This window comes from Pempheris klunzingeri, chromosome 20 (assembly GCF_042242105.1).
Source record: "Pempheris klunzingeri isolate RE-2024b chromosome 20, fPemKlu1.hap1, whole genome shotgun sequence".
NCBI classification, from domain to species: Eukaryota; Metazoa; Chordata; class Actinopteri; order Acropomatiformes; family Pempheridae; genus Pempheris; species Pempheris klunzingeri.
In genome coordinates this window covers 7826759-7896886 of record NC_092031.1, presented here as the reverse complement: position 1 = coordinate 7896886, position 70128 = coordinate 7826759, and the positions used below count along the sequence as shown (strand labels likewise).

General features: G+C 40.5%; 8 protein-coding genes across 8 annotated transcripts in view; 6 read left to right on the top strand and 2 right to left on the bottom strand.

Annotated features, from left to right (window-relative positions):
* The window catches only part of LOC139220240 (choline O-acetyltransferase-like), a 9140-nt gene extending 8502 nt beyond the window's left edge, over positions 1-638 (top strand). Inside the window, exon 14 of the mRNA XM_070852313.1 lies at positions 372-638. Within this exon, the coding sequence (XP_070708414.1) occupies positions 372-638 (267 nt within the window). The remainder of the gene's footprint in view (positions 1-371) is intronic.
* Positions 639-15633: 14995 nt separating this feature from the next.
* Positions 15634-37093, bottom strand: LOC139219573 (poly(ADP-ribose) glycohydrolase-like). The gene is made up of 17 exons (XM_070851485.1): positions 36532-37093; positions 36339-36427; positions 35510-36255; positions 34639-34761; positions 34065-34151; positions 33730-33804; positions 30099-30191; positions 28953-29107; positions 26722-26801; positions 26559-26619; positions 26366-26441; positions 25045-25192; positions 20372-20450; positions 20015-20123; positions 18093-18198; positions 16910-17038; positions 15634-16624 (listed from the first exon to the last, which is right to left on the bottom strand). Exons 1-17 carry the CDS (start codon positions 36645-36647, stop codon positions 16449-16451), a joined length of 2448 nt encoding a protein of 815 aa, XP_070707586.1. The 5' UTR covers positions 36648-37093; the 3' UTR covers positions 15634-16448.
* A 438-nt stretch (positions 37094-37531) lies between these two features.
* Positions 37532-45398, top strand: adam9b (ADAM metallopeptidase domain 9b). The gene is made up of 22 exons (XM_070851908.1): positions 37532-37672; positions 38042-38145; positions 38243-38319; positions 38417-38495; positions 38580-38656; positions 39215-39407; positions 39525-39587; positions 39853-39924; positions 40053-40222; positions 40320-40410; positions 40986-41116; positions 41498-41669; positions 42038-42127; positions 42270-42465; positions 42692-42803; positions 43271-43451; positions 43614-43700; positions 43787-43892; positions 44270-44393; positions 44494-44581; positions 44761-44798; positions 44921-45398. The coding sequence occupies exons 1-22, from the start codon at positions 37606-37608 to the stop codon at positions 45042-45044; spliced, it is 2442 nt and encodes an 813-aa protein (XP_070708009.1). The 5' UTR covers positions 37532-37605; the 3' UTR covers positions 45045-45398.
* A 673-nt stretch (positions 45399-46071) lies between these two features.
* On the top strand, positions 46072-49270 carry LOC139220251 (L-seryl-tRNA(Sec) kinase). The gene is made up of 6 exons (XM_070852323.1): positions 46072-46370; positions 47274-47529; positions 47883-48084; positions 48198-48273; positions 48744-48837; positions 48935-49270. Exons 1-6 carry the CDS (start codon positions 46152-46154, stop codon positions 49150-49152), a joined length of 1065 nt encoding a protein of 354 aa, XP_070708424.1. The 5' UTR covers positions 46072-46151; the 3' UTR covers positions 49153-49270.
* On the bottom strand, positions 49171-53029 carry LOC139220250 (zinc finger protein Pegasus-like). The gene is made up of 4 exons (XM_070852322.1): positions 52945-53029; positions 52553-52709; positions 52275-52463; positions 49171-51515 (listed from the first exon to the last, which is right to left on the bottom strand). Exons 2-4 carry the CDS (start codon positions 52686-52688, stop codon positions 50614-50616), a joined length of 1227 nt encoding a protein of 408 aa, XP_070708423.1. The 5' UTR covers positions 52689-52709; positions 52945-53029; the 3' UTR covers positions 49171-50613.
* A 435-nt stretch (positions 53030-53464) lies between these two features.
* acadsb (acyl-CoA dehydrogenase short/branched chain) lies at positions 53465-57363 on the top strand. Its single transcript, XM_070851630.1, has 11 exons — positions 53465-53524; positions 53849-54011; positions 54095-54195; positions 54284-54490; positions 54612-54782; positions 54987-55112; positions 55200-55292; positions 55407-55496; positions 55612-55749; positions 56135-56234; positions 56722-57363. The coding sequence occupies exons 1-11, from the start codon at positions 53492-53494 to the stop codon at positions 56796-56798; spliced, it is 1299 nt and encodes a 432-aa protein (XP_070707731.1). The 5' UTR covers positions 53465-53491; the 3' UTR covers positions 56799-57363.
* Positions 57364-58111: 748 nt separating this feature from the next.
* On the top strand, positions 58112-61564 carry hmx3b (H6 family homeobox 3b). The gene is given in 3 exon segments (XM_070851985.1): positions 58112-58274; positions 60428-60716; positions 60972-61564. Coding segments are annotated over 3 exon segments (900 nt in total). The 5' UTR covers positions 58112-58256.
* A 1875-nt stretch (positions 61565-63439) lies between these two features.
* bub3 (BUB3 mitotic checkpoint protein) lies at positions 63440-67721 on the top strand. The gene is made up of 8 exons (XM_070851943.1): positions 63440-63585; positions 64547-64741; positions 64831-64900; positions 65039-65190; positions 65734-65892; positions 66080-66257; positions 66483-66699; positions 67423-67721. Exons 2-8 carry the CDS (start codon positions 64547-64549, stop codon positions 67430-67432), a joined length of 981 nt encoding a protein of 326 aa, XP_070708044.1. The 5' UTR covers positions 63440-63585; the 3' UTR covers positions 67433-67721.
* Positions 67722-70128: the final 2407 nt, after the last annotated feature.

Sequence of the window (70128 nt, the reverse complement as noted above, 5' to 3'; positions counted from 1 at the left end):
CCAGACTCATTTACTGCCATCGGCACTGAATTTATTCACTCAGACCGTCTCTGTATGTACTGTAACTTTAGCTTTCCTGTCAATACTTGATTAATCATTAATTGATCAACAGAAAATGTATCTTATGGGCTATTTATCATGAAAAAAATGTCAACCATTTGTTATTCTCCAGCTTGTCAGATTTGAAAATTTGCTGTTTTTTTTGTTTTATATCATTGCAAATGCAATGATGGTTGGACAAATGAGCTATGAGCCTAATGTCACATTAGGCTCTGCGAACTTCTAATGAACATTTTTCTCTATTTTCTGGCAGATTTGTCCTCTTGACTAACTAAACTGGTGTAACTCTGACTGTGTCCTCTTGCATCCAGGTCCCCACCACAGTGGAAATGTTCTGTTGCTACGGCCCGGTGGTGTCCAACGGCTATGGCGCCTGCTACAACCCGCAGTCAGACCACATCTTCTTCTGCGTGTCTAGTTTCTGGGAGAACACAGAGACGAGCTCGGTTGTTTTCATCAAAGCCCTGAACGAGGGCCTGCTGGAAATCAGGGACCTGTTCAATAGAAACAGCGCTGCAGCTACCAAACTGGCTGATAGCAGGCAGGGAGCCGGCCAGCCTCATAAATCAGGGAAGTAAGCCATACTGAGAGAGTACGCCCACTCAGCTGCTCACTCAACACTCTTACTCTTAGACTTTAGCTTAGTTTTAGATTTTAGCTTAGTTTTAGTAGTCGAGATGCCTTTGTGTGTCTTTGTTGTTGGTGCAATAGTGTTCTTTTAACAACAAGAAAGCCTTAAAGTTCATATATAGTATCTAAATATAAAAAAATGTGAATGAAAAGTGGAAGACATGTTTTTTGGATGTGTGTAGACATCAGAATGACGTTGGGTCCAACACTGACCCCGCTTGACTCGGTAGACTGAGATTAACTGGTCTGCTGCCTTTAGGAAACTGAAGCCATGCCTGCTTTGTAGCACTGATACGAGGAGAAACTCCTCTATCAGAGAGTGAATCAAATGAGTGATCCCAATGTATATCTCAAACACGTAGAGTAGTAATGTAACATACATGACAGGATCCTGTAAAAAAAAATATATATATATACAAAAAAAGTATACTTAAGTGACTTATAACAATCATGACATCCTGTAAATGTGATCCTGCCAACCTGTTCCACTTTGTGTGTGCCATCATGTTAACAACAACCTGGATCAATTATACTATAAGATCCATTTTGATGTGCTACAGTTGTTTTTACTCTTGTACTGTTTAAGCAGTTATGTAGATTTGTTGATTCTATTAACACCGTAAGTTTGCCAAAGAGGTTGTGTGTATGTGAAGTCTGTCTGATGAGGCACTTTAAGATATAGTATTCATATAAAGATATGAATCAATAACTGTACTGTAAATGTAGAGGACGGGTTATGAATAATTTGTGTGGTGGGAAAACATGTGATATGGTTTCAGTGGCACATTTGAAGTCGTCTAGTCTTACTGTACTTATGTGTTCTATATCATAGCAATAGTTAAGTGTGGAGTGTAATGAACAGTGAAACTTTATCAGCAAAATGCAGTCCAGTGGTGACTGAGGCAAACCACTGTGTCCATGTGTATATAAGAGCTTTGTATTTGCACCTAGAGGTAGAATGAGGATAGGGATGTACTGTTACATTGTAGGTACTTTGTGCAATAACACGATAGCAAGTGCAGTGAGGGTATATGTGCAATTTGCCAAATCAGTTCTTTAGATGCATGAAGCTTATCTTATATCAAATTAACTATTGTTGCTATTTTTGATATTCAGAAAAACCAGACATTATCTATGACATTAGAATGAATCATGGCAATCTACATCATGCATGTTGTTTTGGTCAAAAATGTCCATTCAAAGTGTGGGGTGACTTAGATTGTTCTACAAATGTATATTGTGGGTCTTGTTTCAATCTGTGGTGGTTCATGTTAAAGCAAATCAAATCTGTGGTCTTTAACGGTGAAAATATGAGGATAATTGTTGTCCTGTGTCCAGATCACACTTGTTTCATATGCATCTATCTATCATCAGCCAAAGCGAATGTGAATCATGTCAAGGAAAGACTATAAGGGATACGAATGCATGTTTATTCTTACATACTAACTGTATTTTTATATGTTCACATGAAAAGCTTATTTAATTACATGATAAAATACTGGTAAACGGTACACATAAGTATCAAAATGCCTTAAAATAAAGTGATGCAAATTATTTTCCATAATCCCTGCCAGACTTTAACTCTGGTGATGTTGATTTGATCTGTTTCTACTTGGTGTTTGTTGTCTAATCTGAGTGATACATGTAAAAGAATGTAATATTCGTCACGTGTTATTCAGTGAATTTTCCCTTTGTCTGATTCATAAAGTGTAACTAATAATCCCTGTGAGTAAATCTGGCTGTTATATCTATCGTGCCACAGCATAGCATTAATATGTCACACTCATCCATGGTAACATTTTTGTGAATGGTAATTAATGTATAACATTGACAGGGAGAATATAGTGTTTTAATATTCAGTGAATGTTCAGTGAAATCTCACATTAATCATCATGGAAGTCAAAACAAAAGGCTTATTTATTTTTTTAGGCTACAATATTTTGTTGATAGAGGACATTATCAATTTAAGCTGTTACAAAACTGTGGTGTAGCAAAAACTCATGCTCAATTCAAGAAATAAAATGAATTTCAAACTATCTAATGGTGTCAGTATTTTCTGTTATAACTGAAGCTCATCTAGCTAAATTTCCTTAATTTATCACTCTCAACTTAGTTTGGTGGCACAGTAAGGTATAATGGAAAAATGAGGCCATCCCAGTGAAATTGATATGCTCAGTTTATGCTGAAAACAAATGTACAGAGCAGTTTTGATGACGACCGGCCTGATTTAGTTACAGTGGATACTAACTTTTTTAAGTCTGCTTAATTAAGTCTGAAATTTTGTGTTTCAGTGTGACTCCACCCCATACCCAAATTTACCAGTATGCAGTATGGAATTGGGATACGGCTTACTATCTAAAACTGTATGTACAATCTAATCTATGTGACTTGCAGCAGAAATTTGAATCCAAAAGTCCTTTAATTACACCATTAACTTCTGGATTTTCACACTCAGTCTGCATAATGACAACAATTACGTTTGTAGCAATGTTCAGATGTTGAAGGATGGTTCATAGGGTGCATATATGACTGTATGCAGCACAGGCATTAAACTAAAACACTCCCAACAGATGGTCTCATTTCACTGGCATCTGATAAGGTCTTTGGGGAGAGACCCAAATTTAATTCTCCATTGGTTAAACCACTGAACCAGGTTGACCAAGTGCCCAAAAGACATTAAACATTTAGTCAAGCCTTTAGTCAAGCCTCCATGGGTTGGTCCTATTAAATTTGGAATACAAATTGGAATGAAAATAAATCATATAAATTCAAATGGATTAAACAAAGAGTTATCTGTGTTAGTGGTAACCAGCACAGAGCTGTTCTGCTCCATAATATTGCTTATCATTGTCTCTGTATTTTGTGTTTTATCACAATATTACAGCTGGTTATACTAAATTTGCTACTAAACTTGATTTCCATTAAAGCACGTGATTAAACAATACACTGCAATGCTTAAGCAAATGAATTTGCCAGCAAATGTGAAAAACAATGCCAGTGAGCAAGCATGCAGTTATTAGCTTACCATGAAGGATGTGGCAGACTCATTTCCATTATTTCATTTCATACAGTTGCAAAGGCAGCAAAGGGGACGTCCCACACACCTAGCCACATCCTCCAGCTTCAGGGTCCTCCCTGGTGTCTCTCCCCACTTGAATATGCCCAGAAAACCTATGCAGGAAGGTGGCCAAGAGACATCCTGATCAGATACCTGAGCCACCTCAACTGGGACTCAACTGGGTCACTCGACCTGAGCAAAGCTCAAGATTGGAACACATTTGTCTTCACCGGAGCAGCTTTATCACTGAGGAGCTTTTGTCTCCATGATTAATCCTGTGACCCTTCTCCAGTATGACAGCTACCTTCAACTTCAAAACTTGTGATATATTTAGAAAAAACAAAAGTCCACCAAGAGCTCTAGACCTACAATACTACACTGTACAAAACAGAGCATATAACTAATGTTAAAATAACAAAATAGAATAACAAATAATTTAGGTTTCAGCATGAACATAAACATCAAAATCTTACTTTCTAACTTGTATGTTACCCCTGGGTGCTGTGATCAGGAGGCACGGCACCTTTTTCCACAGCTATGCTGATGACAGTCCGCTCTATGTGGCTGGTTCTCCTGATGACACCAGGCAGATTGACTCACTTTTTGACTGGATAAGTACATATAAAGGCCTGGATGGAGTGAAATAAAATGATTCAAAAGAAAGAATGAATCTTAATACATAGCCTTTTTAATACCTAGCCATTGCTAACAAGCAACGATTAGGGACCAGGCTATTTCCAGGGAACAGGGTATTCATCAGCACCTGCATGGCGTTCAGCGGTGTACCAGTTAATAGGGGTCCCCTCTCAATACACTACAATGCGTACTCATGGTGGTATTAACGCATTACAAATAAATATGTCCCCTGGCTCACTTAATGGGGCAGCAATACACCTGCAAGGTCTGAAGTCGATCAGACGGTTGTCGAGAAAACTGAAGGACAGACATACATACATACAAAGACTCCTTCCATTTTAGTAAGATGGCAAGAGTTCATGCTAACTAACTGAGACAGAACACAAATGTAAATTCCCCTATTGAGTGACGTCCTCTGACCTCATTTTAATATGAGTATGATTGTAGTAGATAGGAGAGATTTCTCTATGCCTTAATTTGTTTGTCCAGGCTGAATATAGGCATTGAAGATCACTGTATGGAAAACATCTCACACTGCTGTGCAACTCACCTCACAGTTCTAATGTCTATTGACAGAACATTAAGCTGGGTCATCTAAAGCCAGTGCTGGCAGCGACCAGTGTGTGAGGAGCAGCTAGTGACAAGCCTTGGCGTTGAGATCAATGGCGGAAACCCACCTGGAGATGGATGATGGGAGTACATTACCACTAATAAGTGTCTGCCACGCTGCAGACGGAGACAGAGTCTTACCTGCTGGCTGCTATCGACTCGAGAGGGGAGCAGTGGGGAGCAGAGCTGTCCATCCAGATTCCCTCCCCCCTGCTTAGGGGCCTGCCAGAGTCCAAGAGAAATGAAAGGCCACTGAGGCTGGGTTTCTGCTGCGACTAAGAATGGCAAAAGCACATTAAAGCCCTCATATATAGAAACTTTCCCTTCAATAGGTCAGATGCTTACGTAGGGTGAGTTACAAAGGGATCCACCACCATACAAAGAGACATTGAGGCTGATCTCAGCAGGAACAGGTAAGAAATGATTCTGAAAATCATGAAATTTGGAAAAAGCAAATATCTTTAAATGGTAACAATAGTTCTGAAAAAGAGTGCAAAAGGTATCAGTTAGTAAAAGCTTACCATCCTTTCCTTACAGCTGACCGATGGACATGCTTAAAGCCCATGAGCGTTCACAAATCATGTCATGTAATCACTAATCACCGTGTAGTCGTAATGAGCCTCTGTAATTGAACATGTGCACATGAATCAAAAATAACAGCTACAAGATTACGATGTGCCTCCATTCAACAGCCAATTAGTTACACTGAACCTGTCATCCAAATGTGTTCCCCGCACTATTAATATATTAGGTAAGTCACAAGCCATGAGCAATGATGCAGCCATCTTTAAAACTGAGCTTGACATTTTCCCTTCCAAAATGGAACAGGGGAAAAAAATGTCTCCTTGTCTTGTGTAGTGGATATTGACATTTAAGAGGAAATTCAAAGATAATACCATTGACATTCTTACAATCTTTCAGTTAAGGCTGAGTCAATATTATAGCTGTCTGTTTTCACTCAGAGAAAAATTCTGATAATGGCCATTCTGGCATTTACGAGAAAACTGCTCTCAGGGCAGACGCTACGTTTACACACCATCTTGGAGCCTAATTGGGCAAGAAGTGAAGCCCCATTAAATAATATGCCACAATATAGTGTATGCAAGCAGCTGAAATGAAGTACTTTCATGGAGCCTGTCCCATTTAAGTTGGAAGTAGATAAAAGCATGGATACTGCTGTGACAGAATCCTGTGTCTTTCAACATCATATCGTAATTGAGTCCTTTCCATTATGGCTTTTTTTTTTTTTTTTTAAAAAAGGGGATGAATCAGAATTAAGAAGTGTGTGAAGAATGTGTTTCCATCAGATAAAAGAATTGCTAAAATGCAGCATAGACTGTTCATACTTTCTGATGAACTGCAGTATAATAATATTATAGGCTCTGTAATTATTCTTGACTGAAAATATTAAAATGACTGCAGCCATTATCACACATTGTTGCATATCACCACAGTAGGATGGCCAGCTTCAGGCTCTTCACTTTCAGCGACTGTCAACAGTTTCTTCAGCTGTTTTGTTATCTTATAATGAGCGTCTGCTGGATGACAACATGACACCTATTCATCTAAAGGTAGACTGCTTCTAATTTCTTTTCCTATTTACTCCCTGTTCAGCGCAGGTACTTGTTTTCTCATGGTTTCTAAACAATAATCCATCCCCAGGCTGTATATCAGCAGTAACACAAGCTCCGCTACTGTAAACGTAGTACCTAAACAGTGTTGGCAACATATGATTCATTTTGTGATTGGAAGATCAATAACCAATTTGAAGATGACCTGGTGGAGAGGATCCAGAATGCGGGGTTGTGCTTCGATGTGCAACGTAAATCTCGGGTGGTGGATGTGCGTCTAGGCCTGCCACAGCTCCTGCTCTGGGGAATGATTTATGCCTCGGTCCTGCACCATGTCCTGCAGTGGTTGGGCTCTCGCCGAATGGCCAAAGCTAATTTGAGTGGCCTCAGTGAGAGAGGGATGCTGTGTGAATAGTGGGGATGGTAAGCGATAGGGTCAGGGTGTTACAGATAGAGAAAGTGAAGAGAGTCATGATTGGTGTGGAGGACAAAATCTCTTGAGTCATTAATCATTAGCTTTATCATCATAATCATTATCCTAAGCACACTGTTCTGTTCATGGCAGTATAAATGCCTCGACTTCTCTCAAGCACACGCACGCACGCATTTACTAGATCTGAGTAGAGATAAGCAAAGAGAAAAGGAGGGACAAAGTGAGAGTTCATGATTGCGAGTTGAGAAGGTAAATGGTTGTGCCAGGCCATCATCTTCAGACTGAGAGTCAGTCATCCACAAAAGCACCACAAAGAGACAATCGCTTAAATGCTCTCCTCACATCGGAGTAACAACCGTTTGTCCGCCTGCATGGCTTCCCAGTTCAGCATGAGAGCAGCTCTGAGAGCCGGTTGTATAAGTGCCAAATATGAATGGATCCAAGGCGACAGGAGGGAGAAAAGTTAGATAGAAGGAACTCATTAGGAGTGCTGCAAAGAAATTTGTGACCTGGCCATGAGTTCTGAAGGAAATCTCATAACGCCTGACAAGTGAAAACAACCACCAGGCAGCTAATGGCTATACTGTCATGAGGACAAATAAAAAGGCATGAGTTTGCATGCATGTAGGCTTTGTGGCTCTGGTCACGTGAGACACACACTTTGCGAAAGTCAATTCCCTCACTCCCTAAGTTCCCCAACAGATCTGTTCCGCTGCCAGGCCAGATGTGAGATGGAGGGATCGTTGCTGTTAGGAAAAGGGGTTGACTGAGGAGAAGAGGGGTAAAAAAAGGTGTGCTTCATTAAGTTCTCAGTTCCCCAGTGGCCATCTGTCCCGTTAACATTGTCCCTGTGGAGCAGAGCCGTGTGGGGTGGAGAGGAGAGGAGATGGCGAGTCCAGCAGTGAGCAGCAACAGCAGCATCCTCCAGTCCACAGCTGCCAGTGGCTCCATCACTCTCAGGACTCCAGTTACTAAACCACACGCCATGGAGCAGCGCCCGCTTCCTGACTCCGCCAATTACGGTGACCCATTAAGAAGCACGAACGCATCTTCAACAGCTGGCAGAACAGGGGTGTGTTCATTCGCTTGTTTGCTGAAAGAAGAGACGGAGCATATTTTGATGCTGATGGCCCCTGCTCTAAAGGGACAAAAAGAGACTTTTTAAAGTTTTCAAAATGGATCGCGCTCATTATTATGTTACATTTATTTAGTTATTTTGCAGTTTAAGGATCAGGTATCAGTATGACTGTCTATATATTTCTTTCACTAAAAGAAATGCAAAAGATGGTGTATTAATGACGTTTGCTTATTTGGCCTTACTGTAAACAACTGCAACACTGACGATGCAATCCAGTTTTCCTTTGCCATACAACATGAAAAGTCGAGTTATGCTGTTCATACCGCAACTAAACATGCAATGTATGCAGGAGAGTCAAAGGGCGCTATGCATTCCCACAATCTTCCACAGAGGCATCAAATAATACTTCAATGCATCTAATATTTCACTATCAGAAATAATCAGACAACAACCTAGCAGGTACGGATAAACGAGCTCTGTTGGTGCAGCAAACAACACAGTTGAAAAACAAACACCACCATGGGGAGGGCACACGCTATGATCAGCAAACACATTCGGCTGCATAGTTCACCGGGAAGTTTCTGCTGAAATAAAATTAATCCAAGCACTAAGAGAAATATGATAAGAGGCATTAGGAACTTAATGGGCCACACAGCTCTGAAGTATACTGTATGGCCACCTCTCACAGGTCTGGCTCGGGTGCTTTCTGTATATTCTTGAGCTCATTTGTGTTTATTTACTTCCAGGGGACGGTGAGGGTAGATGAAGGAGGAGCAGAGAGAAGCGAGCCGGAGCTGTAAAGTAATGGCTCCATCTTTAATGAGCGGCTGGGGACCGCAATAGCTGGTGACAGATAGGGTCCCTATGCAGAGTCTCTGTCACAGTGGAGAGGCTCGCCCTAAATCTCACTGTTATTGCTATGAGCAGCGCAACAATACTTCACTCCGGAGACAGAACTTCAGGTTTTTATGGGTGCTTGGGTAATTGAACAGAAGGAGGAAAAAAGGTCTAATCCACTTATCTGTAAAGGAAGTGTATCCAAACTAAATGACTAGTGAATTGATATTGGTATTCTCTGTTTACCCCTTCTCTGTTGCCTTTCACTTGTAGTTGTTTGTCAATGAGATACGTTTGTGAACCAGCGGTGTTTGGCACTGGAGCGATGGTATCATTTAAGCTACATGTGTCCTGGTGCAAATAAGCCTGTCAGTTTAGCCACTGGTTCATATGTAATAGAGGACAGGACTGAGGAATGGTGGCAGTGCCGCTTTATGGCCCCTCAAACCACACTTGTCAGGGGAAACTGTCCGACGAGACAGCTCCGATGGGCCCGACAGATAGGCTTTGGCTCTGTAGTTTACAATTACCCAACAAAGAGACAGACCATACAGCATCTTCGGTCTCTGACCTGACTCAGAGAAATATCAGCTGACAGAAACTCACTGTTGCTTTTGCAAGTGCGAACGCGAAACATTACAGCATGAAACAAAACAACAGCAAAGTCAGACGTTTACTTCCACAATCAACCAATATGATGATAAATGTATAAAGCAACAAAATGACTCAAACTGCAACAGAGACCTCTATGTGACTCTCAAGGTCCTTGAGAATACAGAAAAATATCTTAATGACATCCCAAGGAGGTGGAAAAAGACAGAAGTTTTACATATAAATGCAAATATTTTCAATTTGGAATTAGCAATAATCATTTTCACACAGGCCCAGGCACTAAATCTCTTTGGTATCGTTTTTCCCCCTGTGTATTAATACATTCTTTTAACCCCAAATTAAGCTCTTTATCAGAAGATGTTAATCAGAGTGCAAAGATAAAAGAATCTATCTATGAAATTCTTATCTCAATTAGAAGTCATAAATCCCCCAGAGTTACGATACTTGCAATCACTTTAGTATGTCTCATTTATGTTTTGATTAAAAGGGATGTCTCGGTAAGGACTGGAGGGCTTTCACAGATGAAATCCAATTAACATTCAGTAAAAAGGCCCAGCAGGGATTCACTTTCTCACCAGGAAATCCTCAACCCCCTGTGCAGCCTTGCTGGTGAATAACTGTGCTTTCAAAACACTGTAATTGCAGTTTTGTCGCAGAAAAACAGACAAATACTAATAGTTTGGATCATTAATTTATCTGTGAATAACGGTCAAAGAAGCACAAGCGGAGGTATTGACAGAACTCGTTTGCTTGCGCCTTTCTTTCACACTCCAGTCGACATATATCCTGTCCAACTTCCAGGAAAGGGGCTGTTGCGTTGCATGCTGCCATCCTAACAGTGACAGCTCCATAACAAGCCCAGTGCATTGCAGAGCCTAGAGGTCCACTCTGCCAAAGCTACTCTGAAAGGCACTAAAGGCACATGCAGACAGCTCCCTCCTCTCTACGGACACACGGACACACGGACACACACACACACATACAGAGACTCAACCTGCGACACGTGACAGGCGCTTGCTTCAAGCCGCTCTGTTCTGCTTCTCCCCACAGTCCACTGTCACAAAGTGCTCACATACATATAGCAAACAACATACCAAGCACTGGGAGACGTTGGGGAAAGTTCACCTTGTCAAGTTCAGGAGAAAAAAATTCCCACAACCCGAGATGAATTTGTCTGTTTGACCAATAGTCCAAACTACAATAACTATTCAATTTACAATGATAAAAACAGAGGAAGGCGACAAACACGCACATTTGAGAAGTTGAGACCAATCACTGAGTTGGAATTTCTGTCTTATAAATGACTAATGCAATTATCAAAGTAGTTGTTGATTAACTTTCTGACGCCTGCGTGATGAATTAATGGACCAAACGTTACTGCATTACATCTAAGAAAGTAAAATATGCTCGAACTTACTCGTTTTACTTTGTTTTCCTCCAAGTTAATGGCTGCAGCCATGTGTTGGAATCTAATCATATCCTGAAAATGATCAAGGCGAAAAGCCAGTAAAACGTCTCCTTTGAAATGTGTGGGAAGCATCTGTCTGTAGCACCTTTGAAACCCAGAGAGAGACATCTGTCTGATGTGGTAACATGTCCAAAGCACGTCAAGATCAACATATACATCCATGCATCTCATTTTAACACGTCTAAGGCCTCTGTAAATGATGCTGAATTTTAAAATGTTTTTAAAGCAATAATAAATCAGAGGTTTCTTGTATTATCTAATAGGCTTACTGTAATGTGAAGTCTTTGCCAGGGAACAGAACATATTTTTCTCTTTTTGAAATTATGATTGGTCTTCTGCGGACATGGAACAGATGGTGCTATCTACCTCATGGGTGGAAGGAGCAACAAGTGTGCAATTAAAAGCCTGAAGAGATGCCTCCAGTTCAAAACAGATAAACTCGGGAAAGTACACCAATTCAGCCATATATCGCAAAATTAAAAGTTCATACCTGGTGCATCTGAAGTTAAATTTGACGTCTAGGATGCTAATATATGGTAAAATGAAAACAGGAAGCATACATGAAAGCTAATGAACAGTTCGTGCAATTTGAATTGGTCAGCAATATGTGGACTGTCCCTAAATGAACTGTTTTTAAATAGACACTTGGAGGTAATCATCCTTCCACAATTGCCTACCCAACTGTTTTTTTTTTTTTTTCACTAAACATGCTGAGGTTGTAAATATTATGTGGAAAAAAAACTCAGACACTTGATTTAAAGTTAGTTTAAATGAGTGTGGCGCAACGCAGGTAGGAAGCAGTTAGCTAGGCGTATTTTTCCTGTCGTACATCCTGCGTTGCCATGGCGATCAGGCTACTCCTTAGTCTTGTGTGGCAGCAGCATTGGCCTTGCTCCATCTTTCATTCAAGCTGAGTCAGTATCAATCACATGACACTCCAATGATAGATAGGCAATCTAATAACACTAGGAGCAAAAATAACTTCACTCACTCAATCCTTGACCTTATGGAGCGAGCAGTCAGTTTGGTTAAAAGCTACAGCTATCACATAAAAATGGATTTTTCTTTTGGATCAATTGCAGTGGAAACAGTTGAACTAAAATGGCCGTAGAAAGCTGTCACTAATAAATAATTGCTGTTGTCATGGATTTATACACCGCCTCCGCATCCTCCAGAGCAGCACATATTTAAAAGGGGTTTTTGCCAGCAGGCTATTTAGACCGAGTAAAAGACAATGCAAGCAGGTTTTCAGAACAATGAAGGAACTGCCTTTGGACGAGGAACCATCTCAGCATGTGTAGAGCCGGAGGAGAGACACAATTACCATCAAACGCTCGCGCCTATGACACTGCTGAGGCGCCACACAGGACACAGAGGAAACGGTGAAACATTTAGGTCACACTCAGTTCAAACATGCTCACGGCTTCCAGCAGTGAGAATTGAGGACATTTACAGACAAAGGAATCGTGATGGCACAAAAATTGATCTAACGGAACAGCACTGTTTTAAGATAAACATGACAAAGCAAACATCCTGTCTGCAAAGGAATATAACGTTTCACTGACGGTTTATCAAACTTGTGGATGGCTGGGAGTATTGATGAATGTGTGGTACAATATTGGTTTTTATCTCAGTGGCAGTGATTTGTCCCACTAATAATGATTAGGATTTAGTCTTAGTTTTTCCTAACCACAGTTTCAGAGTCACGTTTTGGTTTTCTGTGTCGTGTGTGTAATTACAAATTAAAGCGTCAAATATTCCATTAAGCTCCATTAAGCTTTTTTTTTTAAATGTTATTAGCCAATTGAAAACTAAAAATAATTAAAGCAGATATCCATATCACTTTAGTATGAACTGTCTTGAATCTTAAGAAAAATACACTAAAGCTAGCTCAAAGTGAAGTTACTTATCTTTGCCTTGATATCAAGTTGGTGAACCTAATTTCAACCTTAATTAATTGTCTCTTTTGATATTACATTTGATGACTTTTACACGTCAACCATCTCTGCTTGCACCAATAAAGTGAAAAATGGTAATAATTCATGCAGTTTTTTTTCTTCCATAAAATAGGATTTCTATCATGGAAAGGACAAAGTATGAATAATTAGGAAAGGGGAGCTCATGACAACGAATCCTATTTTTGTCTTATGTTTTCTGTCCAAACAAATGTAAGCTGCAGCTCCCAGGGTTTCGTCAAACATATCAATATTCAGCTGAAAATGCCTTTAATCTGTGGCCAAGAGAACCTCGCATAACTCTTCCAAACACCGCAGGGAGTTTTCCCTAATGAACAAAAATGATAAGGAAATATGAAATAAATAGCTAATAATGAATTTAAATAGGCCTCCCCATTTATAATACAGCACCCTACGTTATCAGAGTTGACCTTATTGGATGGAAACAAAGCAAAAGCGGAATGATTATGGCAGTGTTGTTCCAGCTTCAAAAAGAATATGGTGATGATTTAAGTATGATGCATTTTATTTGTTCTCTTGGTTCCATCGATAATTCATACAACAGACTAAAGAAAACTTGACGTCAAGGTGGTACTGTATTCGTATGATCACTCAATTCAAATATATGAGCGCACTGCACCTGCTAAACGCTGATCCCTGATTCTCCACTTCCAGCTCCAACTCCTTCGCGCTACAACACAACAACTAGATTTCTCTTTGCTACACTTGAGGTGTAGCATTTTATTCTGCGCCCTTCATCTACATCTTCATCAGAATGTGAGGAGCTAAATTCAAGTTAAAGTTGAAAAAATGTTCACCATCTTAGTTTTGCTTGATGATTAGCACCAAACTGAAATTACTACTGAAGCTGATGCGAATATAAACAGTTTTGCAGGCATTTGGGCATTTTGGGACAAAAGCATTTGACAAATTAAAATTCTGACCTGATGATGGTGCTATATAGAAAGTGAAGGGATCACCTGAGGGTGGCAGAAATGTCTGTACCAAAATTGTGGAAAAAAAAGTGCCAGGAATTTAAATTATGTATTAATAAGGCAGGGGTATGTTAATGTTCTGAGAGGAAACAAAATACTTAAAAAGTGACTGGATTCAAAATCAAAACAATAAAAAATAAAAGTATTTTTTCAACTAACCCTCTGCAGTGAGTTTATAAAGTTAAGCATCTCATCAGCGAACTGCATTGTTTATCAAAATTTTCCATCCCAAGCTGCAGTGCAGTCATGTGTCTAAGTGTGTCCATGTTTGAAAGACTAAACACTGTTCATGTCCGTGGCTTTATGACAGATGGTAACCAAAATGTCAAAGAGACACATGGGGCTCACTGCAGAGGGATCAATCCAGTGGGACACCCGTGGGTCTATGGTGGATCTCCCTGGGAGAGACGCCACCAAAGGCTTTTTTTGAACTCAGCAAGCAACAAAGAGAGACCCCCTACCTCAGGTCCTGATTCCATGAAGGCAGACAGCACCAGGCTTAGCGACACCTACACCTCATTCATTCACTTACAGGCTCCCAGGAGCCCATTCAGCACCGCGCACGCTGGGGACAAAAGTAATGTAACATTCCACTAAAAGTATTTTGTCAATAAACTGCTGACTGGGTAATCTGTAAACTGAAAGATAACAGCTCATTAGACATGTAACTACATAATCACACAATAGCTGTGGCTACATAGACATTATTTCCTAAATCTGAATGAAATCCTGCTGAATAAAGATTCAAACTTAACTGTTTACATAGATGCTAATTAAAGTGATCCGATAAGATGGGAGTTAAGTACTCCAAAAAATGAGTACAACTTTGCTGAAGAGGTTTAGCCCACTGTGAAGCATCTAATCTGCTGGAAATATAACAGATGAAGTTGTCACCATTCCTCCCCGATGGGGCAATCATGCGCATAAAGAATACATTTATTCCAACCAGAGAGAAACGGTCAGAGTAAAAGTTTAAATGGTTATCAGGCGCTAATGTTTTCCTATTGAACAATTTCTCAAAGGTTTACACCACTCCTCTAAACCAGTTCAGCTCAGTCTCTCCAACTGAGATGGCTACTACATTTTTTATTCTTTTTGTGTCTATGTGCCTATAGTCAACTAAGCAGAAGGGGCTAACATCAGGATCAAATAGGCTGTTTCACTCTTCTCTCATCAAACATGTAGCTGTCTTAAACATGCTTAGTTAAATGATGTCAGTACACACACAGATTTGAATATTGTAAACCCATTGTCACATATATGAAGTACTGTGCACCAAGAATATTTTTATATCAATACAAATACCACAAAAAACCTCTGAGACTCACTGAGCTTCAAATGAGGCAGTGTTTCGTCCAACAGACAGAGATGTCACCCTGGAGCCCCACTGCCTGACTCTCGCCTCTGACTGGATGTTCTATGATCTAGTCTTTACTTAATGAGGTGTCACGTACAGTTTATATAAAAGGTATGACCTTATTAAACTGTGACTGAAAGGGTGAAGCAATAGCTGGGGAAAGATAAAAGGCTTGGCTGTATGGAAACTCATTTTGCCTGTAACATCCATGGGACAAGAAGCTCTCATTGTGATTCTTCAGAGATGTATAGGTGACATTTGTTGCTCCATTCAAATTGTGTTTCCGTATGAAAGATAGGCAACACTAAAAATTAGAATATTGCAGTTGCTTTAAACTGATTTTATTGAGGCCGTTTGAAAAACAAAATATGTCAAAAATCCTCACCTTTAAGTTAAGAGTAGCTATACAGCAATAATTAAGGTCTGCAAATAACAGATTTACACCTCAATCAGTTGTGAAATACAGAAACAAACAAATCAAATTAATATTTAAGTCCAACTTCACGGTGTGCATCACACATAGCAAAGAAAAGCAAAAGCCAAAAACCAAAAAGTTAATTCATGGACCGTGATTGTAACTAGACTTTTGTGATAAATGTGGATGGTAAGAGATTATTTCCCAAAAAGCCAAGCTGCTTTTTAAATCAAACTGCTTTCCTGAGAGCACTCCAAGCTTTCCAAACCACGTTCTTGTTATTCTTTTACTTTAACTTGATTTCTGACAGCCAATTCAATTAGGCTGGATATGTGTGGGTGTGAAAAAGGCAACATGACAAACTCAGAAGATGGATGGCAACCTTTGCTTCACCATTAAAATCACGATTGCGTCGTATTGAAGCTCAATCCATTGGCGTATTACCAGCAGCAGCAAAATGAACACAGCTTGGACTGCAGTGCCAGACGGGGTCATAACTAATAACCCTCTGCTGTTCAGTTGTTTTTTTTGTTTTTTTTTTTTAAAAAGGATCTGCATGCTAGATTTTCATTTTTGGCTGCCAGTGGTGGAGATCGCATTTGGTATACTCCTCACTGTTAATTAAAAGTTTGTCTAAAAAAAAAAGAACATAGAAAATACCGCTAAAGGCAGTCTGAGAACGTTTCGGTTCCTTTTCCAACAATAAGGCATGGTGACTCATCAGCCACCTGACCTTAACGGCACTCTGTGGGGACATGTTGTCTGGCTGAGCCCCTGTCGGAGTCATCTGGCGTCGGGGAGGAGCTGACCTGTTGGTAGATGAAGGAGTAGAGGCTGACGTCAGGGCGTCGACCGAGGCAGCTCTTGCACACCGAGCTGTAGTACTGCTGCAGGAGATCATACACCTGCCCTGTGACGGAGACAAGGAGACTGTGTATGTTGTCTGGTCTCTACAGTGGACTGATATCACAACAAGCAAAGTGAGTTTTCAGGAATAATAATTAACCATATCATTGTTTCTTGAGATCTATTTTTTACAAAAGAATCCTAAAAGGAAATATTATTCCAAAACACAACTAAAAATGTTATTATTTAATGCCTAAAAGCCTTGGCAGTGCAATCAGAAAAGTGCAAAAAGGAAAGGCATCACAGTTGCACATAAACAAGAAGCAGGTACGGTGGCTGTTTGCCTTACCAACGCTGAACTTCCTCTGAATGAGGAAAGAGTGCATGTTGTGGACATCTGTCATGAGCTGGCTGTCACCAAAGGTGAAGTAGGCCACATCTCGGCCCGCCTCAGCAGCTGCCAGCATCTGGAGCAGAGCTGGAGGAAAAGAAACCTGTGTTAAACTAAGAGTGGCACAAAATTTGCTTCAATACAGTAAAAGGATTTGCCTTTTAAGGTTTATTTTGCTGTTTTCTTACACATTCTTATCTTCTTACAGTAGGGGTCTAAAGAGAGTAAACAGAGGTCTAAAGAGTCATACAGTAGCTGATGTTAACATTTAAAGTGTGCAGCACCAGCCTCCGTGACTACAGTACAGTAGAAGGTAAGTAACCGGGGGAATAGGTCTCACCCCCACCGAGAACTCTGGATTAGTTACAAAGCGAGGCCAGGTCCAGCCCCGGAGAGCTGTGAATATTTTAAGAGACTGGAAATATGTCTGCTGATTAATGAAGGTTGGGACAGTGGCAAGTTAACAAGCAAACGGAATCAACATTTTCAGAAGAGCGATAAGGTGAATATGTCCACACTTCAGCACTTTCTCTCCACTGCTCTCTTTCAACTGTGGTTTTTCAATACTTATGCGACAATTAAAAATAGGTGGCTATGTGAGGCCACGGAAGGTAAAACCCAGGAGGAAAACAGCATCTGAATGACAAAGCTCTTCCCAGGAGGCATGTCATTAAGCACACACTAGGTAATTGCGCCTATAGGTCTGTGTCTTGCTACAGCTAATTAACGAATATGCACGGATGCATATATAGATGGCAAGCACAGTGGCTCTACGTCAGGCGAAAGAGAGAAACAGAGCTACTACTGCAAACGATTAGCATAAACTCTCCTGAAGCTCCCTGCTCAGCGACAGTAATACAAGGCTCAGACAGAAGGCTGTAATGGATTGATAGACTGGAGCAGGCGATCAATTTCACTATTAATGAAACATATTAACGTTGTCATTTGATCAATAGAAGGAAGGCGACGAATAGGCCTTAACTAAATGAACGCACTCCTGGAAGACAAATGGATGCCCACACTGATCTGCTGGAGCCTTTCAATCTGAATTTTAATCTGTTAAATCCGGGAAAGTGAGTCCGCTTAGACCGCCGAGTGAATGAAGATGACCCACTGACGCGAGCGCTACGTCAGTGCTTACCTTTCAGACGTGTGTCGCCGCCAAAAACCCCACAGCCCCAGTTCCCTGTAGCCACTGCTGCAAGGTTTTTGCTTTGATTCTCGGGGCGAGAAAAGCCACAGTAGGCCTTAATGAAGACAGAGTAAAGGGAAGGTCAAAAGCAACATATTAGGTAATATTAACACAAAACAATCAATATAATAGGACACGTGTTGTGTAGCAACACTATAAAACATTGGCTGCACAATGAATTGCACAAAGGGATTTTTGCAAAAAGTAGTGCGCATGCAGTGAATGCTATTAATTATTCAGTTGTGTGAATTTTTAACTGCTTCAATTTCCTAATTAGAACTTGAACACTAAAATAAAGTGGAGGAAAATATAATAATGCACTACATTGCAAATAGGGAGTGATTTCAGGCACCGCCATTGCCTCACAATAAGAAAAGCCCTTCCGTCGACAAAATTGTGAATTTGTTGGGACGCCATTACATCAAGTTGTCGGCTACATGAAGCCAGGCTGCTCACGTACGTGGGGAATGATGTGTCACTTGGTACATAAAAGGTGGAACCAGCTCTCGTGAGCCTCAGGTCTTGGGATCACCTTATTGTTCCAGATCACCGGTATGTTTCATAAGAAGCAGGCCTATAGAACGTCTCCATACTATCAAACATAAATTGAATATAGAAAGCAACAAAGTAATTCCATTTGCCTGCAGGCCTGCGCTTGACACATCACTCAGAGCATGAACACATAAAGCTTGGCTGCCCCGGCTGAACATGCATTTTTGACATTTGTGTCATACACACCTATTCCTTTCACTGGATCGCCATTGGTGTGAAATTAGCATTGGGTTTTACATAGTAATAATTGCACATTACAGACTAAACTCACATGCATGAACAAGAGCATTTGACATGACAACATGTTAGCTTGTCATGAAAAGTGATTTTTATATGAAAGATCTGAAGGGGCCCTGGACATTCATTTTCACATTGGAAATCAAGTGAATAGTGAAAATGAATTGTGAGCGTCCAACCTCCCACTGACCAGTCATAAATTCTTCCTGTGAAAGGGCAGATATGACAGTCAGCTGGACAATATTCGAAACAGGATCGATCTTCATGTTGGTCACTTGTCAGAGCTGTCAAACTCCTCCATGCTTTCTGACGGCAGCCTTGACAATATCAACATCTTGATTTTCTATTACAAATGGGCATCTCTGACTGGGAAGTCTGCACACATGCAAGAATCCCTACTAATAAAAATCTCTATCAAATAAATGTAATAATTGTGATTAATCGCACTGAGGTCAATTGTGCTAATTAAAATTAATTCTGGGCCTAATGGACGGTGTAATTATTAAGACTAAGCTCTACAGATATGACAATCCATTAGTCTGTGATACTTAGATATGTCACTAATCGATTATTCAGATATTTACCTTGACAAAAGTAAACATAAGTCATTGTCATCTCAGCTGACATTTGTGATGACACCGTTTTCCAATTATCAACCAAATGGATTGGCATAAGAATCTGTGTAAATCAAATATGAAGTAATGTGGTAAATATTACTAAAATATAACATCACTGCAGCCGTACACTGTTAAAGAGACATGAAGATGCGAGATCAAAGCATAACATCAAAGAGCAGTGGTAGACTGCCCCCACACTTCCACCGCCATAAATTATACAAACTGTTCATTTTTCAGACAGAAGGCAAAAAAACTGCCATTACAGCAGCAGCCCTCACTATAAACTTATTAATACCTATTTTGCAATGAGCTGACAATGTTTTGTTTTTGTTCTCAGGTGTTTTCATCGAAACCAGTCTAACTTAAACCAGAGCCAAGCAGAAGAGCAAAAGGCACAACCAAGACACTAAAACCCTTAAAGAAAGCAAGCAGGAAACACAGATTAAAAGAAAAATACAAAATCACCTTGTTGAGTTCTCGGTTGAGTTTCTCTGGGTGAAACTGTTCAAGAAAATTCTTGAAATGCAGTGCATCAATGGCCACAATCTCTGTGCATCTTCTCTGCCACCCATCTCTGAAACACATCAAAGAAATGATTTGGCACATTGTTACTTAAGACAAAACTACATTTTAGTAAGTTCTCTACATCTACATGCAAAGTGAGAAGCTGCACAAAATAAAGTAAATAAAACCCACTAAAAAGTGTGGTGGGCCAACCGCCTGAGCAAAGTTACCCTCAACATGATTGGAACTAATTATTTAAACACAGCACTTAGTTATTGTTTCAAGCATTTTGAGGTCTTATATAGGTGCAATAAATACCTTGGAGTTGTGTCCTGGTGGCTGCCATCCCATTCGTAGGTCTGAGAATAGCCTGTGTATTTACTGTACTGTTGTGTTCCTGGTAATAAGACACAGGGAAGATGAGTCAAACACAACTGCAAAGCATTAACACAATAATCTTTTTTTAAACATGGTTGGAATTAAAGAACACTTCCAGCTGTATTTAGGTGGCAAACAGGAAAGAACAGTAAGATCACTATGTTTTAATAGTTTGGCCATCAATAATGAAACAATTAAATAATAGTTTGGGGGAAATAAAAGGTGTAACTTTGGTGCAATAACCATAATGTAGCTAAAATCAGTGTGTTTTTGATTCAACAGCCATATCTAAACTCTGATTGTGTGGCAAATACCGCACTGCAAAACCAACAGGCTCTTCAAAACATCTAAATATATTCAAATATATTTCTATATATAAATACTCAAACAAGAAATAAACAGTAGAGAAAATGAATTCTCTAAAACAGATTAAATTGACAACCAGTGATATAAATTGCTTTAAAAATTCATTATGATGACAAAAGGTTTTCGGGCAGATGTGCCTGATGTGATCGGATGAAACAGGAGCAGCTGTCTCCTGACAAGAGGAAGGTCACGTTATTAGCCCCCTTGAAACGACGTGCGAAGCAGCGACTGACCGGCAGCTCACAGGGGAACACTCACCACCCGTAAAGGGGGAGCCGAGGGTGGGGAGGCAACAGCACAGTCAAACAAAAGAGGCCACAAATTAACTTCCCATTCATTAACGCTCATTAGTACCTGGCTTTTGAGAGCACTCGCTGAGATGCTTCAAGCTGCAAAATGAATGAACCAAGTGATTAGTGGTGGGGCCTTGGTCTGCGGGTATTAGGAGGTGCACGTAGGGGGGGGGGGGATCTCTAGAGCACTCTCCATTTAACAGATATGTCACTAATAGTTAGTCTGCCTCTCATTTTTCAATGATAATGCACAAATGTATTGCCTGAATAAAACACTGAAATACCTAATCTAGTTCACCAGTATGCTACTAAAACACGTGCAAAATGCTGAATGGGATACATAAACATACTTTGTGGTTTGCAAAGTCGCAGTTGATGCACCATCAGCATGGCAGTGAAAGAATAGGAGAGGATACTGAGGAGCTGCACAACCACAGCGACCACTTTTTACAGTCCAACTACTGACCACATACAGACATTTCAACTTACATCAACCTGAGAGCTAAATGAACATACAAACTAAACTGAGATCACTGATGCTCCAGCCTCAATTTATGGACAAAAAAAAAAAAAAAACTGGCCCAAATGGCAGACAGCACAGTGAAATATCTTCAATCAGAGAATAACAGAATCTCCTGTTTGGTTGCTCTGTTCACCATGTTGAGTGTGCCGATCCTTATGTGGGTACATTATAAATATTCTGCTGACAGCTCTTAAGCGATGCATTACAACAGCCAAGAGGCACACAAATCTTGTCTCTATTATTTGCACAACATCTGATGATGTATGTACTGACAAAACCTAACACTAAATTAAACGTTTCATATTATCCTAATGCTTATCAAAACAACATAATAAATCCACTCAGTAGCTGCAACAGGCAGTATGTTGGTAACAGCGTTCTGAATAATTATGGTTGGTGAAATAATATGAATGCAATGGTGAATAATAAAGAAATATCATGAGCTACTTTAAGAGTATTTTAAAATATTCTAGTGACATTAGAAATTAGATATATAAATGTAAAGCATGTGAAGTTCACTACCAGACACCACAGAGACGTTTGCACAGCTGATAATGTTTAGCGCTCCCGTCGTAAAACTAGATGGCCTCGTGTTAACTATGCATACACCTGACCTTTATTGGTCCTCCAAAAATATCAAACTCTATGATCAACCATATTTGCATTTGAAAGGAACAACCTTAACGAACAATGATTTCGATTATTTTATGCAGCCAACTTGCCATTCAAAAATTATTTGTAGTGGGAAGCAGATTTAATCTCGACCAGGGAAATATTTGTCTGTTCATTAGAAATAAGAACAAATGAGTTGCATAAAAATCAAAAGGGATCATTCACAATGTTCCTGAAGGTTGGTCCATTCATGTGTAAATACATCAAAACAAAGTGTCTCATATTTGTGGTGGACCAGAGACAGTAAAAGGTCAGAGGCGCATCTCATTGACATGTTGAGGCAAAAGCAGGCATCTGTGAACAAACGAGGATAACGCAGTTTCTCACTTTAAAAAAAACATAGCTGTCCACAATTAGAATGAGGAAGTAAAAGTCATCAGTAGGGCCAGTAAGTCTGTTTTCACACATGTTGAACTACCATTCACACTGATTTGTGCAGCATCAAGAACAAAAATCCCTGTATCTCCCTGCTTGCGTCAAGCTTGCACCGTATTTTCTGGTCAGTACTGCCATCAACGAATCACATGGCTTCTCCTTGATACTGTTTATACTTTTGACCGCCCCGATGGCAGCCAGATATCTAGCAATCAAAGAAAATTCAATTAGGCCTGGGCACTTTTGCAAATTTCAGTGCAGAGGTAAGATCCATTAGCTTCTCTACTGTATGCCAAAACATATCATGTGGGAATATGATTTACCACATGGCCACAATGCAGCAAAGGCTTGGACTTTTACAGCGGGGGACAAGAGATACGGGCAGGGTTTAATAAAGATGATGGAATGGAAGAGTCCATTAGCGGAGCAGGTCTTGGGCAGGTCTTCCAGCTATAATTAATTCTGGGCCTCAGTAATAAAGTTAAGTGGTGCAAGTGGAGGCGAGGGATAGATGGCTGGCAAGAAGTCTGAAGGTGACTCCACCAAAGCGAGAAGACCTGATGCAGCGGTATGATTGCTGAGGAGGGCGGAGGCTCTGTTGCCTCACTTCCTGTTCTAATCCAACGCACTTGTTATGCAACATCAAGGCAGGCTCATCATCATGGGTGATGAGTACTTGCACACAATGTTACAGTGTAACAGTAATTACAAGGAAAATGTATTATTTATACATCCAACAAATACACAGTGACAGTGGCATTCATTTGGAGTCCTGTTTCTGGCCATCAGCTGAATGTAAAGCCCTTTTTATACAGAAATCACACAATATACAGTAAAGAAGACTCATCATTGAGTCAGTTTTGCTTATTTACATTGACCCAAACAACAATGGCAAATTGCTGCCCCAGTGTGTGATTTTAGATCACACTTCTGCTTTCCAGAAACTATAAAAGCAATGACAGGCATGTCGTGTGACATAAAAGCATTGGTGTCTAGTAGCACCACCCTTTCCAGAAAGATATTGATTCATCTCTGTTCCTACATCTGCTGCTGGCTCATAGGGGGAGCATCAATGAGCACCCCCCTTCCATCTAACAACACTTTACACAGATGGCGATGCAGAATAATGGCTCAACGCCTTGTTAAGGCGATGTAAAAGTGTAATACTCACTCTCCTTTTCTATCAACTCCTGAGGGAAATGTCAGGAGTTGGTGAAGAATTAGCAGACAATATTTTAGCTAGTTGCCAACTTTGTCTGCCATTGGTGCTGGCCAGATTATCAGAGTGTTTTTTTTTTTTTTACTAAAAACATCTGCCTGTATCTGGAAACAATGCTAATGAGTGTAGGGAGAGTGTACCAAAACAGTAAAAGGCTGCAAATCTAAGTTAAGAAGATTTTAAGTCAAATGTATTCATACAATCCCCAAATCACTTTTGTTTGATGTTTTTACTTCACTGTGCCAGAGATTTGGTCTTAAACGCATTGTGACCGTTATAAGGAAAAGAAGGAAAGGAAAGGAAAAAAAGGAAAAGTCATTTGGTTTTGCACACATCAATTCATGTCAGCCATAGCATAGACTAAGACATACTTATGAAGGGTAAAAGTAATTCATAATTTTTTCTGACCCAGCTGTAAAATCCACAAATTAATGATTTAAATTATTTTAATTATATAATTTTGATATTTTGTATTTTATTACAAAATGACAACTGGATGAGTTTAGGCTTCCTTTTTTCTTCTAGTTTTGGCTAGCAATCACTATATAACATTGTTATATAGTTGCATTTCTAACCTGTTCATCAAACACAATCAAGGAGCTGCAACAGTCTAGACAAACAATGTTACAGATAAAAAAGAAGAAGAAGAAAAAACAGACAGGAGCCATCAGCCTCCTGCTGGGACTCCTTAAGCTTACGTCTCGTTACTGGGTCTACTGGCCTGTCTCCCAACCTTGTTTGTAGCACCCACTCAATACTGAAGTACAGTCGGTGGGAATTACTCAACAGAAAGACCCAACAGAGTAATCAGCACAGCCCAATCTCTAACTCACGACTGATCGGATTCTCCCCCTTGCAGCCAATCAAAAGAAAACATAGGACAAGGACGGATACCGAAAACAGGGCAATTGCCACAAACATCCTTTAGCCTGCTGAGCCAGGATGGGGTAAATTGAAGGTGCGCTGTGTTTACTCCAAACTGTGTGTGACTTGAAACGCCCATTATGTTTCGTCTGTCAAATTATAGGTCAAGCATGAAAAAAGTAAACCTGGGGCATTATTGATCTGATGTGGATCAACGGACTAGATCGTGAATAATTGAATAGAATGATCCTTTCAGTGAAAAATTGTCAAACAAGTTGTGGGCGACTTTTTGATCACTGACCTGTGATGATCAGACATTCATTATGATCCAGGGCTTCGGTGAAGAGGCGAGAAACAATCAGCTCTGGGTTGATCAGAAAACGGATTTCCTCTTGAACTAGACCAGAACTGGTGACTCCTCCTCCCACAAACCGATTGGCAAAATCCACCTACAAATCAAGACAGATGATAATTTAGATAAAAGTAATTGAACATTTTCTATGATTCCCAAAACGGGAGTAAAACACTTCATGAAAGGGTCTCAGCCTTTTCTCTTTTATTTGTGACAGAATCCCTGACAAGCTGATTGGGAAGGAGGCTTGAGGTGCTGGCATTACTCAGACATCTGTCCCCCCAATGCCAAAATGAGCTCTCCTGAGGAGCAGCACTCAAGTGTGCTGCTGCCAGTAGCAACTACCAAAACAAGAGAGGTCCTGCAGTCAAAAGTAAACATCTCCCTCCAGTCATTACATGCCGCTAAATCGACTGCTGACTGATGCCTGTGATATCTCTTCCTGCTTGTGTGTTTCAGGTTTGTGGGCAGATCTGTGGGTGACACTGATTTATTTCAGTCTGTTTACGATTCAAAAGAAAAATATGCATCTCCTAGTTTCTGCTCAGACACAGGCGTGACGACTCATTGTTTCAGTCAGAAAGCACCCATGTGGAACTTGTAGTCCAATTTCAGGACTGACAGTTGTTGCTTATTGGCCTGTAGACAGCCCAGACCAACCCCGTCATAACCCCCGGAAGAAGCTGCAAAGGGGTGAGCAGCAGTCTGAGAGAACATCTCCCCAAACTGGTCACTCAACTCTGGGACAGCGAGCCAGCCTCCAAAGTCTGCTTTGACAGGCTGTCAGCACCACCCCCACCCCAGCAGAGCATCCATCAATCCGGGCCGCAGCGTGCCCCGGAGCTGGTCATGTGTGCACATCAGTTGTCAGCTTGTGGCAACTGGAGGCAAACAAAAGGTGAAAGGCAGAGCGGGCCATCCTGACAGTGGATAGGAAGCACGGCCGACACAGAGAGCAGAAGAGGCTCAGAGGCCTCGACCCCAGTCCCAGCACACACTCCCTGCAACACGTCACAGGCTCCCTCAAAGGCCTTTTCAGCAGTAGTAAGCATTCTGGGTGAAAGGCTTGAGAATGTGGTGGCTCTGTGACTGACTACAACAGAGGGAAAAGAGGATGGAAACCAAGCACAAGGAGGAGTATCTCTCAAACAAATAGCTCCTTGAAGCAATGAGAATAGGATTCTGCAAGGCCAAGTACCTCTAAAATCACACTATCATGACTTTCCGCGAGTGAAAACTACTGGGGTACCTCTCCTCCCCTGCGTCTCACCTGAAGCATTCCATAACCATCATCCTCAATGGTCCCTTCGCAAGTAATGTGGAGCTTTGTGAGCAGAGTCTGTGAGCTGAAACACAAAGAATGAATTGTTTTCCGGTTATTGGCTAAAGCTGAGCTGGATCTGCTTGACATACTACTAACAGTGACAGTAACATTTTTCTATGAAAGTGTCAATATATTATACTTTTTCCAATTCAAAGGTTTATCCATTCTTTTTCGTGTGAACGTTACAAGTCCAGTAGGCTCTGAAAAGCAAAAAAAAAAAGGAAGTATGAAATGTCAGTATTTATTTTACATCACTGACGTTGTATTGCTGCAAATTTTAAAAATGAGTTCTGAATACCTACTTTGTTCAGTAAAACTATTGAAATAGCACATCAGGGTTTTCAGTTTCTCAATCTTCTTTGAAGTGGCCGCCTCAAACAGCCTGAAAGCAAGAAGAGATTATGAATCGAGTTCAGTTTTTCTTGATATTAATCATCTTATAAAAATTAAGCACACTTTTCAGGCAAGCAGGTTATACATAGCATCACAGCAAACCACCAACTCTTCCAGTTTTGCCTACAATTAAACAACTACAGCCAAAACCAGGAAAAATGACTCTCTGTATAGAGACATAGAGACACAAGACCTCCACTTTGGCCATGTGAGTTCAGTCATGCTTCAACTTTTGATATGAATTAGTTCATCTCTCACTCAGCTTCCCTTTCAGTCACTAGCCGATTATGTAGGAGTTCCTTCGTTGTTACGACAATGGAGTTGCCCCGGGCTTGCCATCACAGAGTCACACTCATGTGCCACTTCACAGCACTCACACAAAAAAGGAACGGGGAAGGAAACACGGCCCCCTCCTTGGGGATACATTAAGAAGCCCTGTGTGCCTTTTAAGTAACAGAGTCCTCAGGAGCCAAAAGGTCAATCCCCCTGAAAAATAACACACAAACAAACACACACAAAGCAGCTGGTACTGAGGTGCAGTGGGTGGGTTTGAATGCACTTTGAGCATTAAGCCCACCATCTTCCTTTCGAGCAAACTCTGTAAAGAACCCCACAGCCCGCCTCACATGCTATAATAGAGAGAAAGAAATTTCATGTGAGTGAAATGAAATAACAAGACAAGCTTGGTGCACTGAGAGCCCTTCAGGGCCGGGAAACTCATTCACTGAAGTCAACTCCTGCATTCATTTCTATTTTTTGTCAGTGTGGCCCCTAGAAACGACCGTGCGCCATGTCGTCCTCAGGGAAAATGTCTTTGACATAAGTTAGCCACTAGTGAGAGCAGGCTTTTAGTAACAAATCGCAATATGGTCTTTAGGGAAAAGAGAATTAAAACACAATTATATAACATCAATATACCCCCCACAGATGTGAATGCTATGATGTAATAACTCAGGAAAAGGGTATAAGTGACTACAGTATATACAACAGCTGGGTTCCCGCATCATCAGTTCAAGAAAACATTTCTCAAAAAATAGGCAAATTGAGTTTAGGAACTGTCTGAGCTAAATGCACTTCATAGTAAAATAAAAAGTTTGCTGAAGAATACTTTGTAAGACAGGCACGACATTCAAGCCAAGAAAAGAACAGTCTTACTAGTCTGTTTTATCTCAATGCAAATAAGAAGCCGGCATTAAGATAAAAGAACACCATGAGATAAAAGCCTTCACATCTATTTCCTCCACCTATTTCTCCAAATGAAAATGCAGAAAAGGAGAATTTGAAGCATTTCCAGCATTTTTATTTTTATTTTTTTACCAAAATTAACAAAGTAAAAACAAATTAATGATAACATTTGTAACAGCAGGCTATAAAGATGGAACCCGGTTTCTTTTCAAATAACCTTTATGTGAATGAAATGCTGATGCGGTGGAACTCTTTCACAGCCTTCTGCAAAACAGCCAATGGCCTTCTCCTTTGTCAAAAGCAGCCATCTGAGTCAATGTTAATCTAATTCTCTCTTCCATTTAGGTAATTACACTGTGATGCCAACAGAGATGGGGGACATGACTGAGCAGTGGTCTCCAGACTGATTCTGCATTACACCATTCAGACGATCTCCACGGAGGAAGCTTGCAAGGATTTAAAAAAAGAATGCCATCCTGCCTTCCTTTTTTCTTCTGCGTCATATTTGTATTCAATATTCTGGTAAAACTGTGCCAACGAAAGACAGAACGTCCAACAAATAGTATTACTATTTCTAGTAAGTACAGTAAGCTCAAGGACACATCAGCCCCTGCACTTTAAAAAGTAAAAGCTCAGTGTTCAAATGAACAATGACTCATGCGCTCAGTGTCGAGGTAAAAACCTTTCAGATCACAGTGTAAATAAGTCAGACTGATCACCGCCGCTGATCAATATGCTTATGTTATAATGTAGTGCTTGCTCAAGTGTTATCAAATCTATGTACAATGTAAATATTTGCTTTACCACTCAGCCAGAAGATAAAATGAGTTGTGAGGAAAGCATATACAGTAGTGCCCCCTCATGGAAATGATGCTAGTTGTCACAGCAGCATAATTTATAACCTGATTGTGTTACATTAAACATCATGTATGGAACTGCCACATCCCTATATTACCTGAAGAAGTTGATGTCTGGGTAGTTGCCGTACTCGGTCCTTCTGGAGTTGCGTCGGGGGAAAGTGCAGAAGAAGGCGTTGGCGAGCAGACATGCCACCTGCTCCTGAGACATGGTGATGGAGTGGTTCATGCCTCCCTTGAGGAGGGGTATCGGCTAGAGGAGGAACACAGGTACAACTGAGGAAGGTCAAAATAATTTGTTTTGTCAATTTGCCAAATGAGACATTGAAGTATGCTGTACTAATTTGGCACCACTCTGTGCTTCTTGAATCAACCATCATTATTGCAATCAACATCCATCCTTGAATCACTAGAGATCCATACTCCTAATAAAGGCTATGAGGTTTTAAACAAACATTGCATCTGTATAAGTAATTCTGTACTGGCAATAATGAGTGCTTGTTGCATTAAGACTATAGACCAACAGGGAAAAACAACTATGTTTGGCTACAAGTTGATTTAGGAACAACACAGCAATAATGACGCATAATTCTCCTTTTTAAATTCTCTTTTGAATCTATTAAGCAGGTTCTTATGTCGTGGTAGATCAGTTCAACATAGTTCAACAGAATCAAAGGGATTTTTGATCAGTTTTAGACATCAATTTTCTATCAATTAAAACAGCTCATTGCAATTATTCTATTCTACAAGTCATAGCAGAATAGACAACTTTGTATACTACTCATATATATTCTGATGCTTAATTTTGAAGGTCTACAAAACTAAACTCAGTCACTAAATACTGTTTTAGCACAAACCTGTTTACTTGGGTAATGTTTTTACATTTTCAGTGTAAAATTATTCAAACTAAAAATACATTTAACACAAAGATGTAAAACTGAAATGAGATGACTGGCTGTCTGTCTGGCCAAATTAATACACAAAACCCCTTCTTAATTAGACTTTTTCAGCTGCTAACGCACATTGCTCCTCGTCATCCACACGCCAAAGTACCAGATGACCAAAAGGACCATAAAACATCAAATAAATGACCATCAATAGCTACGTGCCTTGACCTCACCATTTTTACTACCATTTCACAAGATTATTTGTCACGTCGTGACCTTTGGCTTCAACCTGCTGTCGTGATCTACTATGTCACAGACCAGTGAGCTAAGTATCTGTTGGTTAGTGATGGCTGTTACCTTGGTACAGAGCTCAGATGTTCTCAGTGCTAATTGCACCATGTCTGGCAGCAGGGAGTCAAACAGATGTTCAGCTGCATCAGGCTCCAGGACCTTGGAGAGAGCAAGAGATCTGTTTATGTTTGTTGACTGCCAACTCAGCTGTGACATTACTATCAGTTTGGGCTGATTGGTTTGAGAAAGACATTAATTGAACAGCTCTGATCCATATCAAAATGTCGAGGCTTTATGTGCAATTATACCTAGAAACAAATAGAAGTTGAATATTAGCAACACATAACATCAAAGGGCAAGACGGCCTTTTAAAAAAGTAGTGAAACTCCACTCCCTGACCAATAATACTGTGCGAGCAGATGTAAAACAGCGAGAAAAAATGACAACCTGTGCCGCTGACTATTACCTCACACATTTAAAAGGGATTGTGAAAGATATGACTTCATGTTATTGAAATACATCTGGCATTAGCTGAACAATTCATCTATAATAATACCACCAGAACCAAATATCAAAGTAAGACACTAACCATCCATGACTTGACAACAGTGCACTTACATATCTTGGACAAAATATACTACCCATGTTTTAGGCCAATGTTGGCTACAAAATGTCAGAATGATCAATCACAGAGCAATTTCATCAAGGTTGCACGGTCATGCCAGCTGATTAAACAGTCTTCTTCCTAGAAGAGATGCAAATGACCGAGCGTTTGAAATCGAAAGGACAGGGTGTTTCCAGAACAAGGAGCCTTGACTGGTAATTTAGCCTTGGACATTTATATTATGGCAAAGGAAGCCTGACTAAACACTGTCATAAGTAATGACCTGGTTGACATCATAAACTGCTCCTATGGGCGTAATAAATGAAAGCAGTTGACAGGGCGAGGCGGTGGATATAGCTGAAGTAGTATAAGCCAAGCTCTTTAAATCAGCAGGAGACAGTGCATCAAATAAACTGAACTAACTCCGTGTATGACTTGATACAGGTCTGTACATCACATCAAACTGACAAAGTAATCAAGCAAAATGTGAGGGTGCGGGCAGTGAGAAACCAGAGTTCTCGTACAGATTTAACACAACGCCTTGCGCTCTGTTTCCGATTCCCCACAGGTCTGAGCAATAAAGCAATCCGCTTGACTGCATCTGTGGACGTGTGACCATGTAAAAATAAAACACTGCCGTGCTCATGACCGTAAATACAGCACTGGTTGGGCTAGAGACAGAGAAATGAAGAAAACCGGTGCTGTCCATCAGCAGCTTTTCAGTTATTCATAAGGTGTGGGTGCCAAGATGAATATTCAATGAGGGTGCATGGCCCGTCACTCTATGCCATTCATGTCTACTTTTCACTGACACTAAAAATCATCCTGCTACAGTGTCTCCAAACTGGCATCTCCTGGGGAATAGTAACAAAATGAAAAATGGAGTGTGTTACATGGCATCTGTTCGCCTTTCCCCATTTTAGATAAATAAATCAAACATGTATGACCCTCTGTGATTGGTTTCTAAAATGAATTGATATATTCGATGGGCTCTATGAGCTGCTTTCTGTCAATATATTAGAGATACTGTACATGCAGCTTAATTGTACTGCCCCTTCAGCATATTAGACTATTAAAACACAGATTCATTACTCAGTCAAGCTGTGAATAAATTGTTAGGGACAGAAGCAATAAACAGTCTTCTTTAAGAGGAACTGTGTGTGTCAGCTTTGCAATAATAGAGCATAAATAAAGCTAATGTATTTTCGGTGAGCTACGATGCCACACAGTATATGTGACACTGGGGAGTCACCAGCAAACATCTAACATGAAACGCAATTGACAATTTTCTTTTTCAAAAATTTTAAGGTCAAATATGCAGGTTTTACAACCAATCAGCAACAATACCAACATGGTATCTCCACTTCAGTCAACAACACAGTGAGTGATAAAATGTTTGATTTGAGCCTGTGCAATTACACTGTGATGCCAATAGGAACTGGCAACATGACACACCACCAAGTGGCTCTTAAAAATGCTAAAAATGAACAGTAGCTCAGATCATAGTGTAAATAAGTCTGACTGATCACTGTCTCTGATCAATATACTCTTGTTATAAGATAGTGTTTGCTTTTGATTACCTACAATTGGATAACTTCAAATCCAAGTCTGTTTTAATATATTTGACAGCACTTAGTCTGACAAAAATCTAATTTTGCCATGCCAGTAGATTTGACACAATCCAAAATCCAGCTGCAACAACTACAACTTGGCCTATGGCTAAAGCCTCTCGACATGCTTAGGCTTTATCTAATAAACTCTAACATGATTTATGGCATACATACAGCACACAATTGATTCAGCAATATAAGGCAGGAGTAAAGCATTCTCTGGGATGTAATGTCATTTTCATTTCTGACAAGTTACTAAATGTGACCTTTTGGCAAAAAATTATATTATTTCTCCAGACTCCCATTTTGCCTCTGAAGGCCTGCAATACTCTCCTGTGTGAGATCTATTACTGTTCTTGTGCAAAATGACAGAAACACATTTGACATACTGGCATTCAAGAACAAAGCGTTACATGTACTTTTTTCCTGAGATGTGAGATATCATAAAAACATGTAGCTGCAGCTAAGGGTGGATGAGTGCTCAGGTTCAGGGTTTCTTATATCACACACACATGTCACAATGGCCCATCTCTCTAAATGGAATATTTCCAATTCTTTCGTGAGCCAGACAGTAGTACAGCCCTCCCTGATTCTCTACACAGGATGACGCAGAGCGCATCAAGACAACAGATGATGGATGGCTTTCGAACAGGGCTGGAGAAGACACCCACAACTCTGGGCAACAACCAATGAAGAAACACTGCCCCAGCCATCATAATGCAACTCAGGCCTATTTTATCCTTGGCCTGTAAAGAAAATGACTTGGCTGGGGACAGTAAAAATAAAATGAATAAAAATCACATAAACAACGCCTTGGAAATAAAACTTTATAATCTGAGCCTCAGAACAATGTCTAGACAACACGAGAAGATTGTTGTGTAATGTTGTGAAAAGCTTGATAGAGCTTTGTGAGAATACAGAACAAACATTTTCACAAAACCTATCAAAAGTTGATTCCCACACTTAGCCAAGTATTTTAAAGTTTGTCTGCCAATCACCCTGCATACTGGGCTCATTATACTGTATGTACAGTATGAATTTATGGCTGGACTTTCAAGAAATAAAGAAATAAACAAGAAAAATGGCTGTATAGTTGTGGTGACCAACTTCTGCGTATCAAGTTATGAATTAGCAGAATTAGGCCCATCGATGTTGAATCACGTCATTTAAATACAGTTAAATCTAATCTGGTGTCAAATGATACGCCCATACCACTGTCTTCCACAAACTGAAGACAATATCATCACCAACTAATGAGCCATCTGTACTTTCTTTGACCCAAGCTGTGTGAGAGGCACCGACGGTGGTTTACGATGCCTTCTGTTGGGCAATCAAGTGTCATGATTGGACAGTTAATGCTTCATTACTCTACGGCTAATCCTTCAACATCTTCAACATGTGTCCATCTGTGTTTACATGCCTCCGGGCCAGTATTAACTCAATGAGTCCAAAGTTATCAGGACAGACATGTATGTAGGTTTACCTCAGTGCAGTACAAACATAACGCTGCGAAGTCCCATTTCTTGGCTTGTGAGGCGCTGTATTTCAATATTGCATTCTGTAACAAACAAATTCAATAATTATACAAAATTAAGCACGAAAAGTATCTGAATTGCAATAATTCAGACATACTATATATGTATATTAAACCAATCAATTGTCAAATTTTGAGAAACTGTGTGCTTCTCAGTTTCTGGGCTCATGGCGCCACCTTATGGCAGAGTCTGGGAACAACGCCTGTGATGCACAGTGCCCCTCGTTTCACAAAGCAAAATACATTAGGCTTTGCCAATAACAGGACATGAATGTGAAACTTGCCTTTAACTCGATTGGCCTTGTAAACTTCTTGTTTAAAGTTTCCTTGATCAGCTCCCACCGACTCTTATTCTGCAGTTCTCGTGTGTCCTGTGAAAGCACAAACTTTGTTAAGTCACTGCCAAGTGAATACAGTTTTTCACAAGCAAAGAATAATAATGCTGCCTGTTTCTTGCAGTGATATCATGAATTAATGTCATAAGTATTGTGCCTCGTCATTTCTGTACCGTCATTTTCCTCTGTTGTGTTGTGACACATGAAACATGAATGTGGATAACAGCCTTGAAAAATGATAACCCAAGCCTGGATGGACAAGCACAGTCTTACCTAAAGTGATATTTCAACTTTCAAATCATAAATAAAACATCACAGTGCTCATCCTATCGTCCTCACTGCTGGTAATAATAGACTGAATATGCCTTCAGTCAAGAATGTAATGTGATTGCATGGTTCACATGACCAATATTGAACCAATATTGTACAATCTGTGCATTCAAAAGCAGTCTAGCACATACGTTTAATGTGCCATTTATAGGTCTTTATAACACAATTCAGTTATAAACACTTGGGCCAATACCTCATCTTCTACTGGAAACAAATTTCTATTGGAGCAGGGCATCTTGACATGGACATCATCCCAGGTATCCTTAAACCTAGCAGGATATGGAACAGGAGCTTGACCATTCTGAAGAAGGTCTGTCTGTCAAAGGGAGTGAATGAAAACATATGGTATTAGTATGTGCACTACCTGTGTACAAACCAATTTACAGTACAATATAGATTGTGAACCAATTTAAGGTTGGGTTCACTGATTTAGTAAAACACTGGATACATATGCAATACAATTCTACCAGCCCTAAATATGTTACATGTAAGATTTTTAAGCTATTAAGTGGTAAGGGTCTTACATCTTCAGCAAACATTAAGAAGGTGGTGATATGATTCTGGTAATTCACTTATTGAGTTAAACTAAAGCCTTCATCAGAAAGATAACCGTCTCTGTAGTCATCAAAAACATGGAAAGTTAAGAATTATAGACCTTCTGGGATCTGTGTACTGACCCTTATTGTAACAAAGATAATGGCATTAACTCATGGTAGCCTAAAGTTCACACATTACATTTTTCTCATGAGCTTGGCCTAAAAAAAAGGACGGTTGTCACGTTTTTATGTGGGTAATAAATAAATATTGATCAATCAGAAGCTCTGAGGAGAGCAAAGCTACAGTTTGTAGACTAGTAGTTTAATAATATACCTGAAATGGTGAAGATAAATAATTTCTACATTTCCAAACATGGTGCGGAAATATTGCAAAGGCACTGGGTTGACTCATTAAATTACTATACATTTCTATGACTTGAATGAATGAAGTCATATAATCATATGAAGTCATGATTGAATGAATCTGAATTGCTGTGCATGGCACAAAAAAGAAGTAATTGCTCAAACCCTTATCATCACAGTGTGCTGGTCAGGAACATTTCTCAGCGGAGGAAGTCGTCCACCACATTCAGGCATTCTCTTTAGCTCATTGATTGGCGTCCCCAGCCATCTGACATCTGGCTTGACAGCAGAGGTAGCTTCCTTGTCTGGATCTTGTTTCTCTGGAGGCTTATCTGGCTTGCCCTGTCTAACAGGTAAACGTGGTGAGGAGGTCCCTGAAAAGAAGTCTGTTATTTTGGCATTATGTTTGTCAGAGCCCACTGAGCTTGATGAGCATGGCTCCATTTCTTGTTTTTCTAACCCAAGTGTCTGCACAAGATCAGTTCCTGCAGAATCCTTGGAAGCTGGTGACACAGAACTGTCTTCATCCAGGTCTTCTGGTGTCAAGGGCTGCGTTTCATCATCCGGGTCAGACAGAGTGGGGTTTTCATCATTTTGGCAATCCAGAAACTGAGCTGAGGTGCTTTGAAAGCCACCGTCATCGGTCATTTCTGCAACCTCCTGAGTTTGATTGATTTCAGCTGTATTTGGGCTTTTTGTGGGCTTAACCAACCATCGTTCAAGAGTATTTCTGAACTTCTGTTGCTGTCTGGGGCCGATTCTTTGATGGTAACCTTTCGTCTTTACACCTCGCAAGCCATCTGCTCCAGTCTTTGGCCGTATATCCATCTTCGTCTCTGTGTCGTTTTGCTTCTTTTCTTGATTTACTGTCTCATTGTCTCTCACTGTGCTCTGAATACATAAAGAGGACTCTGAAGAAGAAACATTTTTTTTTTTTTACTAAAGGGTGAAATAAAGCCATTAACTTGTTTGACATGTACTCTACCACTCTTACCTTTGAGAGAAGATGACAGGGGTGTTGGGATACAGGTTTCAACCCTGACTCTTTTTGCTAGGGGTTCAAAGTCTGTCAGTGCAGTCATTCTACAAAAACAGGAAGCAGCACATAACACCACATGTCCATATCATCAGAGACAGAGGAGCGTCTTGGCAGTTTTAACATGAAAAGACACTAAATGTGTACTCACAACACAACTGGAGCTGACACAAGTGATGAAGTGTTATTTAGTTTTGTCCACACTTGTTTTTTCGGCAGTCCTCTCTTCAGTAGGTAAACAAATCTTAAAATACGGTATGCAGCCATACATGGCACGATCTATTTCAACAGAGCACATGCAGTGCTTTAATTGAGCACATACTTTCCTTGTAACTATATAACTAAGTACCGTTGGCTAACTAATAAGCATTAGCTAAATACGTAATAAGGCAGGAAAATGCTGCTTTATATTTTACTATTATTCAGACTTTTGCCTTAGATCAGAGTTTAAACCAGCCACAGTTCGATAAACTGTCCAGAAACGACTGTCAGACCATCATAGCTTATTATCTAGCTTAAATGCTAACTAGTGTTGGACTACACCGGGTTGATTAAACATTTGAGCCGGTGCAGAGTGCCAGCTGTCTATTAGACAAAGCCTCAAATTGCACAACGAGAACAGTTGTAGATCTTTAGTTAGTGTTAAAACGCACAATGTTACTTTTTACAGTCATGAAATATTGCTATTCTTCTACTCAACCGCTGCTCAACGCCAAAACACTTCCGCGTATGAGTGACGTATTAACGACAAAATACCGCGAGATTTCCAGTGCGAGAACAGAAACGACTTTCTTTTTTTTTTATTATTATTATTTTTATTTGACATTATGTTTTACTTTTTCTGTTTTTAGTCATGGCATAGGAAACAAAACTCTATTTTATTGTATAATATTGATATTATTAACGCCGAAGAACAGGAGAATGACATGAAAACTCACCCACTTGAGTTAGTGGTGAAGTAACGATATTGTTTAACCATCCGTTAAGTCTAATTTTTACAGCATTAGCCTCAAGTCACAGTTACACAAATATTTACAGATCTTGTCACTCAACAACTGCACTTTCTTTGTTTTCTTAAGCCGTTTTGCTCACCTGTCGTTGGCCACACCTCTACCGTGACGCACCTGAGCAGCAGGACGAAGCTACGGCTCGATCCTTGAATTCATCAACAGCAGACACACCGTAGCCTTAATGGGGACATAATCTAGATACTTTAGCCAGGATCATGGTCATAAAATACACCGTAGTTGCTGTTTTCTTGCTGTGTTGCGTTTCTGGGATTGACAACCAAGGTGAGGCGCAGGTGATGTGGGTTACATGTTGTGCATGTCTGTCGAGGGAGCAACATAAAGACGTCGTTTTTCTTTTTTTTTAATGCATGCTGATAACAATGGCTGGATATTTTTCCGAGTTTTCTTGCCATCAAGCCTGCTTGTGGTCTATAAAAGTATTTTACGGCAGTTTTTTGTTGTATAACTGGACCCAAAGAATACAGTAACTCTGATGAAAGAGGCCTGCATCTTTCTCCATTCATTTTCCTTTTTTGTGTGTGGTTGGGTTATTTGAGGGCGCTTTTGTGTGCTGAGGAGAAATAGCATTAATTAACCCCAGATTACCCTCTCAGTAGTTACAGTTTCTCTGTATATCCACCCGTCTTTCAGACATTTTCAATGGGCTCACATTAAAACTCTCCAAGTCCTCCATTGTAAATCCTCAAGTGATTCACAGATGGAGAAGGAGCCTCAACAGACCATCAGGAAATGAGGTAGGTAACATGCCTGCCTAAAAAATAAATCTTTTAAACTGGGATTTTAATATGTCAACATTAAAAATGCTCTTGTATTTTTTTTTACCCATTTTAGAAATATGGAGAGGAGACAATTTCATATGCACTGAACATAAACAACAGAAAGCACCTCCTTCATCTACAAAAGAACAGGTATGCACAAAGTTAGGACTTTGTTAGTGTTACTGTTGTTATTGCAAATCCTTGTTAATGCTTCAGATGAAATTTGTATTCTTTGTCTTCTTGTCAGAGACTTTTTGCACCCAAACTTTGTTCAGTATTCACGTGACATCACCGGCAACCATGAGTCATCATATCCAAAACAACAAGTAAGTCCACATTTGGTCATGCTGGTGTATTAGGCTGGTATGGACTTAAACCTGTGAAACCTGTATTTGCTTTTCTTTTCCCAGGTGCATTGCTATTACCACGGAGAGGTGGAGGGATACGGGAACTCACTGGTAGCGCTCAGCACATGCTCTGGCCTCAGGTTTGAATGACTCTCCTACTGAATCTATTTCCTCCTTTGAGCAATAACTGGGCTCTGATTCAATATAAACATGTGTAGACTTCGAACTGTATCGTGATTATATGATCATCTTGCACTTTATTTCTTTACTTTAAGTCTTCACTTTATTGAAGGTTTGAACTAAAACAGTTTGAACAGTTTTCTCTGCATGTAATGCATAAAATAATTACTTTTCTATGTGATATTGCATACATTTTCCTTATCGTCATATGTCTGTATAATATCAGTATTGGGAAGTACTCTCATTAAGATGTGATTTCAGCCATATTACAAAGGCCGAAGAAGAGTCACACAATAGATATGGACATTTTCCTTAACCCCAGACATTTTTTATGGGTTTATTGGTGCACAGGTTTTTATCTTTCAAACTATCAAATCAATCCACGCTCAGTGGATCCTCAGTGAGTACGTTATGCCAGGTAATGCCATGGTGTGGGATTGCAGTGCCACGTCCCGGCTGTAACACAGACTGAAAGCATTTATCTAATGGTGAATCTGATATATTCTGCTTTTCTGTAGGGGTGTGATCGTCCTTGGAAATGAGACCTACGGACTTGAGCCTGTGCCAAATTCTGCCACCAACGAGCACCTTCTGTACCTACTGAAGGACATTCAGTCTGAGCCCGTCACCTGTGGGGTCGTCGGCGAGGATGCGTCAACGCAAAGCCATGAATCCTTCGAGCCTGGCCAATCAATAGCCTCTCTGCTGCGGGTGAGGGTGCTCACTACGCTCACCTTGACCGATATTTACAGTGTCAATAGGTTTTAAAGTGGAAAATAAAAAAAAAAGAAAAGACTTTTCCTTTTTCACTGTTTGTTGTTTCAACAGAGGAAGCGCAATTTACCTCAAACCAGATATGTGGAGCTGGTGCTGGTTGTCGATAATCTCAGGGTAAGGGTGTATGTCTGTGTATGAATTCAATGGTCTGTCAGTGAGAATGAAATGGCTGCAATAGGTTTGCTTTTTTAGACTAAGGGCAAGTATTATACCCTACTCATTGACTCAGCAGCCACAGTAGTTTGTTAGGAATGTGCTATTTCCCTCAAATCTCACAGTGCTTTTCCTATGATGTGGAAAATAGTTCTATAAGTACCAACCAGTCTGTTATACCTGCTTGGAAAATTATCTTATATCACTGTGTTGATTGTATTTACAGTATAATTTGAAGGAACGAAATGAGACAGCGGTACGAGACGAAATGGTGGAAATGGCAAATCTACTGGATGGGGTGAGATTTTGAGTTGTTTGTAAAAATGGTACCAGTGTGCTGAATTCAAATTGGATCTAATGTTGTTTTTGCACCCGTGCTGTACTATGCTTTGTAATTGTCCTCTTTTATGTTCTGCTCTATTCTAGTATTACAAGCAGCTAAATATCCGCGTGGTGCTTGTGGGCCTGGAGATTTTTAAGGACAGTAATCCCTTTGCTGTAGAAGGCTCTCCAGGAGAGGTGTTGGGAGGGTTTGTCAGGTGGAGGAAGGCTTCTCTGTTACCGAGGATCAGACATGATATCGGTCAGCTCATTGTGTAAGTAATGCATGCTTATTTTGCCTCGCTTGGTTTGAATTTCTTTTGAAATATAGAGTTAAATTGTCAACTCATCTCTTGGTTCACTTTTTGTCAGTGGTCTGCCCGGGCCATATCCAGGAGGTGTATTAGGCATGGCCTTTGTGGGCACGGTCTGCTCCGTAGCATCTTCTGGAGGAATCAACGTGGTTAGTTCAACTCCCTTTTAACTTCTAACACCAGCTGACACCATGGTGCTTTGGCACCATGAGCTTTATTGCAGAAACTGATACTTACTGCATTATTCATGTGAAGTTCCGCAAGTCTCACAGGCTCAGAATAACACAGGCGTCTAACTGGTTAAACTTGAACAGTGTTTTTTTTAAGCTACATGACGAAGCATCTTTGGGTTTTTGGATTCCTCAGATTCTTTTGGTTTGTGATGCTTAAATGTTGTTCCAGTATCCTCTAAAGTCATGTTTCACTTCTTGATCAACTTAAAAGTATGATACCTGTGTGTATACAATCAAATAATAGAATGATGTTTTCTGCCCATCTTTTCCCATCAAATTAAACTAATTTTCTGTCTATAAGTCAAGACTAAACACTGAAAGATCCTTTCATGCCAAATCTTTTCCTTCAATATCCTGATTCAACAATAGACCTGATTAAGTGAAGATTCTTGTACTGACAAAGCTTCGGTTTTTGTCAATAATACTGATGTATTTAGCTGTATAAATTATGGAGGATGTTAGTATTGATTGTACTGGGTATGTTTTCACAGTTCAAAGACAACAACCTGCCTTTTGTCTCCACTGTGGTGGCCCATGAGATGGGCCATAACCTGGGCATGAGTCACGACAATACACGCTGCAGCTGTGATGGAAGAAGCTGCATCATGTCAGCCACTGCCGGGTAACACATTTTCCACAAAATATTTTTTTAACCCCCTGACATGAAACTAAAAAAGCAGCAGATAAAACTCTGCTGTATTTAAATAGTATACTCTAATATCCACACTTTCTGCTGATAATGTTTGGTACAAAGCTCTTTTTGTCAAGAAGAATTTTTGTACCATCTTTTAGGACTTTGGTGGCTCCGTACTGAATTAAAATAATTGTGAATTTGCTCACGTGTTTGCGTAGGCTTCCAAAATCTCACATATCACACAAAACACTACTAATTAATGTTAATTTGACAGCAAAAGTCCTCTGTTCAATGATCAAAGAGTAATGTGAGGCCAGTCCAAATGGATATTTCCATTAAAGGTTTATTATGTATTATGTTATTCTGTAGTGGTTCCACCAGTTTCAGCCGTTGCAGTGGGGAAGACTTTGAGACGCTGATTATTCGTGGAGGAGGTGTGTGTCTGACAAACCAGCCCTCCCCGTCAGATGTGGTTGGCGTTGCTGAGTGTGGCAACGGCCGGCTGGACAAAGGAGAGCAGTGTGACTGTGGCAAACCAGAGGTGGAGTACTGCCTGTCAGATAAACAAACAAGAAGTTACAGAACTGACAACATCATGTTGTTCTGTATTAGATAAGATAAGATTTTGGATACATCATTATATCCGATGGTAGTTGATACTGTCATTTTTCTTAAAGAGAATAAAAAACATTTAAAACAATTTTTTATGTATGTATTTTGCAGGTGTAGCACAAATGCACGAAGGTGTACAGACAAATTTTCATTTCAGCTTTACAAACTAGAGTGCACACACGTCACGTTACAGCCTTATTGGTCTTAAAAACATTCTGACTGTTAAATTCTTGTACTTTTTCATCTATTTTTGGTGTGGTAGTAAGCATTGCCTTTCTCTGCTTCCATTTCCTGCAGGAATGCCGGAATGAATGCTGTAACGCCGCCACCTGCACATTTACACCTGGGTCCACTTGTGCTCAGGGGGACTGCTGCAGCAACTGTCAGGTCTGCACCGTGTTGGACTTGAGTTGGCCAGTTATGTGTATTGAATAGAGGCCATACATTTTACTTTGGGAAAACATCCTTTGCACTTATAAAAGAAAAAGGTCTTTTTCAATTGTTGTGTGTGATTTGACGATTATTTTAGATGAGAGTTCCTGGAACGCCATGCAGAAGGTCTGTCAACCCCTGTGATCTTCCTGAATACTGTGATGGGAGGAGTGCATTCTGTCCCGATGACTTCTACATTATGGACGGCCTGCCCTGTCTAAACAATGCTGCGTACTGCTATGAGGGCCGGTGCCAGACGTATGATTTCCAGTGCAAACATCTCTTTGCTCCAGGTATATTCAGTAATGCTTGATACCAAGATTCCTGCAGCTAAATAAACTCTAGAAACTCAAAGGTTTGTGTGCTGGCTGTTTGTTTAACTCACTAACTTTAAATAATTCAGTCAAGAATACATCAGCTATCCAAGTCTGCCAGGAGGCAGTTGCCACCTGGCAAGATGTTAATTCACTTCTCTTGTCATTAATATTTTATTTTGGATATTATGTCTCTCTTGGGCAGATCAAGCAACAAAAGCAAACGATATTTGTTTTGAGCATGCAAATACGAGGGGAAACTTATTTGGAAACTGTGGAATCACCAGCAGAGGCGACTTTATCAAATGTAGTGTAGCGTAAGTATTCTGTTTTTTAATCATCGAATACTATAGACTTAACTGTGGGTCTATACAAAGTGTGTAATCCTGCAGCAGCAGTAATGTTACGTTTAGGATCATAGGACTGAAGCTCATTACAACTAAAAATCACAGAGCCTGCCGATTGAAAGTGTTTGGGGTAAATTTAAGATATTCAACATACAGTAATTCCTGTGATCATCTGGCCTAAAGTCAAATCTTCTGTCCTCATAGTAAAATTAAGCTTGCTAAACTGATTTAGATACAACTGTAAACTTTCTTAATATCCAAGATCCCCTGATTAGGTGAGGAGCCAGAAAGAAGGCAGAAACTTAATGGTCATTTGGTCATTTTAAAGTGTTGTGATGCCGCTATATTTTGTCAGTCAAGGGACGGATTAGCTTTTTTTTCTTCCAATATTTACCAACTGTGGGAAGTGACTGTGCTCTCTTAAACCCTCACTGCAGGAACGCCATGTGTGGAAAGGTACAGTGTACCAATGTGGATTTAAGCACCTTGCCTCCTGGTGCCCAAGTCAGTGTCCAAGTAGTTCAAGGGTCAACCTGTGTTAATGCAGACTTCAACATGGGTACAGATGTGTTGGATCCTGCCTATGTTAACCCTGGCAGCCCTTGTGCTAAAGGAAAGGTAAGCAGACTCTGAAGACTGGAAACTAGTTTGGATGCCAAAGATAAGGAATGTGACCAGGAACTAATGTGATTTTGACTTGAGCCAAGACAATACTATCACTTCTTAAAGTGAAAATGATGTCACCTGCTGCATCAATAAGTTAAACATTTTCTCTTTTAGACCTGCGTGGACTTTCAGTGTGTGAACGCCTCTGTTCTGCTGCCCAACTTGGACTGTGATGCCCAGACCAACTGCAACGGCCGAGGGGTAAGATGGCATTTTATTTACTTTCTTTACGTAATTAGTAGCCAATAATTACAGACCTGACTTTGCCGTTGTAATGTTTTCTTCAGGTATGCAATGACCAAGGGCACTGCCACTGTGAAAACGGGTGGGCGCCACCAAACTGTGACAGGTCAGGGCGAGGCGGCAGCGTAGACAGTGGTCCTGCTCAGATAGGTGAGTGTGAATTGACTTTGTCGGTATATATCTTTCAAGATAAAAGTTCACAGAAAGTCAAAGGAACTCTACAATATACCGTTCACCTAATGCCTCTTACTGGGATAACATGCAAATCAGCAATGAGGTACTCTAAATGCATCGCCAAATACACAGTAAAGAATGCGTGGCCTATAATAGTTCTTTATCCGGACTTCATCATATTACTCACCTATTCACTAATCTGTCTTCTGCTGGCTTGACAGTGGCAGTAGTGGTTCCTTATAACATCTGTTGTTGCAGTGCCCAGATGTGAACATGGGTGACTATTTAGTGTAACTAATGCAATGAAATCCACCGTAATGTTCCTTATTCACACATGGCCTTTTCTACCTTAGACCACTCACTCAGGAACGGCCTGTTGATCTTCTTCCTGTTGGTGGTTCCTCTTCTGGTCCTTGTCATTCTGGTGCTGCTCTTCATCTTCAGGAGAAATGCCCTGGACCCATGCCTTAAAGGAAGGTAAGTAAATCACCTCGCTTTAAAAATATACTAATAGATAATTGAAAGACTGGTAATTACAATGTTTTTATATCATTTTATGTATTTTTTGCTTTCACAGATCACAGAATGTTCAAAATGCAAATGCCAGCAGCAATATTCAGACAAATGCCACAACCCAGCCTCCTTCACAGGCTCCCCCCAGCAGGGTATATATGTTTGTTTTTATCAGTAATCATCACTGCAGGAAGGCAGTGCAATGTTGATTTTGTAGTAGGAAAAATCATTTTTTCATTGCCTGAAAAATGCAGTCACAGAAAAAGAAAAAGGTAAATCAATCAAAAGAGGTACATGCTTTGTTATAAATTGTATTTTCTTCTATTTCCAGCCTGAACTTCTACCAACTACCTCAGCTCCAATTTCTGGGTATGAATTGATTTAACTTGTTTTAATCCAACCATCCATATTGTCCTCATATACAGAAAATGAAACCTACAACACACAAGCAAACCTGTAAAACTGGTTATAACAAAATTTCCGAATGTCAGTTTCAGGTATGGGGAACTGGATTATTGGAATGCAGAAACAAACGCCTCTCCTGCAAAACCACCACCTCCTAAACAGGGCCCTGGAGTCCCCAGACCTATCCCACCCAAACAGCCACAGAATTAATTCTCTTTTTAATGTAGTGAATTTACTACAGCTCCACACTGTATGAAGAGTGTATTTTAAAACACTGTGATAATAATAGACTCACTGTAACTTGTTTCCAGCACCTTTTTTTTATGGTAACTGTATCACTGTGGTGGTGGATGAGGCTGCTAGATGTGTAAATATTTATTGAAATATGAGGGTTTTATTGGATTTCTGTTTGTAACTCATTGGAAATATGTGCACATAAAATATAAAAACAAATCACTATATCTTTTGTATTTTACACTACAATGTATTTTTCTCAGATATTTAAAAGATTTTGTGAATTTTAATCAGGTGAATGTCAATTGTAATAAAAACATTTATCAGGTAGTGGGTTCCATACTTTTTTATTGTAAGAGTGTGAGTTTCCTGGATCTGCAAAGACTCAGAATCAGTGTAGGAGTAAGCCCTAGCTTGTGTCACTCTTGTAATGAGGATGATAAACAAATTGGGCCTATGTAGGTGGAATGGACTAGTTTTTGGCAGTAAATTTGCTTTTTCTTTGTCATTGAGAATCATGGAAATGGCGCTAAAGTAAAACACTCTTTGCTTGCTTCTTCATCTGTACGTTTTGACGATTTAGACACTCTTTGATTGTGTCATTGCTCTCCTGGAATAAAAAAAATTAAGGACCTTAACTGTTATTTGTGCTCTTGGGCATAGAGACAATACAAAGACAGTCTGGTCTGACCCTTTAAAATAAATCAGTATCTACAGTTGCTTAGCACAGCCTCAGTGTGGTCCTCTGAGTGATTCTCCTTTTTGGACTGCCATTTTAGTGGGTTTTTTTTAGGGTGAAAATATCGTGTATCTTAAAAGGCTCTGAAACAGTATACATTATTTTGTGTAAAAGAAACATCTGGTGACCTTATTTTCCTTGGATGTTTTGAGGAGCACTCTTCTGGACCCTCTTTACTTGCCCTGCTTCACTTTGTGGGATTTTATTTTGAAAGGATTATGACCGGATGTTACGTATCTTCTTCCGTTTTGACGCAGCATGGTGCGGAAGTAAGTTGTCAACAGCAACTACCCATGGAAACAAGAGGTAAAAAGCAGAGTTTTAAAGCGGCTCTCTGGTAGCGCATGGCAGCAGAGGGGGCCGAGGCTGAGGGCCGGGCTCCGGCCTGTCTCTGCGTCCTCTGCGGGCTGCCCGCTGCTGGGAAGTCCACGTTGGCCCGCAGAGTCCTCAGCACCGCTGCACAGCACGGATGGAGAGCTAGTGTGGTGCCGTATGATGACCTGATCCCCGAGCATGCTTTTCAGACCAAAGTGGTGGAGGACGGTGTCAAACTGAGAGAAATGGTAAAGAGGGTTGAGCTAAATTTACCGATTTTTACTAAGAGTTCAGGATCTACGTTTGTCATACGGGGTCGGTCCCTGTCCATCAGTGTCCCCACAAAGGTCACCAGGTTAGTTAGAAGTTGGACATTGGACAGACACCCCCTCCGGACCCAGTTTCCCCCACTGATGGCAGCAGGAGGACGGTTAGATCATCTCCCACGACCTCGAGCTTAACCTGCTGAAGGCTGAGACCATCAAGAAATTACTGTTTAATTGGCAGAAAAACAGTGATATTTCATTATCACACTAACTTGATGATGTTAGTGAAAATGGAGAGATTACACCTATTTGATTTGATGTTGCTCATTTATTTTGATTGCTACTGTGTGTTTTTTTTCATTTAACAGAAATATCAGTACTAGAAAGTATTACTACACAGGTATTTACTATAAACTAGTACAAGAGTGTATCACTAGATTTTTTTAATACAATTTTAGACCTGGCTCTGCACTCGCTTGTTCACTGTAAACCCACACTTAAAAGGTGACATTCCCCTCAGGGGATGTGCATCTTTATCACCTTTTTCAACCCTGATGAGATACCAACCTTGATGAAGTCAATTTACAATATTTTTAATCATGATTTTCACTAATGTTGCAAAGTAAGCATGGAGATCAACCGTCAACTGTCCTCCTGCTGGGAAAAACTGAGTAAGAAGAGGCTGCTGTGTCCAGAGAAACTGTCTGTAGAATATCTCATTTAAAACCTCACCACAGTCATTAAATCTAGTAGAAAAATGTAAATGTGCTATGTGCTCATATTAATTCTTCACAAAGATTTGTGCCATAACCATTTGAATTTGTTTTTATATTCAGCACACATTAAAAAGCTTTTATTAATTGGAGACATTTTTTCCCTCTCCAGCACACTGAATGGAAGTTACACAGACAGGCAGTTTTGCGGTGCATTGAGCAGTTCTTGGAGCAACCTCAAGTTTTGGCCGAGCTGCCGAGCAGCTGCCAGATCAACAAGGCTGCATGGGAACGATGCATTCAAGCTCTGCTCGAGCCTGAAGCTTTGGACCGCTGTTACGCTGGCCGGGCTCCACTTCTCTTTCTACTGGATGACAACTTCTACTATCAGAGCATGAGATACGAAGTGTACCAACTTGCAAGAAAGTGTAAGTGCACCTGAATGTTTATAAAGGTCTGCAGTGGTAGTTTCATATGTTTTAGCCCATTAGGTATAAAATGTTAAGTATTTTTAGATATCTGCTCACTAAATGCTTTTACATTCATGTCAGAGATGTAGGCAACTAAATGTTTGATATGAATTACTGAATCCAAGCAAGTTTCATGACTGAAAGTAAATTTGTTTTAGCTTACTGAGAAACACTGGCTGCCTGGGCGACGAGTTCATGTAGAATTCTCACTATACTTGTAGTATAAGATGAGATAAAACACCCAGAACCACTCGTCCGCCCTTTTAAACAGTATTGCTTCGGTTGAATTAATTTGTCAGCTGTGTTTTTAGATTCGCTGGGTTTCTGCCAGGTGTATCTGCAGTGCGATTTGGAGGCTTGCATCAGCAGAAACCAGAGCAGGTCTGAACCCATTCCCACTGAGGTGATACTGGAGATGGTGAAGCGTTTGGAGTCCCCAAATCCGCAGAAGAACACATGGGAGACAAACAGCATTTTCCTCAACACCGCAGACAATTTGTCCAACGGCGACATGTAAGACAGCAGAATAAACCGTTGTTGACACTAATTACTGAAGTTCACATGCATAAATCAGGTATTCATCCGCCTCCTCCGTCTGTTTCTCCTCCTGTACGGTGTGTCCTCAGCCAGAGGGTGATGGACTTAATCTCCTCTGCACTGAGCAACCCACTGAGCCCAGTTGAGGACAACAGCGGACAAACGGTGTGTCAACAAGCCTCCTATCAAATCTGTTTAATCCAAATCTTTATACCAAATCTTTTTAATGTCTTTTCGGCATAAATATGTCTCCCTGGTGTGCCTAGAGATCGCCAAACTATGAGAAAACACCATCCTCTCTCGCTATATCCTCTCTTGCTCCATCTATCAGCAAATGTGTGTGAAAACGCTTCATTTAGATTTTATGATGTCATGAGGGGATCTGTTCAACATCTTTAACACAATGATGTTGAACGTGAGAGTGAAGCAGCAGATCGTTCAGACAGAGGCTGAAAACAGCTGCAGCTGGTGTGAGAGAAATAATGTGCTTTTTGAACATTAAACCATGTAAACTGGCTCTAGTAGGACCTCCACATACAAGTATGAACTTGAGAATGAGCAGAATATGGGACCTTTTAAAGATGCAACTGCAAAAGTGGAGAATTTATTGTTGTTGTGATCTCACTCTGCTGCAGGAGGCTGATCGCCTGAAGTGTGCCACCAGTGTGGTGCACCAGGCTGACCAGGCCTGTCGACGCATCATCTCTGAAGCCATGAAGACTGCCAGAGGTCAGTCATGAGCTTCATTAAAATTACACATCTGACATTTTACTCAGTTTATCATTTGCAGCCCAGAATAATGACCTTTTTGTTACCCTGGCTGTAGAAAATCAAGTACCCACTGAGCACATGAGGTCCTTGGCAGCTCGGCTGAATGAATCCAAAGCAGCGTTTCTTCACAGCCTGCGAAGACAGTTGCTCCAGGAAGTGGCTTTCACTCAAGAAGAGGACGTCGATGTCGAACGTGTGGTGAAAACGGCAGTGGACGTTTTTGATCGTGAAAAACAGGAAATCTTGTTGGGAATCATGAATGAAAACAAATGACATGAATCTTTTCTTGGATGTTTTGTAAAAAGCGGATTTAATCAAATCAAAAGTCACAAGTGAATGTATGATACTCTGTATTTAATTAAATGTAAATAAAATTGATGTTTGCTGGTCACTTACTCTTCAGTTTGTGAACCACTGTGGCTCTAAGTGAAACAGAGAAAATGTATAGATCTCATCATTTTATCTGGTACTTATTAACTTGAAAGAAATATTCTTTAAAAGCCAAACTTTCCTGAACATTTATTTCAAACCCAACATGCAGTGACGCACTAGTGGTCATCTGCATGGCCTCTGCAAACATGGTGGGAAACGTTGATCGGATAACATTTTGATCTTGTTCATCAGTATACACATGATGTACTTATGACTTTAGAGTTAAACAATCTCACATTTTCACTCTCTGTCCACAATTAGATAATCACATCACACAAGTCTTTACTTTGGACCAAGATTGACACAAACCTACCTATTAGAATAAAAAGTAACGCTACATCACGTTACATCCCACTCACAGGGATCTTTCATGGATCTCAACATCCACTATTATACAAATAAGAAGTGGCTACAGTGAAAATGCACTAAAAACTACTCAAGACAATTTAGTTTTTTTTAGTTTTTGAAGAAAATTGTTTCATGGGTATAAATTAGTAACAATTGGTTACCAGGCTCTGCAATTTACAGAGTGAGGTATAAATAAATAGCAAGATTTTAATGAGCCTGGCCAAACACAAACTTGAAAATGAGCCAATTAGGCTTTCGCTGTTTGAGCAGGCCGCTTCAGTTTCTCACAGCAAAATGGGTGCAGCTGATTTAACTGAAATGAACTAAATTAAAAACTTTGATGCATAATTCCACCAAGGAGCGATACACAGACGGTGGCCAAAATGACAGTTTTAACAGCCCCACAGAACGTTGAGCTGGTCGAGCTCATGATGGGTGATGTTAAACACTGTTAATAAGTCATTTTTATTTAGAATAGCTGCTGACATTGTTGTGATTTACTTCATGAGCTGAGTGAAAGCCCGGTGACTCATTGCGAAGTAATGAGACAAATCACAATCATATGTAGCTGCACTGGCAAAGGATGACAGTGGTCATGGTGCCCTAACTAATACTGACTGTAGAATGATTTGAAATGACACTTTGTGAGCTTCTTTGTGCTTTTACTGCAGAGTTGTTGCATTGCAAGATCTTTCTGTAGTTTTGTCCACCCTTTGAATGTATCGATCCAGAACTAATATGAAAAGCTCAAAACTGAGAGTCATTTAGAAATTAAGTAAGGTGACAATTCAATGCAGTGAATAGTGTAAAATAAAAATAATAAAAGTAATAATAAACTGTACATAAAATAAATATTAAATGTAAATCAGTGGCACCGTGTGAAGAGCATTACAAGCAACATACTGAAAACACGAGGATCTACGAAAGACTCGTGCATCTGTGTTTTGCACGAAATCACTTCTTATGTTGTCCACGGGCAAAATGGCACGCAAAGTCATATTTGTCTATGCACATGTGACCACAGATGTTGCACTGGAATGGATTTTCGTAGTCATGGCACCCCATGTGAATAGTGTAGAGGATATTATCCAGAAAGTGAATATCACAATGCTGGCATTTATGTAAGAGCCGTTGGTCCGGTGCAGTCAGGGCCGGAGCGGGTGTACCCGGCTGGCTGTTGCTAACACTCGCAGTAAGAGTGTTCATGCTGGGAACTGGACTACAACTCCCTTGGCCTGAGGTGGGAGATTCTTTTGTGTGTGGTGAAGTCTGCGCTCCGTTTGAGCACAATGCAATGTGTTCGCTGGAGACCTGTTGTATGAGGATGGGCTTTTCGTCTTTGAAGGATTCCCTGTCTGGGGAAGCAGGAGTCTGAGACTCCGGGTGAAGGTCGGACAACTGGCCAGCAAGTGTAGACAGCTGGTCCAGCGGGTTATCAAAAGTCAAATTAGCACCTCTGTTGCGGCTGTCGGTCTCATCTTCTTTCTTATACTCACTGCTGTTCAAATGGTGGTGGATCTTGTGGGACAAGTCATTCAGATAATCCGACTTTGGCATCACTATGGAGTTAGGGTTGAAGTTGATGAGGAGTCGCCTGCTGAAGCCCAGCGAGCCCGTCCTCTTCTGCAGGGAGCTCAACATCCTCTTGTTGGAGAAAGGAGAGCGGACGACCCTCGTGGGAAGAAGCTTGTGGCGGCGGCGGCGGTGGTGCGAGAGGTTGCTGCGGTCGCTACAGCGGAAGGCGCAGAGGTCACACTTGTACGGCTTCTCTCCTGTGTGCGAGCGCATGTGGGCTTCCAAGTGGCGCTCGTACGCGGAGGCAAACGGGCACAGCTGGCAGCGGTGAGGCTTCTCTCCTGGGTGACAGTCAAAATAGGGCATTCAGTTAAAATACTGAGATTACCAAGCATGTTTTGCTGTGAAAGAGTAAACAGCAGTGAGGTTACATTACATTATAATGTGTAATCTGCACAAGGGATTATACAAAATGGGGCTGGATGATTCAGACAAAAACAGCGATCCTCCTACTGTGTAGTAAATGCAGGTCAACTCATAACTGTAAACTAAAATTGTCATTTTCTCAAGAATTTCAACTCATTCTGACAAAAATGTGGCTTATTGATCAATTTGCATTATTAGTTAAGACAGAATTGCTTGCTATGATTAACAATATAAAATCATTGGATGCAATTCATGACAGATGACAAATAATAAACACTGAAATACCAGTTGAACTTGTGATTAAACATTCATTAATTACAAGGTAGCTTGTAATTTTTTTCCAGCTACCTTTATATTTCCAAACACTGGCAGGAACTCTTAAACAGTCAGAGATTATAGCAGGATTTTGCATTTGACACTTGGATAAACATATGGGAAAACTCAATGGTAGCTGATATAATAGATGTATGTGGTTCAATTATAAAGCATTAGTTATTGGGAATATCAACACTGAAAACCAAATTAATTCTAATTGCATAAAATGTTACTTTACAAACGTTTAATTTTGCTGGGAATCACCTTGAACTTCCTCAGGCTTGTGTCTGGATTGTTGTGTTGTGTGTTGTGTTTTTCTTAAAGCTTGGTGTTGCCTTAATGGATGTGTAAACACTGACCTGTGTGGATGCGGATGTGCTCTATCAAACGAGCCATGCCCTTGTTGGCATAGCTGCAGTAGCTACACTTGTACTTTCCATCGCAGGTCCTCTCCAGGCCGTCCATCTGAACATCTGACCCATCCTCCATTGACAGGCTCACCTCCACTGACGGAGGGTCCAGACCATTCTGCTCACTCCTGGGGGCGACTAAACACCAAACGCACAATGACTTTTAGATTGTATTCTTTACGTATAAAAGATGTATAGCTGTATAATTTAATGTACTCCCTTCCCACCGGCTTGACACTGGTCCCCTGACTCTTTCTCTCCGCAAACAGAGCCCGAGATCATGTTGACATGCTGGGTTTGTTGTGTCAGGTACTCTTGGAATTCCCTCACAAAATCCACAGGCTCCGTCTTTATCTCTTCCATTTTTCTTCTCCTGTGTTGAACCTGAGAGGATCCAGATGAGATGAGCCTATAGTCAGATGTGTGACAACTCTGTGGCTGCTGATAACCCACAGTAGCTACAGCTAGCTAATGAAGCTGCCTGTACAACGTCCTAAAGGTTAGCTCATAGCCATTGACAACAATGCTAACGTTGCTAGCTAGCTCGACTCAAATACCAATTTTCATTATCAATAACGCCGACTATCTAACACAATACTCAACACAGTTCATGTCTTACTTTTCAGCGTCTTAGTGGCAGAAAAGCGTGAGGAAAATGGGCCCTGGGAGTAAATTATCCGGCTAGCTTGTTACCAAGAGAACACTTCCGTTTTTTCTAATACGTCTATGTTCCATGCCCACCCAAACGCAACTGTTGCGTTCGGGTATTGTAAAAAAAAAAAAAAAAGTCTTCATTATATATGTCAATGTTAGCTATACAAGAACTCTTAAGAACGCTCCTCAGTGAAGTGGAAGTTTTGGCTTAGTATTCTGGATTGCTACGAAGTTCGTTCCTTTCGTATAATCACCATATAGTGCAGTCTATAACAATAAGTATACGAAGTCACATCTTCAAAATAAATACGCCTTTTCCTTCATTCAGCAAAACGTAAAGTTTAATTTCGAATAAACCTATCAATAAAGAGCCCCATGTTTAATAGCGTGAATACATTTTGTCCTCAATAATTTTGTCATTAACCCTAATACACAACAATAAAATGCGAATGTCTGACTCGTACAAGGTGCACCTGAAGGCAGCACCCCATGTAAACATTTTATAACAAATCATGGCCGCCCCGCTGGTCAGGCTTATCTCTAAGGTGAGAGTGAGTGTTGTGGTTATCTGTCGTTGACGTTTGTAGGATGTCTGCTGATTTTAATGTATTTTTCCTCTGCATCAATACTTTAATCTTGAGTTACGTAACCTGGTCGGCTCTTTCTTACGTGACGTTACTAGCTAACACGGCTAACGCTAGCTTGAGACTACAAACTGCGCTGTTTCATCAAAATCACTGAAAGAAACTTTTAATTTTATTGACTTAACCTTAGGGGTGAGTGAAGGCTGCTGAGTGTCTCATATTTAAGCCGTGTGTTTACCCAAACACTCAAATAGACATTCCCACTGCTGTGTGTCTCGTCTGAAGTCTTGCAGACAGATCCCCCCACCATGGGGTGCATGGCAGGCTGGATGGAGGAGCATGTCCAGCAGACCTGCAGCAGATGTGGCTGCAGACCAGGCGGCTGGGGTGGTCTCCTTTCCTCCCCTTCAAACGTATTCAGAGGAGGAGAGCATGATGAGGGAGGCAGGTGAGCTGGGGCTCTGGTAACATTGTGTTGCGGGCAGCTGGAGACTGGAAATTCCTCAAATACTTTGCTTTGTTGTTTGACAGTGAAAAAATATGCACAAGAGCGCATTGCTCCGTTTGTGTCAAAGATGGATGAACATTCAGAGATGGACGAAGAAGTGGTCACGTCTCTCTTTGAACAGGGTGTATGTAATGAATTTAATCTAACAGATCTTCACAATTAAATGATTTTTTTTTTTACTATGCAGTGACCCTGATATTGATTTCTTACAGCTCATGGGCATTGAGATTGACCCAGAGTACAACGGCACTGGATCCACATTCTTCTCCTCCATTCTGGTCATTGAGGAGCTGGCGAAGGTGGACCCCTCTGTGGCCGTGCTCTGTGACATCCAGAACACCCTGATCAACACACTGTTTACCAAACTGGGTACAGCAGCTCAGAAAGAGCAGTACCTCAGCCGACTGTCAACCGATATGGTGAGCAGTCAGTGTGTGGCTAATCTTCACATTATAATACTGACTGTGTATATTCTGAGTTTTATTTGCTGTGATGTTTTCCTCCACCTCCTCCTCTTATACCTCATGTCACATCGCATAGGTCGGAAGCTTCTGCCTCTCTGAAGCAGAGTCGGGGAGTGACGCCTTTGCTCTGAGGACACGTGCTGAAAAACAGAAAGACTATTACGTCATCAATGGATCCAAGATGTGGATCAGCAACGCAGAAAATGCAGGAGTTTTCCTGGTGATGGCCAATGTAGACCCTTCTGCTGTGAGTAACTGCTCCTCTTTCTATTTTTGTCGCCTGTAGTCGGCCGAAAGAATGATCCGTAACTTACTCAATTATTTATTGTGTTTTACGTCAGAAAGCTGAGGTGCAATAAAATTGTGATTTAGCTGTTGAGTAGCACAAATTACATTAATATGTAAGTCAAATTCAGCAAACGTTGAATTCAGAATGACTTTTGATTTACAGGGATACAGAGGAATCACTTGCTTCATTGTGGACCGGGACACAGAGGGGCTTGAGATTTGCAAGAAGGAGAACAAGCTCGGGCTGCGAGCGTCTTCCACCTGCCCGCTCAACTTTGACAATGTTAAGGTACTACTAAACACCTCGTGCTGTATCAGACCAATGTGAAGGGAATGCATACTGTGACTTTTACTCATTTACTGCTCTCTGTTGTAGATTCCAGAGAAGAACATTTTGGGACAGGCCGGTCATGGGTACAAGTATGCCATCGGGATGTTGAATGAGGGCAGGATTGGAATAGCAGCTCAGGTAAACCACAAGACATTAATTTTACGTGTTTAAAGCTAAACGTGCTCTAATCAAGGTTACAAACTGTCAAATGGAAATGTTGTATGTACTGACTTTGCCTTGTGTGTGTGTCAGATGCTTGGGCTGGCACAGGGCTGCTTCGACCACACGGTTCCCTACACCAGGCAGAGGGTGCAGTTTGGAAAACGAATCTTTGACTTCCAGGTAGAGATCCAAAATGGACTCATTCCCTTTTTTAGATGACATGTTGGTGATTATTCACATTATTCTGGAGGCCGGTTTATTCACTGATGTTGTTATGGTGCTCTTTGTATTCCAGGGCATGCAGCACCAAATAGCCCACGTAGCCACACAGATCGAAGCTGCTCGGCTGCTGACGTACAACGCTGCTCGTCTGAAGGAAGCTGGGAGACCTTTCATTAAAGAGGCCTGCATGGCTAAATACTTCGCTGCAGAGGTGAGTGTCCTGATTCACCGACCACAGTTCAATACAAAGGTGGTGCTGCTGTGGGTTCTATGGATGTTTAGGATATATTGTGATCATGTTGGTTGTCTGTTTTATGTTTTTATGAATCCATTTTATGCTTTTTTTTAAGTCTGTTATATGTTTTCTATGTTCTATGTCCTGCGGTGCTGCTGTCTTGCCCAGGAAACTCCTTTTTAAAAAGGATATTTCGGGTTATTTAATCTATAAGTACGTGCACAGCAGGGCCCAAAAGTCTGAGAAAATCTCTAATATTTTCATTTAAATCTGGAAATAATCAGAAAAGTTGACGATTCAGAAACATTTAAAAACACAGGAAGTGATGATGTGAAATATTTTTGTTTTCTCTCTCTCTCAGGTTGCAACGCTAACCACATCTAAATGCATAGAATGGATGGGAGGGGTCGGCTTTACCAAAGACTACCCCATAGAGAAATACTACAGAGACTGTAAAATTGGTGAGCATGATTTATGCCAAATATGCACCACTAGACAAATGCTGACTTGTGTTTGCACACAGTTTGTTGTTTCGATTAGAGGCGGTTTAGGTAACTGTGATCGGAGCTACAATGTGGAAAGGGCATAACTCACAATGGCTGTAGGAAGGTCAGGTGTAGCTGTTTGTGATTGGACCAGAGTGGGGCGGTGAGAAGTCCTGATGGCAGTGGCTGTAATCAGACTCTGCAGGAATTCCCCCGTCCGACCTCTCAGAGTGCCATTATACCAGCACACAGCCAAGAGAGCTGCCTGGGCAAAATGTCACTTTTCCTTTCATCACCACCATTTCGACTCCCAGCTGGAGCACCAGCGGACTCGGCTGCATAATAAGCCCCCTTGTCTCCTGGTAGTGAAAGCTGCAGATTCATGTAGGGGAATTTGACGAAATTGACCTTGTTTTGTACCGCAGGAATTCATTCTAATGCTTTGTTTTGTCTCCATGTGCAGGTACCATTTATGAGGGCACCACGAATGTGCAGCTATCCACCATGGCTAAGTTCATTGATAAGGAATATGACTACTGAAACCACATGACTGGGGCACTCTGTCGTGTTACACTCCATTTTTTTTTTCCTCAAATGACTTTGGTGGATTAATGTAGCAGCAGTGCTTAGCTGTAGATCTGCTTTTGTGTTTCTAGTATTTTGTTGAAGTTGTTTGCCCTCAATATCACATACTTGTGCTCTTGTTAAAGTGATTCCCACTACTGGTGTTACTGATATCGTGGTTACATTTCCCAGGTTTTCGGGTTAAACTTGCCCCGGTATAATGATCAGTAGTTTTTATTTTCCATTTGCTTTGTATCAGACCTTTCCAAATGTCTAGCAATAAGTTAATTATATGCATGACAGATGTTTCAGTGCCTTCAGAGGGTCTGCTATGACTGAGAGCAACAACTAATAGTGTTTTCTTTGCAGGATACTCTACATTAGGTGGGTTGTAACGGCTCGCTCACTGATACATAACAATTACTATACAGTTACTTGTTAGGAAAATGAGCAAGTGATTTCACTTAATTTCAAGAAATGATCTGAAAATAGCAATCTGTCAACAGCTTTGGTATTGTCAATAAATATGAAGTACGCTGTAGTGCCATTAGCCATCTTTCTTTGCAATCAATACTGAGTTCTGTCAGTAGATGGCAGCATTCTCCAGAGTGACAACAGCAGTGAGTTGAGGGAGCTTCAAGCCGAAAGAGCAGTCAATTACCAAGTCTTTTAACAGCCTGTCACATCTAATGATATTTTATATCAATTTAATTATGCTGGTGCTTCAGACGAAAAGAGGCTGCCTTGCATAATTGACTCACTGATCATTTTTCAGGGGAGATTGATTACATTTCCACGGCCTACATGTGCCGTGGAAAACGAGGTCTATTGTTTTACACAACACAGACAAGCTGTGCCCAAGTACACAGACCTGTGTTAGCCATTACCCATGATGACCCTTTGTAAAAATTAATGGCTGTCTTGCAAGGTATCTGTTTAACAGAAAGAAGGCCATTAATCACGTGACAGTATTTGCTGTGTTTATTAATTAAGGGATGGAAAAAGTCAGATTCACGACCGCTGCAATGGCTGAGGTTGGCAATATTTATGCCAAATATTCAGATATTCAGATTCCCATGAAGTTAATGGATAAGAGCATTTTCATACACTGTAACCATGTGAGATTATAGCTTTTTTTTTTTTTTTAGATTAAAGTGATTAGACTTTTACATTTATTTTAGCAGGAAATAACAAGGCTCTATTTCTCTTTAGCGCCCATGTTTCTAACACTATACACAGAGAAAGAACTGTTTTATTAAAGAATAAAATATATGAAGGCACTATTTGTTAACAAAACAAATATATATTTAATCATTTCACTTATTGATAATGGTTCAGATAAGCTAAATGTATCTAACCTAATTCTGTTTTCTGCCATGGAAGAGACCTAACCAATACGTTGTATTGTGATAATCGGATTGTATTTACTGATTAATGGATGATGAATATTCAGTGTCACATGTTGACAGCAGATCAAACACAACAGCAGCACACAGCAGTTGGCATTTTGACGTCTTCTTGTCCACGTGAGCAATTGGGTTCAGCTGAAATATCTCCTGCTCTCCTGAAAATCTTGGGTTATTTGTGAGAAGTCTGTCAGACAGAGAATGACCAACATTAGTGTTTTTATCACCGTCATATCCTGTAAAAGGGGACTGACGTCTGTAATTCAGTGTGCTGCTCCACAGTTCTGTTAAAGAATAAGTATTAAGTATGATTTTAGCTAAAGAAAATGAAGCCTAGACAGACAAAGAGCAAAATGCTACCAATCAGCGCCATGTTTGCCCAGACATTTAAAAATCACCAACACCAACACTGAAAAGGGGAGAACACAGGCCTGCGTTTGCATCATTGATTGAGTGCACTTTGTTTTCACCTCTGATCCACTCTGACTTGTTCCGTCCATTGTGCAAAAGCGCTTGTTTAATGAACATAATCTGATGAAAACACAGCTATCTGCTTTTCACTTTGCATTGGCAAACGCAGCTCAACTGGCCTCTTTCTCCACCCCCGTCTTTAACACAGCTATGAGACCTCTAATTATGCAGGGATTCAAGTAGCTTTTCACAAAACACGGTGTCGTCCTTTAGAGTTGGAGAGCGCTCCATGAGCTAAAAGGACTGCCTGCATGTTTGTAGGTTGAGCAAATTCAATCTGTTTGATTAGTTCTCTGCATCTGCTTCAAGATCGGTGTAAATTATGAATCTTAAATGCGCCCCATGTTGTGTTTTCTTTTATACTTTTTTACATTTTTGGCCATTTATACTAAGTCCGGGTCAAGTATTACCTCACAGATAAGCACAGACATGTTTATATAAGATATCTACAAATATCTAAGCTGTGTATGAAAATATTGGGGCTGTTAATCAGGCCCTGCATCACTGGCTTTAGGATTTGCATTTTGTCATATATGGCAAAACACATAGCAGAGGCCAGTTGTTTGATTCCTCCCTATGAGCAAGTCTCAGTTAAGAGAAAAGCAGTTTGGTGTATACAAATATGAACTCAATCTCCCTCCTGTTCATTTTGTGTCTTTATCGCCTGCTAATTATCATCTTATCTGATCTTGACTTGATCATATGAATGTCCCGTTAGAGTTACAAATGTAATTTGCTGCTTCCAGGCACCGGTTTTATCGTAATATGTGACAAAACAAGACTTGTTGTGTCATCCTCATGCATTAGATCACCTGCTGCCCCTGTGGCTTTGCAGGCCTCTGTACAAAGCTGATTTGAAAAGCCTTCATCACAATGGTATAGCATTCAATTTGATGTCTCCCCCTAGCACTTCCTGACTAATACAATTACATTGAAGACAACGAGCTAGAAATGCACAGTGCATATTGCTATCCTGTTGCACACAGATGGAAGAGAGGGCATTTGAATATTTGACACAAGCAACGAATGACAGGTTGATTCTCAGCAGGTCACAGCTTCAGCACCATCCACAATAAGCTGTCTTTCTTGTGCTATAACAAATAAATACAAAACTTCTTTGTAAACCTGTTGTTTTATTTCTACTTCTGATATATTTTTGGTGGATTAGTGCGTAAAATGTAATTCCCATGATGTTAGTGCCAAGGCTTTTTACAGCTCCGTGTTGAGGTGTTATAATCCCTGGGCCGTTTATTCAATTTACTTACAGGTGATTGCGGCTCGTGCACGCCCCTAAAACCCTGAGGCGTGTTCCTCTCTAATCTAATTGGATGATAAGTGGGTGCGCACTGTTGAGCCTGAAGGCAAAACGCTTGCGCGGCCTTTTTCTTTGGAGTCTATTCTCGTCACAGCCCCTCTCGGTTTCATCTCAAATCCCATTTGCTATTGTACCTGCCCAATAGCAGAGACCGAGCGCGTTTTAACTCGCATGGCATTTTTTATTTCATCATTACAATCCAGCTTAAGTTTGACGCAGTGATCTCGGCGCGCTCACTCTGATCATCCTCAGGAGCTGTACGCAGCTTCCAGCGACTTTCTCTTCCTTTTTTTTTTTCTCTTCCTCTTTCTCATTCTCGTATGATTTTACCATAAAGTCTAGAACAAGACCATCTTTTTCCAGTGGTTTTTTTTTTCCCTTGATAAGTTTTGATGGTGATTCACATCGGGCAGTAAACGGTGATGGCAGATTCTGATGCGCAGGAGACTCGCCAACCCGCAAAAGACTCGCCGTTCTCCATTAAGAACCTGCTGAACATTGAAGACAAGCCCACAAAGCCGAGAAGCCTCCTCGGCTCGTCCAAAGGAGTGTTTGAAGGCAGCTTCTTCTCTCGGCTCGGTGACTTGTCTTTCCCTCGGTTTGAGTTGCCCACTCAGAGAATTGGACTATCAGCGCAGTATCTGGAGAGAGCGTCTACCTGGTGGTACCCATACACGCTCGGGACTCATTTGAGGACTGCAGGTAAATGACTCAGTATATAAAGGAAATGTAGTGGTTTTTTTATATTAATTTAACAAAAAAAAACATATGGCCATGAATTATAATGAATTATTTCCGTAAACTCTCTTAAATGTCAATATTTTAACAAAAGTAAAAGCCTATATTCTATAATAAACCAGATGTCTAGAATGAATTCAAATACACACGACTGCCATTGCAGATCACACTTTTAATGATTTATAGGATCAAATCTGATCGCTGTGTTTTTATCTGTAGGGTCTGATAAGGCCAGCCTGAGGGAAACATCACCGGCACCGGACAGGCGCTCCCCTGATCTCCAGAAAAGTGACCAAGATGCCAAAGAGGAGAGCGCCGACGACGACATCGCGCTGGATGAAAGTGACTCGGAGGAGCCAAAGAAAGAAATAGACCAGGAGGACGACTGGAGGAGAAAAACGGACGAGCTGGACTCCGAGAGGAAGCCCTGTCGGAAGAAGAAGACGCGCACGGTGTTTTCCAGGAGTCAGGTCTTCCAGCTGGAGTCCACCTTCGACATAAAGCGCTACCTGAGCAGCTCGGAGAGGGCGGGCCTGGCCGCGTCCCTGCACCTGACGGAGACGCAGGTGAAAATCTGGTTTCAGAACCGGAGGAATAAGTGGAAAAGGCAGCTGGCCGCGGAGCTGGAGGCGGCCAATCTGAGCCATGCGGCGGCGCAGAGGATTGTGAGGGTTCCCATACTTTACCACGAGAACGGAGCCCCAGAAACGGCCGGGGGCCCCGCTGCAAACTCACCGGGCAGCCAGTCACTGCTGGCGTTTCCCCACCACATGTACTATTCCCACCCGGTCCCCCTGCTGAGGCCTGTTTAACACGGACTGTGTCATCCTGCGCTGTAGATAGCCTATGTTTTTAAATCAGAGTGATGTCCATTGAAAAAAAAAAAAGATAATTTTGTATATTTTGTAGATTCAACTGACACGATAGGTCATATTATTATTATTATTATTATTATTATTATTATTATTATTATTATGTTATCATCCTTTATCCTGCTGAAGCTCCTTGGGCAAGACAAAGTCCATATTACGGATCCAATTGGTGTTACAGGAGGGACAATCTAAAAATGATTATTATAATTAATATTGGTGACGTTGCTCAAACGTGGGTGGATATATTTCAGTGTATTCAATTTGAAAAAAAGAAGCTTGTTTTGAACAGGTTTGACTGTCCATATGTATTTTACAGAGATTTGTGTCAGTGTTTGTAGGGAAACAAATGTGGAATTTAATATTTTGATATTTTCCAATATTGTGCAATACTGTTGGCTTCACCTCAGGCTACCAGCCTTTGTCACCTATATTTCACTTTTACAAAAAAAAAAAAAAGAAAGAACTGCTATTTTTTTCTCTTTGTAATAGTGAGGACAATCATGCGATCCTTAAAAAAAAAATCCCCGAAAAACTGCAGGTGATAGGCAATTGTTTTTATGACGCAATGTTTGCCGGTAATTTTTAAAGCCATGAAAGAGCCAAAAATAGCCTCTGTTTTTGTGTATGGGTTTTCTCTGATATTGTTATTGAAATTCTGTATATTATATGGTCTTACACTCAGTAAAGATTTCGTTCCAAAAAGACATGTATCTATCTTTGATATGATTGTGATGTAGGGCTGCATCTTTTATCATTTGTGAGGATGGATGAGGATGGAGTGATCTTTAAAAAACCTTATATAGCCTATTTATAACGGCCATTAAGGTGCAGCGGGGGTCTGCAGAGATCATGGTGCCCTAAATTATTTTAACAGTAAATCAATGATGGCCATCAGTTTTTAATCTGAGGATTTTAGTAATTGGCAGCCTAATATTAAATAACATTTGAGGAAATTTTGAGAAATTTGTTGGCCTGGAGACGATAATGACAACACTCACAACTTTGATCTCCTGCCATAAAGCTATTGTTTTGCGAAATGAATTGTTATCATTCCTTAGATTTCTTAAATAACCGATAATTATGCAGGTAACACAAACGCAACACGAATCTGGCATTAAAAGGCAAAATCAAGACATCAAGTCGAATAGGAAAAATTCGTTGTTCATTTCCCACATTTTTAAAATTATATGAATATTAAGCAGGCCGAGTTATTTTTCTTTTGTTATTTTGTTGGCATTTGAGAAGAAGACTGAAATGACCAGTTGGCCTATAAGAGACTCTATTAAACATTCAAATATGATAATTCTATTAGTCAACATATAGTTGGGCAAAATTATCCTTAAACCATGAACAGAATATGAAGGCTGCACACATATCGTATGTACTATATGCTATTATACAGTAGTCTAAGGCAGCATGGGTAGGCCATAGACTGTATAAGACCGGCCTATGCATATATTTAAAGAGCTGACTCAGCCAGTCGACCTGATGAAAAATGAATGATATTCACATTATTTGATTATCCCTATTTGTAGTTGGCCAACCTAATCTCACTGTAGTCTCATTTACTATTTTGTCATGGTGCAGTATAGTTTTCATATTTGCTCTGTAACTATTCTAAATGAAACACAACCATTCATACTCACGTACACACTGTGTATACCGGAGAAAACAGTCCTGGGTCATGTGACCTGCACCAAGACAACGGAAATCGCTGTTGAGGTTGAATCAACCAATCATATCGCAGGCGGGAACTTGAACATTCGTTTCAACCAATCAGCATCCTCTGTTGCATCGGCAGCGCCTGCAGGAGTTAGCTCATGTGTTAGCTTCACCCATCGCTGTAGCGTGTTAGCATTCTCCGCGCCGTATATGTTATGTTTTATTGTAAATCGCGGCGTAGCTGTTCATCTCATTGAAGTAAAGAACCAAGTTTGTCCGAACAACCCTAAACCGAAGCGGTAAGTAAAGCTGAAGTGGCTAATACCAACGCGGTAGCCTACCCTATCTTTACCGTGTATAAGCTAGCGTTAGCAAACACCGGTAGCAGAAGGAGTGGGTATGGTGTAATTGCTGGAGGTAACGGAACAAGTCTTGTTAACGTTGACACAAGAACAAAAGCGATCGAAAACACACTAAGTAAAGATGTAGTTCTCTGGACAGATGGACATATTTGAGTATTGCTTGAATGTATGCAAGCTAACTCGAGGCAGCTAACTAGCTAAATCAACAACTACTGTTACTGGGCTAAACTGAGAACAAGCAGAGAGGATATGTTGGATATGTTAATCCACCTGTGCACCAGTACGTTAGATTCATTTACTCAATTAGATAATCTAATGAAAAAGTGCATGGATCTGGTCAATAGTATTTTTCAAATCTTCATATCTGTAACTGTTCTATGTGCTGCTCTCAATGGGGCTTTTCTCTGGATAGATGAAATGTCAGAGCCACCTGCCATTATTGAAAACGACTGGCTTTTGCTTTGCTTCACCTCAAAGACAACCTTTTATGTTTTGACCTTAATCTAACGTTATTAATGCTGTAGTATTTATGTCAACTCGCATATAGCAGTCAAGAATCCTGAACTTTATAGACACCATTGCTTTGTGTGTGGCTGCAGGGGTTTAGCTTCCTTTCATCTGGTTTTTAAGTAAAATTAATTTGATAATGCAGGAGATGACCACAATAACGCTACCTGTAGAAAATTCAATGTAATGTGTCTGTGACTTATTGTCTTTTCATGAAGCATGAAGTAAGTAACTTTGTGTTTCAGCCATGGTAGGGAGCTCTAGTTTGCGGTGTTGGGTCTACCACTGTGTAGTGTTTTTTGTATTGCAATATTGTTGTGCTTCATTAAAGTCACCTTGGAGCATCACTGTGACTCGATTACAGACGTCATGATGTGATTCTTTTTTGCAGATGACCGGCTCAAACGAGTACAAGCTGAACCAGGGACCAGAGGACAGCATCTCTGCTGTCAAGTTCAGCCCCAGCACAACCCAGTTCTTGCTGGTGTCCTCCTGGGACTGCACCGTCCGCCTCTTTGATGTCGGAGGCAATACCATACGGATGAAGTACCAGCACACAGCTCCAGTTCTTGACTGTGCTTTTTATGTAGGTCTTCAGATTTGTTTAGGATCCCTGTTGCCATATCAAAGACTAAAACGTCTTGTACAAAGTTAACATTCCCTTTTTACCTGCAGGACCCAACACATGCTTGGAGTGGAGGTTTAGATGCACAATTAAAAACTCATGATTTGAACACAGACCAAGGTATGTCACAAACCTGCTCAATGCCCATAAAAGATTTAAGGCAATATCACCTAAACCTGTCACAGATCTTCATAACTATTCCATTAATTTGCTGTATGTGTTTATATGTGCTCTGTGTTTGATATAATCCTCACACAGATACAATAGTTGGAACACATGATGCCCCCATTCGTTGTGTGGAATACTGCCCAGAGGTTAATGTCATGGTAACGGGTAGCTGGGACAGATCAGTTCGGCTTTGGGACCCAAGGACGCCCTGCAATGCTGGCACCTTTACTCAGCCTGAAAAGGTAGAACAAAAAAGACACAGAATAGAAAAGTATAATACGGTTTAACAGTGCAGTAAATGTGTGCAAGGTTTTATGAGGGACTGTCTTGCAGGAACATCTAAACAACCTACAGCCTGCGAGTTTCTCTGTATGTTTTTGTCACAGGTTAAAGTTCTGAAACCTGATTGAGACTGTATTAAATGTGCAATGACACTGCATTTTTAAAGCATCCTGCCTTTCTAAATCGATGTATTCCTCAAACAAACATGTACAATGATAATTAAAGTATAAAACAGTAGCATCAATAGGATCCTGAAAATAAAAACAAAGCTTTTACAGATGCACTGTTTTCCATAAAGTACCTTGATTAAAATGGATTTTGGCCTAAATATAAGAAACTAAAGACCTTTTTTAATTCTGTTAATGACAGATAGCAATAGTGTATTAAATTGGTGAAGAAGGTGTTACTTTATTGTGATTTATTTATACTTACATTTGTTTGCGTAGGTGTCAATACGATTTTTGTGTCTCCCGCTTGTCTCATGCTTCTGTTGTCTTTGAAAGGTGTACACTCTCTCTGTGGCCGGAGATAGGCTGATCGTTGGCACAGCGGGAAGACGAGTCCTGGTGTGGGATTTAAGGAACATGGGCTACGTACAACAAAGAAGAGAGTCCAGTCTCAAGTATCAGACTCGCAGCATTAGGGCCTTCCCCAACAAACAGGTAACACTTTGAAGTAGAATGAACTTTTTGTCAATTCAAGTGTGTGCAGTTCTTTTGAAAGACGCAGACAGCAGATACAATTTTAAAGATAATGGGCTTCTTATAGAGCATCATGTTGCACATAGAGATTCCTATATTGGCGTGAAGAAGTTGGATGGTAACTTCATATTTTCTGTCTTGGCTCCAGGGCTACGTCTTGAGTTCAATCGAGGGACGTGTAGCTGTGGAGTACCTGGACCCGAGCCAGGAGGTTCAGAAGAAGAAGTACGCGTTCAAGTGCCACAGGCTGAAGGAAGATGGAATTGAGAATGTTTACCCTGTCAATGCCATCTCATTTCACAGTGTTCATAACACCTTTGCCACAGGTACGACTGGCTAGACACTTGACAAAAGCAGTTGTTTCCTCTTTGCCTTTCGTTTGTTTCTGTACTGGGGCAGTTTGTTTTTATAAAGCTCATAGATTTTCCTATGACCTTTTAACATTGAGCTGCCAAGGTTGCATGAGGAACACAGTTATTATAGATCCATATCTCAGCAGCAACACGGCCTAAATCCTTTGATGGTTGACCTTGAGCCTCTCCTTCTACCAGGTGGCTCGGACGGCTTTGTGAACATCTGGGACCCGTTCAACAAGAAGCGCCTGTGTCAGTTCCACAGGTACCCGACCAGCATCGCCTCACTGGCCTTCAATAACGACGGCACCATGCTCGCCATCGCCTCCTCCTACATGCACGAGAAGGGAGACATCAACCACCCAGAGGACGCCATCTTCATCCGCCAAGTCACAGATGCCGAAACCAAGCCCAAGTGAGTCTTCCTCACCTCGTGTGTCCTTGCTATGGCTGAATCTGTGAGCAGCTGCATTTACAAAGAGCACGTCCAGCTGCAGCATATGCTGATCTGTATCTCTGTCCGTCCACTTTTCAATATCCGACAGTTGAAAGATAGACAGATAAAAACTTGAAAATCCTCCCACTATATTTGCTGTCCTAAATATACTCTCAGTGACCAGACAAATAGAAACAATGCAATCCAATACAATAGCCCTGTAATGAACACTACCTTTGTGAAACTAGAAACATACATTTTAGGCAGTCAGGTGGTCGTTTTTGACGCTAGTAGTGTTTTTTTCTTGAATTATTGAAATGCCAGTTTTAATTTAGTTCACCGTGCATATCTGTTATCTGTCTTCAATTTCATAAAGGCTAAAAGGAGACTAACTAATGATTATTGTCATTATTGATTTAAGTGTTTAGTCTATAAAATGCTAGTAAATTGTAAAAAAAAAAAAAAAATGCCCAACACAAGTTCCCAGAGATGAAAGTTCCAACATGACATCGTCTGACCAACTGCCCAAAACCCAACTTAAGCTTTAAAAGGATAGTTTGAAATAGTCTGATTGGGTTAATGGGTGATTTTGCTCAGACTGTATCGAAACACTATGAAACAGTACTTAATGAATGGGACATCACTTGTCTCCGTGCTTTGGGTCAGTGATTGAATCTGTTCTCTCCTGTTTTTGGTTTCCAGGTCAACCTAAGTCTACCTTGGAATGGCGCTCTCTCTGTATGAAGCCTTTATCGCATTTGGGTTATCTGCTGGCATCCAGTGAATCATTACCATCTTGTTTCTTGTCATTTGTGCATTATTTTTCTGTCATTTCTATACCAAAACAACAGGTTTTCTCTCTTGTAAGTAATATTTGTTAAAACGCTTCTTCTCCTTTGTCAGTCTTGTTAAGTATTTAATTGTTTCGACTATGTTCCGGCAACCAGCTAATGTGTATACCTTTTTATACCATTGTACCTTTTGACATTTGGAGTCTTCAAACTTGACTTTTCTGATAATTTTTGTTGACTCTTAAAGATGACATTACATTAAATATGTCACTGAATCTGCCCTTTGATTAGTCTTTTATTAGTTACTTTGCTTGGTAATAAAAAAAAAAAAAAAAGTGATGAATTTGAACCAACAGCCAGTCAGTTCATACTTGACTTTTGTGACGATGTGCTACCTGTGAAAGAAACGCTGAGAAATGTTAAGAATGTATCAGGTCAGAAGAGGCTGCTCACTTGATGATGTGTTGAGGGAAAGCGATGATCCACTCGTCTTGCCGTGGGCTCCACTTGCCCCCAGACAGTGACCCGTGCTGATAGACATCGCAGGTCTGCGGCCTAAACCAGATCCTGCTTTATTGTTGGAGGAGAAATTAGGAGAAAACCACTAAACTGGATGACCCACTATATTTGGCAGACTAGTGGGTGGGTGAGTGGGGCGGCAGTAAAATGGTCATGACGCTCATTTCTAGATTTGTTATTTTTGATGGTGCATTATCTGTTGAGTACCCTGAGCGGTAAATTCAGTTTTTATCGGGGTTGGAAACACTGCAAACTGTAGTTTTTGTATGATTTCACTGCGCAATGTGAGTGTTTTTTAAATTGTTTATCTAGGAAATATATACAGAAAGAATATCAAGAAAGTTTGATGCTTAACATTCTAATTTTGTTAATATAGAAGATAAAAGATGATGGCAGATACATTTCAGGGGGCTAATGCTCTTTTCTTTTTTTCCCGTTATTATCGCTGAATTTATCTGCTGCTGCTCTGCAAGTTGTTACACTGGTGACAGAGTTGGATGCAGGGCAGACCTTTTTAATGCAGTATTCAGCATTATATGAATGGGAGCAGCAAACACCGAGCAGTGCCCTGCAAAAGTGTAAGTGGTGTCTTTTTTTTTTTTTTTTTTTTTTTCTTCCCTCAGTTCACATTTTCAATTGCAACTAATGCAATTTCTGAAGCCCTTCAGCCAAAGCAGCAGAGAAGATATAGATGTCAATTATTCTATTTAAGAGTTCCAATTTTTTCTAATGGCTCTATCTGCTTCTGCGGTATCCTGGAAATGATTAGTTCGGATCGGTTAAATGATGACTGCAGCTTAATATGAAATGGCATTCATTTTGGTACAATTACTGCCCATGAGGCAGACGGAGCACGGCCTGGGGTTTGTTGTTGGGGCTACAGCAAATTACCTTGTTTCCTGTCATCTTTGGCTTCCGCTAAATTGGAAAATTGAGATCTTTGAGTATGCATTAAAACTGTTGAGGTTCTTGTCTGTGTTGGATAGCTGTTATTTTTTTTTTCTTAACGAAAAAGTAATTCAGCAGCCAATTTGTCAGGTGCATTAAAGCAATTAGTGATTTTTGCAAAGAGTTGCAAATATACTCCCTTTTTGTTCAGTTCCTTTAAAGGATTCATTAAGGCCTGTAATTTAACAATTTGCAGTAGATAAATCTGTTGCATTGCCGATCAACATCTTCCTCCATGCCCGTCTCCAGGGTTTTTTTTTTTTTCCCTTCCTTTAGCAAAGGCACAGTTAACCACATCTGTGGTTGTGTGGCCAGGCTCTGGTTTCCAACCACTGAACTGTTGCAGACACTTTGGCTCTACATGAAACCGTTACATGACAATTAAAACAGGCGATTGTGCTCCAACAGGCTGTCGTGTGCATTTAACTCAACCACAAAAGGCTCTTATGTTCACTCAAGAGGCCACAGATGACCTTCAGCCAGACACCTTATCTCTCAGGACTGCTTTCTAATATTATATCAGGCTGATGATACCATCCTTCATGAGCTGTGTAGAAATGGGGGGAAATCACATGATGCATCAGGAAAATATTGACAGCGTTCTGTATTACGGTTTTGTCTTATGTTTCATTACTAAGTACTGAAGACCAGACATGAAGACACCATGCAATAATGCAGTATCTTCTTCCTTTAACAAAATTCACAGTTTCAAGTAGTTAAGATGAGACGTCCATGAAAATTGTGTCAAAAAAATTTCCAGTCATGGCAGCAGTTAAGCAGTTCTTTTAGATTTTGATCTTTAAGTTAGGAAGTGTTAAGTTTCTTTATTAAACATTTTTTTTCTCGACAGTGTCAACCACTGGAACACACATGAAGGGTGTAAGACATGTGGGTGTTTTTAATTAAGCATTTAGAAAATGGTGTTGGTACTAATGACATGTTGGTAATAAATCTATAAATGCTGTAGGTCAGTAATAAGGCAATATTTTGGGTCATCAGGTTGTGATCATCCATGTGGCTGATAGTGGCCCTCCCTAGCATATCTTGGTTTGTGTCTTAAAGGCTAGCTCTTAAATTCAACAGGACAGTTGATGTCTGTCAATTAAATATGAAGCAACAGTCCACAGCTGGTTATCTCAGCACAAAGACT

Coding starts and splice junctions, on each gene's coding strand:
- LOC139220250 (XM_070852322.1), bottom strand. CDS start 52,688: ATGGAAGAGATAAAGACGGAGCCTGTGGATTTTGTGAGGGAATTCCAA. Junction 52,464..52,552: donor AGGGGACCAGTGTCAAGCCG/GTGGGAAGGGAG, acceptor TTTGGTGTTTAG/TCGCCCCCAGGAGTGAGCAG. Junction 51,516..52,274: donor GCACATCCGCATCCACACAG/GTCAGTGTTTAC, acceptor ACTGTCACCCAG/GAGAGAAGCCTCACCGCTGC.
- LOC139219573 (XM_070851485.1), bottom strand. CDS start 36,647: ATGGCTGCATACCGTATTTTAAGATTTGTTTACCTACTGAAGAGAGGA. Junction 26,620..26,721: donor CAATAGTTTTACTGAACAAA/GTAGGTATTCAG, acceptor TTTGCTTTTCAG/AGCCTACTGGACTTGTAACG. Junction 26,442..26,558: donor AAACCTTTGAATTGGAAAAA/GTATAATATATT, acceptor TTTGTGTTTCAG/CTCACAGACTCTGCTCACAA.
- adam9b (XM_070851908.1), top strand. CDS start 37,606: ATGGTCATAAAATACACCGTAGTTGCTGTTTTCTTGCTGTGTTGCGTT. Junction 38,146..38,242: donor ACAGACCATCAGGAAATGAG/GTAGGTAACATG, acceptor TACCCATTTTAG/AAATATGGAGAGGAGACAAT. Junction 41,670..42,037: donor GTGACTGTGGCAAACCAGAG/GTGGAGTACTGC, acceptor CATTTCCTGCAG/GAATGCCGGAATGAATGCTG.
- acadsb (XM_070851630.1), top strand. CDS start 53,492: ATGGCCGCCCCGCTGGTCAGGCTTATCTCTAAG. Junction 54,491..54,611: donor GCCGACTGTCAACCGATATG/GTGAGCAGTCAG, acceptor CACATCGCATAG/GTCGGAAGCTTCTGCCTCTC. Junction 55,750..56,134: donor CTAAATACTTCGCTGCAGAG/GTGAGTGTCCTG, acceptor TCTCTCTCTCAG/GTTGCAACGCTAACCACATC.
- bub3 (XM_070851943.1), top strand. CDS start 64,547: ATGACCGGCTCAAACGAGTACAAGCTGAACCAGGGACCAGAGGACAGC. Junction 65,893..66,079: donor GGGCCTTCCCCAACAAACAG/GTAACACTTTGA, acceptor TCTTGGCTCCAG/GGCTACGTCTTGAGTTCAAT. Junction 66,258..66,482: donor TCATAACACCTTTGCCACAG/GTACGACTGGCT, acceptor TCCTTCTACCAG/GTGGCTCGGACGGCTTTGTG.
- LOC139220251 (XM_070852323.1), top strand. CDS start 46,152: ATGGCAGCAGAGGGGGCCGAGGCTGAGGGCCGGGCTCCGGCCTGTCTC. Junction 48,085..48,197: donor AATTTGTCCAACGGCGACAT/GTAAGACAGCAG, acceptor GTGTGTCCTCAG/CCAGAGGGTGATGGACTTAA. Junction 48,274..48,743: donor AGGACAACAGCGGACAAACG/GTGTGTCAACAA, acceptor ACTCTGCTGCAG/GAGGCTGATCGCCTGAAGTG.